We start from the raw sequence: 71,541 nt of genomic DNA on the forward strand, positions 1-71,541 counted from the left end.
TAAGATAAAAACATGGGACAACACCCAAAAACAAGGTCATGTCCACAGTGTCATGGTGCGTTCTTTTAGTCTTGTAATCGCGACTAGTAGCTCGAGTGTTCATCACATCCGTGTCGAAAAACGAATAACCGCGGGTAGGCTACTGCTTTGCTTCCTGCTCAAGACTCGGCCATTGTTGTCATATAGCAACCGAGCGTCTCTAGCCAATTTCAGCTGCACAAGCTACAAAATAACTAATCAGGCGCTATTTAACTCCTAATAAGACTGTAGCGACATGCCTATAGGTAGCAGTATACAGCGCTATGTTTAACTCCTAATAAGACTGTAGAGACATGCCTATAGGTAGCAGTATACAGCGCTATGTTTAACTCCTAATAAGACTGTAGAGACATGCCTATAGGTAGCAGTATACAGCGCTATGTTTAACTCCTAATAAGACTGTAGAGACATGCCTATAGGTAGCAGTATACAGCGCTATATTTTAACTCCTAATAAGACTGTAGAGACATGCCTATAGGTAGCAGTATACAGCGCTATGTTTAACTCCTAATAAGACTGTAGAGACATGCCTATAGGTAGCAGTATACAGAGCTATGTTTAACTCCTAATAAGACTGTAGAGACATGCCTATAGGTAGCAGTGCAACAGTGCTATGTTTAACTCCTAATAAGACTGTAGAGACATGCCTATAGGTAGCAGTATACAGCCCTATGTTTAACTCCTAATAAGACTGTAGAGACATGTCTATAGGTAGCAGTATACAGTGCTATGTTTAACTCCTAATAAGACTGTAGAGACATGCCTATAGGTAGCAGTATACAGCGCTATGTTTAACTCCTAATAAGACTGTAGAGACATGCCTATAGGTAGCAGTATACACGCTATGTTTAACTCCTAATAAGACTGTAGTGACATGCCTATAGGTAGCAGTGTATACAGCTATGTTTAACTCCTAATAAGACTGTAGAGACATGCCTATAGGTAGCAGTATACAGCGCTATGTTTAACTCCTAATAAGACTGTAGTGACATGCCTATAGGTAGTAGTATACGGCGCTATGTTTAACTCCTAATAAGACTGTAGAGACATGCCTATAGGTAGCAGTATACGAGCGCTATGTGTACGACTTCTTCATTTGGTTACAAACAACGACAAAAGTGCTTAAAATTGTAGATAACCACAATGTTTACTACGTGTGATGCACGACGTAGCCATCTTTGAAAGTGAGCTCGGGGTCCTCTGAGTTCAGACGACTTGACGAGTCGTATATAGTGAACCTCGGGGGCGTTCTTTTTGCAACTTCCGGTTCCTAACTCGACTAAAACGACTCGTAGATCGACTTCGGTGGACAAAAAGAACGCACCATTAGCATTGCTAAGCCTCTGTCATGATTGACTGGTCGGTGCGTAGCCGCGCCCCTAAAGCATCCCCTGCTTTATTGTCCATTTTAAAATAAATGTGACCATAATTTACTAAATGAACATCATGCTGTATTGTAAGAAGACTTGAAAGTAGCGATTGAGACCATAAACTCAATATGAAAAGGTGTATTGAGGTAATAAATCAAGTGAGAAGTAGGGTCATTTTCCCATTGACTTCTATAGAGACAGACTTCCTTTTTTTTTTGTGGCGCCGCCACCCTGTTGGAAATTAGATAGAATACAGGTTCAAGCCACTTCGGCATTGGCTTCACTTTTCAGGCCTGCACTACATACGCTACAAGGCTCAGTCCAGTGTTTGTCACCAAGGGTAGCAGCAATCACAAGTCAGACACAGAAGCTTGTTAAAAACAGCTGATCTTTTATTCTTTATGTGTGATACAGTAAGCAAAAACAACAACAGCAGCAGCAGTTCTGTGACTACTGTAACGACAACAACACTCTGGACAGTCTGTACACAGTGGATCGGATAGATGAGAGTTTTGCGCTGGCAGCCATGTTGGTTTCAGTACCAGCTGTTTCTGGGTTTGCGCAGTGTTTGTACTGTTCTTCTGTTCTCAGGCCAGCATCTCCAGTTTCTGAAAGTGGTACTTTCATTTCATTCCTTCTTGAACTCACATCTGAGATGTCTACAGAAATATAACCAGGTTCTCACAAGTTACTGCACCTGCATGTGCTACTTTTCACAGCACTTGGATCAACTTTTTTTTGCATCAAGTGGTATATATCAATGGTATCTTTTATTTATTTTTTTGTATCAAGTCTTTTTTTCACATGGAAGTCTGTTTCCAGGTGTTGGGGAGTACTACTGCCTTTGTGAAAAAGTTGTATGAAGATTTGTGTGGCTCCAAAAAGGAGTCTAAGTGAAAAGGTGCTGTGACATGGATCAGCTTGTCACTATGAAGAAGCAACAAGCTTGTTTTGGCACCCTGTTGAAAAAGGAGCAACAGTAAAGTTGGGAGGAGCTCTGTTTATAGCAGGATGGGACCAAGGCTGAGGGGGCTCAGACACATTTTAATCCCTGGTCCAGTCCGTCCTCGTCATGTGCTTTGTATGCACTCTCTTTAGCCTAACATTAAAAGGGTAGCTAGCACCTTAAAGGCTAACTTTTTTTAACCTGAAAACCATTTTCCCCATGTTTTTGTGTCTTAGTGACTGATGGGAACAGCAATCTTTGTTTATTAGTCCAGTATTAAGCGAGATCGCTGCAGTCTGCAGTCAGCGCAACAAGCTACAATGTTAAGTTATTGGGCAATTGCGCACCTTCAATTCCCGTCCACTAAAAGTGCTGTTTTTGCCACTGACGGGCTGTCTGACAACATCATGGAAAGGTTCCCTACAGAGGTCGACCTTTTTAGTTAAAGAGTAAGATCCTTTTTGTTTAACATGAAACGTCACCACACTCCGTTTAAATAAACCGTCATTTTATCATCGTAAAACACATTCATCATTTAAAGTCGACAGAAACTAAATAAAACTTATCAAAAAGCCGTCTTGGTTCGTCTTTCCACTGTTCCAACGATCACTGCTGTGGTTTGGTTGAAATAAACCCTTAATTCACCCACTTACAGGTGGAGATATGCTGGTTCCATACACGCTAAAAGTCCTGATTATTTACATGGAGTCTGGTGGAGTTTGGCCATGTTGATTTTGAAGCTGTTTCTGCTTAAACAAAAAGGATCTTACTCTTTAACAAAAAGGTCTATCTCTGTAGGGCTCCTTTCCATAATGTTGTCAGAAACTCAAAATAACCATGTGAGCAAAAACAGTGAGTAGATGGAAATTGACGATGCACATTTGCCCTGTATGATCACGTTGCAGCTCGGTTTGTGGCTGCCGGTTACAGTGTTCTCGCTCAATACTGGACCAATCTCAAAGATTCTTGTTCACATTAGTCACAACGCATGGAATAAAAAAATATGAAATGACCCTTTAAGAAGTGAGGGAATGAATAGATTACAGACTTAAAGGCTCTGACACGCCGACCCGACGGCCGACCTTCGGCAGAAAAGGCAGTCGGACTGACCGCCTCCCCGAGTCGGTCCAAAAAGTGCCTCTGAACACAACAAAGCGACGCCGACTTTAGTGTACGTTCTGCGCGTGCGCGAGATGTAATCCGTCTCCATAACAGCAGGCGGCGCTAACCTGTATTGTCGCCCAAAAAATGAAAACCGGCAGCTGATTGGACGAACGCGTCACATGGGTCTGGCCAGGCCATAATGGCGGCTCTGTCGGAATACGATCTCGTATTTTACGAAGATAGTAAGACTCTAGTCACGCTCATCCCGCTCGTCATTTTCTGGGTTAGCACTCCGCCAATCAGATTGGTCATTGAGTCCGACTGCCCGCCTTCCGATTCAACGTGTCAAATCGGCCCAAATGAAGGCAGACGGCTCCTCCGACTGACGACGGCACGGGACACACCGAACAGACTCGAGTCACCGACCTCGCCAGACTGTCCGACGGCCGATAATCGTGTGTCAGCGCCTTTAGGTAGCATCACTTTTGAAATAGGATGGGAGTTACTTGCGGTGATGGACACAGGGATGGATGGATGGATGGATGGATGGATAAAGAATCCTTGAGGGTTTTTACCCTTAAAGTGCCCATATTATGAAAAAATCACTTTTTCTGGGATTTGGGGTGTTCTTTTGTGTCTCTGGTGCTTCCACACACATACAAACTTTGAAAAAAATCCATCCATGGTGTTTTGAGTGAGATACGGTTTCTGAATGTGTCCTGCTTTCAGTCTCCTAGTGAGCTGTTCAAAATCGGCCTCGGACTGTGACGTCACAGTCCAAAATGAGCTGGCTAACCACAACCGTTAGCTCGTAGCGTTAGCCGGCTAATGCTAGCGTTAGCCGGCTAACGCTAACGCTAGCATGCTACGTCGTTCTCAATAGCAAAGCACTGCTACAACACACACAAGTTCACCATAATCTCCAAAAGAACTACTTACATGTGCCCTCATTTAGAAGTCTCCCAGCTAATCCTGCCTTGTAACTGACTAAAGTTGGAGAAACAGCCTTTCTTTTACTGTCTCTAGAGTTAGCTAGCTGACATGCTCTACATCTGAGCTACTGCGCATGTGCAATCAAAGATAGTACAGAAGAAGAAGATGAAAAGAGGTCTCACTCTGTAGCTAAAACAGAGACCAGGTGAAAAGAGGATCTGCAGCAGTGAGAGAGAGCTGTGCAGTACAACAACAATATGGTGTTTTTTGAAAATTAAACCATGTAAACCTATTCTGGTACAACCTTAAAATACAGTTATGAACCTGAAAATGAGCAGAATATGGGCGCTTTAAAGTGAGTCTGACGGAAACAAAGGCTGGATGAAGGATGTTTCTCAAAAGACTGGTTTGCTCCGTCTATTTTGGAGTTAGAGAAAAGGATAAACAGAAAGCCCAGTGTGTCCTAAAGCTAGTCTACCTTCACATTGTCTGGGGAGGAGGTGGTCAGTGAATAGATTTAGTAGCACGCTGGGTAAATGGTCACACGGAGCAGGCTAAAGCCTCGCACGTTGTTTTATGCTCTCAGTACTTGCGATGAACTTTTAAGTTACAGAGTAGGAACTGTTCTTTTTCTGCAAAACTGTTTTACTGATGACTCTGAGGAAGCACTTGGAGTAATGTTAACTGTAAATCTTTAGTAGTGATGATGATACTACTACATAAAAAAAAAATCAATTCTAGGTGCCAGGAAAAAAGAATTAAAAAGGTATAACATTGACCGGTAGGAGGTAAAGCCAGTGACCACAGGTTGACCTTTGACATCAGTGAGGAGGAAGAGCTGAGCCCAGTTCAGACTTAAAGATTCGCGACGAGAGAAAACCGTTTTTAGAGCGTTGCAGGAAAAGGTTGCAGTGGTCCGAACCGCTAGCCTCGTGAGACCGTCCTGATCTCGCGAGCTCCGGTTTTCCACTCGCAGATCAGTCTGGCATCTTGAGATAGAGAAAATTTGGAGCCGTTCGCTCAACGACCGACCAATCAGCGTTGGTTTTGAGACGGGTTTAGGTGGTGATAGATGGCAGATGGATTATCCAATCAGCTAATTAGTAGGTAGCCCTAATTCTGTTAGCCGCTCGCTAATGCTTTTTTCTCTTGGATCCTTCTTTGGGAATATGAACCGGGAACCTGAAATGGTGCCTTTTTATTCCTAAATTCTCGTTACACAAACGGCAAATATCCTTTACCGACATGTTGCTTGCTTGCTGAGCTAACGAGCTATGCTTGGCCTGCAGCAGCAGCAGGGGTAGCCTAGCTTGTGGTTGTATTTTCAGACGCTTCGTTGATCTGATTGGTTGATTTGGCCCGTCTATCACCAACTATAGGTGGTGATAGACAGATGGTTTATCCAATCAGCTAACCAGTATTTTCGCCCCTTCCCAAAAGTTCTCCAACGGTAAGTTCCCAGATGGATATGCCGAGCAAATGCGAAGCGATCCATCTGGTGGAGCCAGGTTACCGAACCGGCTCGTCTCAGACTCAGCTTTTCAAACAAAGCCAGAGGCTGGTTTTAGAATTTAAGGGACGTCACCTGTTTCAACAGCCAATAGAGAAGTCAGCTGGTCAAGTCAGTTACAAACTGACAACTGGTCGAAATGGCAGAGTTTTAGACGGCGGCTCATCGGTCGCCCGCGAGCACGGTGTGTGGTCTAGCGAGCTAGAGAGTGACTGACGAGAGGGACCGGCGTTATAAAAAAGCAGTGAATCAGAGAAATTAAATGTTTTCCCCATTTCATCTCTACTAGAAATGCAACTGTCATTCATATTTTAAGACGCTACAAATGATATCCAGCTACAAAAAAGCCTGAAAGTCGGAACTTAGAACGTACTGTAAGTACAAGGGTTGTTTTTATGCAGATGATACACTCCTCTCCTTTAGTTGCATTGGTGTAAACTTGCAGCTTTCTGAACGTTGCAGACCAGCGCTTTGCAAGTTTCAACTCGTCTGGTTGCAAGTCTTTGGTCTGAACTGGGCTTTACAAAGTTAAAGTGAGTGTCGTAAAGCCTTACATTGTTAGCAGCAGGCTTTTGTGTAGCACCATTTTGAATGTAATGTGACCTTTGGTACCAGTGGTTTGTGTAAAGGGGTTTGAGGTGAGAGGTTACAGTTAAGACTTCAGGGTCTTGGTGCCTTACAGGACTGGCAGCAGGCCTTTCTGTAGTACCAATGGGAACACAGTTTCACCTTTAGGACCAGGCCACAGTTGGCTGTTGGTTTGTCTTGGCAGGAGTCTTCTACTACTGCTGAAGCTGCCGGGACTGCTGCTGGACAGACACACAACAACCACAAAAGTCTGAAACATGTAGGAAAAAGTCTAAATGCTTGATTTCATTTATAAAAAAAAGGCACTGCATTTAAGCAGAAAGCTTGGTGAAATGTTGCATCAGCTACAGTAAATGTACCGCACTTGTTTTGTTTTTGTACCTGGTGCTTCTGTCGGACAGCTCTGGATTTCACAGCTCTGTCTCGCTTCTGGCCTGAGGGCAGAGTCGCAGCTGTGGCCCCTGGTGACCAGCTCCTCCCCCTGGTAACACTTCACTTCCCGAACCTGGACGCCACTCCCACAGGTCTTACTGCACTGGGGGAGCATGAGGGAACAGGACATTTTATTGGTCTTAACATATTGTTGATGATCAAATCTACAAACACACAGTTCAAGCACAGCTGGACCTACAAAGCAAGATAATAAAATGTATAGACATCACACACACACACACACACACACACACACACACACACACACACACACACACACACTCACACACTAATTTACTGAATTAGACAGGGTTACATGATCATAGTGTCGCAATAGTCTTTCCGTGGCAATACTGTATTGATACACCGATGCCACATATCAATCTTTTATAATATAAATTGCACATGAGAATTTCTTTGACAATCATATTTTGCTGTGAGATGAACAAACAGAGAAATTTATCTTTTTAGATAAAACAAAGTTTCTTTGGGGACAAAATTAGAAGTTGGAAAAAAAATTTAACAAATTGCAATATTGCAGAATATCGCTGTTTAAAATGGCGACAATATATCGTTAGGGCTATGCAATAAATCACATTTTGGTCGCAGTTTTGATTTGGGCTTTTAACGATCACAAAAACGACGAAATCGAGGAAAATTATTATTTTGCACATTACATTTTAAAGTAAGTAGCAAGCAAGTTAACTCCTTTTTAACCTGTGTTCTGAAGGGGAATTCAAATTCTTCAACAGGAAAAGTATTACAGTAAACTTCACAGTTCAAGGGGTTTTCACTGTTGATTTGTTTAACTGCTTCACTGTTTATTAACTTGTTAAAGATTCGTGATTTCAATATTGACCAAAATAATTGTGATTAGGATTTCAGAATTGAGCAGCCCTACATACCGTGACATAAGTATTGTGATAATTTCGTATCGTCAGACAGACATACAGACAGTTACCTGAGACCAGGATGTGGTGAACCATTTGGAGCAGGGTCTCTGGAAGCAGGACGAGCTGGTCTCTGGTTTGTTGTTTTGGTCACAGCTGGTGTCTGGAAACTCTTTGAACACACCAGCTTCCAGCCCAGCACACACAACCTGACGCTGCCGCGCACCACGCCCACATGTAGCATTACACTAGCACACACGTACACAACAAACACACAGACAGGAAAACGTATATATACACATCTGATCTTAAAGAGACACACAATTAGGCTTGGGTACCAAAACCCGGTTCCTAAACGACCGGTATCTACCGGACTGAATGACAGGGCAGATTTCAGTGCCACGTAAATGCCTGCGCTGCTCTCTGGTGCCCTGAAACGCTACTTAACCAGTCCTTCCAGAAAAATGCAGAGTTTTTTTGTGATTGTTGCGGGGAAAAATTCTTGATTATGCGGCACGTTTTCTTAAAAAATACGATGGAATATGCTATCTGATATTTATGCAATTTTATGCGATGAAATGGCGGGAACTTTCAAGTTTGATGAAAAAGAGAGAAAAAAAACTGATTCCCCCCAACACCCTGCTTTTCGATGATGTTCACATCGCATAATTACGTCACTTCATAACGTTCCCATGGTAACAGGGGAAAATGGCTGCTCTTAAACTCTTAGTAAACGCAACATTTTTCAACTTTCTGCTAAGATATACTGTATGTGACTTTTTTGCAACGAAAATGCGGGGATCGGCAATTTATGCAGCGAAAGTGCGGCATATTTGAAAGAAATTCGGCCCCCGCATACATCCGGACTTTGGCTGATTATGCACTGAATTATGCGATCGCATAATCGTGTTTTTCTGGAGGGACTGCTTAACATTAGACTTGGCAGCAGGTAACGTTAGCCTACCGTTAACTAGTAGCTGGCTTAAACACGGTTAAAATGGACAGCTAAACTCTAAAGTGTGGCTGTATTTCACTGGAAAGGATTCCAACAGCGGGATGGACTGCAGCTAAAGACACAGAGGAGACTAAGGTTAGCTGGACCACGGCCGATGCCAGAGTCTGAGCTGTCGGAGAAACAACACAGACGGGACTTGATGGTGCGTTCAATTGCACCCTTTAAGATCATGGTGCAAGTAACGGTTCAGGCACCGGCACCATTTTAAAAGTATTGTTTTCAGAGGAAAAAATACTTTGCACATCTATAACGTGAGACAGGTGCGTTGGAGGGGGACGAGTAGGTCAAAAGTTGCAAAGAAACTGCCGCACACTGTTTAACTTGCAATGATAAATTTAATAGCTGGCAACGTTTCGGTACAAGACCTTCATCAGGCAAAACAAAAGACAGTGTGGGAGTTTCTTTGCAAAAGTATTGTTTTAACGGTATCGGAAATAACCCAAACTTTATACATTTACCTGTTGCCATTCCTGTTCGACCCAGTGGGGGGCGCAATCTCTGTCACCACAGGGATAGATGGCCAGCGGGCGCAGTGATTGGTCACACTGCTCCTCTGACATCACTACCCCACCCGACGATCGACACATCACAGCGCGCGCCATCCTTCCCTCTCCACACACACCGGAGCACTGGCACGTATACAGACATTTTTTTTACTGACATGCAAAACTGAAACTGTAATTTTGAATAAGTGTCAAAATGCCTGGTCTGGTGTGTGTTCAGTGTGTGTGTGTGTGTGTGTGTGTGTTGTTAAACTCACAGGTCCCCAGTCAGAAACTGTCCATCTTCTGTCACAGGGCGGCCCTTCACATTCCTGACTTTCTATTGGCTGAGAAGACTCGTTACATAGTCTCATTTCCATGGAGCAACGAACCTCCCGAGTACGGACACCCCGAGAGCCACATCGCGCCGAGCACTAAAACACACAGGGACACACATACATTATGCACACACACATGTACAAAGATCAATACTAGCGCTGCAGTTACAGTGCCTTGCGAAAGTATTCGGCCCCTTGAACGTTTTGACCTTTTGCCACATTTCAGGCCTCAAACATAAAGATATAAAACTGTAATTTTTTGTGAAGAATCAACAACAAGTGGGACACAATCATGAAGTGGAACGAAATTCATTGGCTATTTCAAACTTTTTAACAAATAAAAACTGAAAAAGTGGGCGGGCAAAATTATTCAAAATTGAACTTTTGGCAACAATGCAAAACGTTATGTTTGGCGGTAAAGCAACACAGCTCATCACCCTGAACACACCATCCCCACTGTCAAACATGGTGGTGGCATCATCATGGTTTGGGCCTGCTTTTCTTCAGCAGGGACAGGGAAGATCGTTAAAATTGATGGGAAGATGGATGGAGCCAAACACAAGACCATTCTGGAAGAAAACCTGATGGAGTCTGCAAAAGACCTGAGACTGGGACGGAGATTTGTCTTCCAACAAGACAATGATCCAAAACATAAAGCAAAATCTACAATGGAATGGTTCACAAATAAACATATCCAGGTGTTAGAATGGCCAAGTCAAAGTCCAGACCTGAATCCAATCGAGAATCTGTGGAAAGAACTGAAAACTGCTGTTGCACAAACGTCTCCATCCAACCTCACTGAGCTCGAGCTGTTTTGCAAGGAGGAATGGGCAAAAATGTCAGTCTCTCGATGTGCAAAACTGATAGAGACATACCCCAAGCCACTTACAGCTGTAATCGCAGCAAAGGTGGCGCTACAAAGTATTAACTTAAGGGGGCTGAATAATTTTGCCCCCCAATATTTCAGTTTTTATTTGTTTAAAAGGTTTGAAATATCCAATACATTTCGTTCCACTTTATGATTGTGTCCAACTTGTTGTTGATTCTTCACAAAAAATTACAGTTTTATATCTTTATGTTTGAGGCCTGAAATGTGGCAAAAGGTCGAAAAGTTCAAGGGGCCGAATACTTTCGCAAGGCACTGTAACAATTATTTTCACAGACGATCAATCTATCGATTATTTTCTCGATTAATCTATTAGTTGTTTGGTCTATAAAATGTCAGAAAATTGTGAAAATTGTCAATCAGTATTTCCCAAAGCCCAGGATGATGTCCTTAAATATCTTGTTTTGTCCACAACTCAAATATATAAATTTTACTTTCACAGAGGAGAGAATAAACTAGAAAATATTCACATTTAAAGTTATAGTGCGTAGTTTCTGTAGTATAAGTAATGACAACAGCACTGTTGGCGCGTCCACGTGATACAAGCCTTCTGCGATCACGTGCCCCCCACCCTCCTCCAAACAGTTGCTAGTAGCCAAGGAGGACACGGAGGATTAAACAAACATGACGGTCTCTTCAGAAGAGGTCATTATCTTGACTTGAGTTTCTGCGCGGGAAAGTCACAGAACGCCACAATCTTCTGAACATAGCCATACTGAGAGATCCAGAGAGTTGTGTGGAGCTGAGAGTCTTAATCAGCTTTGTAGCAACTCATTTGGTGATGGCTTGAATGTAACGGACGTTCATTAATATCAAAATGTTACGCACAAAAGCTTTAGAGATTTTTTAATACTTTTTTTAGATAAAAAAAAAAATGACAAACCAATTAATGGATTATTAATATAGTTGCCATGACTAATCAACATGCAGAATACTATTGCTACTGTGTTTTCTTTGTATTGACTGTCATTTCGTTAGAAGGTGTGGTGTGTAACAGATTAAACATCCCAGTATCCCAAAGGGTAAACAAACTGGTAAGAGCAAATGAGGTTTAACCGTGCATCCAGCCAATTTAAACAGCTCACGTTATCGTATTGTGTGAACAGTTAACTTTATTTCATATTGCATGTGGCATTTTTTTTTTTTTCCCATCAAAACAAGTTCCTTTCCCGAGGCTATTTCACAGAGCCACCGTCGCTGTGTCCGGAAGTTAGCGTCGCCCAAGACGGTTGGGACTGATTTAAAGAAATGCAAACAACCCAGAGCGTTTTTCTTTTCTCCTATCCTAGAATGTATCTGTGGTTTAGCAAGACCTTACTCCACAGCGCTGTGGAGACAGATCTGGTAATGCGAGGCTATTAATGACGACTGCACACTGTTTCAATACTTCTAATCTTTGAAGCTTTTAATGAACATTGGACATTGCTTAATGTTATGTTTTTTGCTCCTTTGACCACAGCAATATCAGATTTCAAGACATTCAAACCTTTGGATGGTATCAAAATGTAAAGACGAGCCATCAATGTTGACACATTAGACAAACCTCTACCAGAAACATCTTACCTCCGACCAATCAGACACCTCCCACTGGGGTCCGCAGCTCTGGCCAAGGCAGACCTTCCTATTGGCTGGTTTGTGGAGCTCATGTGACAGACACAGTGAATCGTAGACAGATGAGTCGAGGCCGGGCGACAGCATCTTCCAGCAGCGCACAGTACGATACTGAACGCCCTCGCCACAGGTTCGAGAGCACTCACTCCAACCACTGGTCTCCCATCTGAGGAGAAAGTGGCAAGATTGGTCAGATTGGTCAGATTGGTCAGGTCTTTGATACAGTTTGAGAGATATTTGGTGAATAAAACCATTGAACAGATACAATTACAGATACAATTCAACACCTTTTATTTGAGATACATAATCCTAATGTATTGAATTTGCAACAAAAATCCCCAAACTTTGATTTGTACCTTGATACATGTTGTCCCCCTTACTTTGTTTAGGTTAGTTTAAGATCTCAGTAGATTCAAAAATATGGACATGTGGATATCTATATGTTTAATTTCGTAGATAACCTTAACTCGACATGTCCATATGCCATCTCATCTGAAATGTATTTGCTTTTCTGATCTCTCACAACCAAAGCAAATCATCACTTATTTGCCAAGTCTGAAGAGTTTCACATCAGGGTTTTAGTCCAGTCAGTCAGTAAGTAAAAGAAGTACCTTGGAGGACATTCCTTCCCAGTGCAGAACTCATGAGTGGGCTCAGGTCTGGTCAGAGAGTCGCAGTAACTGTCATCCACTTCAGTACCATCATATCGGACACAAAGGGCATAGCTAGTGGTGATACCTGGCAACACACACAGACACGCAACAGAGAGTACACAGAGTGCAGATATAGATCAACAACATACATATACAGTGCCTTGCGAAAGTATTCGGCCCCTTGAACGTTTCGACCTTTTGCCACATTTCAGGCCTCAAACATAAAGATATAAAACTGTAATTTTTTGTGAAGAATCAACAACAAGTGGGTCCCAATTATGAAGTGGAACGAAATTCATTGGCTATTTCAAACTTTTTAACAAATAAAAACTGAAAAAGTGGGCGTGCAAAATTATTCAGCCCCTTTTACTTTCAGTGCAGCAAACTCTCTCCAAGTTCAGTGAGGATCTCTGAATGATCCAATGTTGACCTAAATGACTAATGATGATAAATAGAATCCAGCTGTGTGTAATCAAGTCTCCGTATAAATGCACCTGCTCTGTGATGGTCTCAGAGGTCCGTGTAAAGCGCAGAGAGCATCATGAAGAACAAGGAACACACCAGGCAGGTCCGAGATACTGTTGTGGAGAAGTTTAAAGCCGGATTTGGATACAAAAAGATTTCCCAAGCTTTAAACATCCCAAGGAGCACTGTGCAAGCGATAATATTGAAATGGAAGGAGTATCAGACCACTACAAATCTACGAAGACCCGGCCGTCCCTCTAAACTTTCAGCTCATACAAGGAGAAGACTGATCAGAGATGCAGCCAAGAGGCCCATGATCACTCTGGATGAACTGCAGAGATCTACAGCTGAGGTGGGAGACTGTCCATAGGACAACAATCAGTCGTATACTGCACAAATCTGGCCTTTATGGAAGAGTGGCAAGAAGAAAGCCATTTCTTAAAGATATCCATATAAAGTGTTGTTTAAAGTTTGCCAAAAGCCACCTGGGAGACACACCAAACATGTGGAAGAAGGTGCTCTGGTCAGATGAAACCAAAATCGAACTTTTTGGCAACAATGCAAAACGTTATGTTTGGCGTAAAAGCAACACAGCTCATCACCCTGAACACACCATCCCCACTGTCAAACATGGTGGTGGCAGCATCATGGTTTGGGCCTGCTTTTCTTCAGCAGGGACAGGGAAGATGGTTAAAATTGATGGTAAGATGGATGGAGCCAAATACAGGACCATTCTGGAAGAAAACCTGATGGAGTCTGCAAAAGACCTGAGACTGGGACGGAGATTTGTCTTCCAACAAGACAATGATCCAAAACATAAAGCAAAATCTACAATGGAATGGTTCACAAATAAACATATCCAGGTGTTAGAATGGCCAAGTCAAAGTCCAGACCTGAATCCAATCGAGAATCTGTGGAAAGAACTGAAAACTGCTGTTCACAAACGCTCTCCATCCAACCTCACTGAGTTCGAGCTGTTTTGCAAGGAGGAATGGGCAAAAATGTCAGTCTCTCGATGTGCAAAACTGATAGAGACATACCCCAAGCGACTTACAGCTGTAATCGCAGCAAAAGGTGGCGCTACAAAGTATTAACTTAAGGGGGCTGAATAATTTTGCACGCCCAATATTTCAGTTTTTTATTTGTTTAAAAGGTTTGAAATATCCAATAAATTTCGTTCCACTTCATGATTGTGTCCCACTTGTTGTTGATTCCTCAAAAAAAAATTACAGTTTTATATCTTTATGTTTGAAGCCTGAAATGTGGCAAAAGGTCGAAAAGTTCAAGGGGCCGAATACTTTTCGCAAGGCACTGTACGTGTGCACTGAATGTGCAGCTGAGTTAGGACGTTAGGTGCCGTAGCGACTTTTGAGAAGCGAGGTGTCGAGTTGCCCGCTCCTCATTTGCATAAAGTAGAATCCAGGCTTTATGCAAAACATTGGGGCGTCCAGCTCGACTCATTGCCTCTCAAAACTCACAACAATCTTTTAAACTGACCTTTGTCGATCTAAAATGAAGAGAGATGGGTGTTGACTGTATGTTGATGTTTACCTGTTGTACAGGTGGAGCTGCAGGGAGCATAAGCAGAAACCTTCCAGCGATACATGTCTGCCAGGCTAACATCTGGGTCCAGACCCACATCAAAGTCATTACTGGAGAGGAACAGAAAAAGAAACAGGTAGACAAACACAATTTTGAAACCCAAAATTTTACAGTTCATTTTATAAAAAAAACTATTATTATGCTGTCAGAAGAAAAGGAAACTTAATTCACTGTTATTAAAAATGAGTGAAAAAAGCTGGCATACAGGCAAGCTTCCACACAGTCGTTAGAGTAAAATGTGTGGATACAAGTAGGGCTGCAACTAACGATTATTTTCATAGTCGATTAATCAGTTGATTATTTTCTCGATTAATCGATTAGTTGTTTGATCTATAAAATGTCAAAACATGGTGAAAAATGTGGATTAGTGTTTCCAAAAGCCCAATATGACGTCTATAAATGTCTTGTTTTTCCACAACTCAAAGATATTCAGTTTACTGTCACAGAGGAGAGAAGAAACTAGAAAATATTCACATTTAAGAAGCTGGAATCAGAGAAATCTTACTTTTTTTTATTATAAAAAATTACTCAAACTGATTAATCGATTATCAAAATAGTTGCCGATTAATTTAATAATTGACAACTAATCGATTCATCTTTGCACCTCTGAAAACACAAGATCACAGGACTGATCTTTAAAAATAAAATAAAATCTATTTTGAAATGTATATAAAGTATTGCTCCTTATAAGCTATGAGTAAAGAGTAAATTAATGCTGATGCGATTATGAGAGTGTAATACAATAAGCAGTTTCATGCCATACATGTGTTGTGAATTACATCTCATAGCATAACAGTGCCCTTGAAGCAAACACTGAATCTATTCCACAGCTGTTGGCTCATACCTCTCGGTGTTGGCCGCCTGGACCGCAGGCACCTGTTGCAGCTCTACCAAGAAGGCAGGGTGTGCGTGCGAGTGTTTGCCTGTTTCTGTTTCTGTGTGTGCGACCAAGTGTGTGTCAGTAACTGTGAGAATGTCTTTTTCGGTGTCCGCGGCGGACAACGTGTGCATGTGTGTTTCTGCTGGCGAGTGTGGATCAGCGAGCGCGTGTTCAACGGAGTGTGTGTTTGACTGTGTGAGGGAGTGTGTGTTTGAGTGTGTCTGGTTGTAATGCAAGTCCTCCAGGAGCAGGTAGGGGGCATCTTCTGTCTGGGCTGCAGAATGTACACTCTGGCTACCTGTGAATGGATATAAACAAACAAATGAAGAGGTTTTAAAACACATTGATTTAATGGTTTTGTGTTAAATGAGGATAATTAACTTTTTTAATAAAGAATTTGTAAGGGGAACTGTCAGATATTTGCAAAGCAGAACTAATAGTCCTAGCTCAGTGAGGTCCGGTGGCACTCCTTACCTGCAGGGTTGATGAAAGGATGATGATAAAGTTGCGTAGCTCTATGTTAATGCAGATTGAATTAAGCGATGACTTGAAAAGCTAGAAGTTACCTTTCTTGCTTTATCGATCATTCAAGCTATATTTCATTTATTTCATTTGTGATACGTTTGTTTTAATGATTATTCTCTGTGAGAATGCTTTGTAATACACTAGACCAGCGGTGGAAGAAGTAGTCTGATCCTTTACTTAAGTAAAAATACTATGCTACAAGTAAAAGTCCTACACACGCCTTTGTGTTTGAGATTCAAACTGGAGGGGAGCTACAAAGGCTATTATTTAAACAGACTGTTTAAACTAATATCTTATTTTTTCTCTGTTTAAATGTCATTTTTATGATCTCTTCTTAAGTCAAGGGACGAGTACAGAACAGCACACTGGACTTAGTAAGGTCTGCTGTGTGTTCGAACAGGACGTAGTGTTTCTGTGTTATCCAACCCCTTTGTGTGGACGATTTGTCATGCTGAGGCCTATCCCACACCAATTACTAGTGGTGCTGACTGCACTACCCCAAAAACAGAAGCAAAAGTCCCACAGCATTTCTCTGTTTTACAATGAAAACGTGTAAAAAGTATTATGATATGATTATTATCTCTGCAAATATTATTGGTAACACTTTTTATCTCCATTGTCATTGACATTTCCCTGTATGCATATATAAATACTCTTATACTAAACAGCTATTTTGTACATTGTTTATTTGTTTTTAATGTTTAATATGTTTGTTTGTGTACGTATGCACCTATCACCAAGGCAACTTCCACGTAACTACTGTGGCAATAAACTCCTTTCTGATTCGGATTATTAAAGTATTAAAAATAACACTAATGTTTTATTTTCAAAAAAGGTATTTAAACACTCAACTACGGTGGGAAAAAAAGCTTCATTTGTCTTTCCTACCAGGAAAAGGGAGCACGAGAATGTTGTCATCAGCAGTGGATGGCTCGTCAATCGAGTTGGAGGAACTTCCTAATAAACAGAAAAACAGTACATTAATGACAGACAGACAGAAAGACAGACAGACAGACAGACAGACAGACGGACAGAGAAACTGAGAGAAAGACAGAGAGACAGACAGACAACCAGACAGACAGACAGACAGTCAGAGAAACTGAGAAAGACAGAGAGAGACAGACGGACAGACAGACAACCAGAGAGAAAGACAGACGGACAGACAGACAGAGAGACAGACAGACAACCAGAGAGACAGACAGACAGACAGACAGACAGAGAGACAGACAGTCAGAGAAACTGAGAGAAAGACAGACAGACAGATGGACAGAGAGAGAGACAGTCAGAGAGACAGAAAGACAGAGAGACAGACAGACAACCAGAGAGACAGACAGACAGTCAGTCAGAGAGACAGACAGTCAGAGAAACTGAGAGAAAGACAGACAGACAGATGGACAGACAGAGAGAGAGACAACCAGAGAGACAGAAAGACACACAGTCAGAGAGACAGACAGACAAGCCCACAACACTAAGAGGTTACTGCCCATTTTGGTAATGTAACGGCAAGTATATACTACAAATTGGAAGTTCTTAATTGATCGACAGCCTTACTACTAATCAAACCCTCAAATAATGAGATCCAAAAAAACATTTGATGCCACAAAAACTAATTTTCGTCATGAACAAACTGACGGTGCCATCCTTAGGTCCTGCTGCCAACAAACGAAAAAATACCTCTTTTACATGTACATGTTGTATCCTGAGGTTTTATACCTTGTTGTAATAAATATCCGTTTGCCTTCTCCGTCTTTGTGAGCTAGCTAGAGGTTAACTCTAAACCTGTGTGTCATGTTGTGTAATATAGTGTAAGGTAATTTCTTTTTTTTTTTTTTAGATACTTTGTTTGGGGTTTTCCTGGTTTATTTCCCTTGATATTTTATGTTTCTTTTCTTGTAGGTGTCATGAAATGTTTTAATATTTTCCGTTTTCATATTGTCTGATTTTATGTTGTTTTGGACCCCAGGAAGACTGGCTGGTCGTCTAGGCGTCAGCTAATGGGGATCCTTATAATTAACAAAAATAATGATATCAATCAATTATATGACACAGAAACAATGTCATCATTGATTTTGAAAGCTATGCCCATTTTTACTCCACGATAGATTACTTGTCAGCTGACTAACAGTCCAACCTAAAGCACAGCTTTTAGAAGACGGCTCAATCTCTGACTCACGGTAGCCAGACGGTACTGGAAGTCCTCGCTCCTCGACATCATTGTGGCTGAACACATGACCGGTGACATCAGCCGGTCTGTAGACCAACATGGCAGATGGCGGTGGAGGGCTGGGTGTCCTGATCTCCACTACTTCCTTCTCCTCTTCTTCTTCTTCTTCCTGCAGCTGGACATGTGATTGGCCACCAGCTCCCAGCTGGGTGGTGAAGTGATGGACAGATGTCACACTCCCTTTGCTGCGATTCGCCGCTGTGAGTTGATCCCCTCTGGCGTCCTCATTTTCCTCGTTATAGGTGAGGTTAAGATGCGAGTGGGAGGGGCCTGTGGTGACGCCTTCGGCCGCAGTGATGTCATGAGATGTGCAGGGGATGGTGTATTCGTAGGTGATGTGGGGGAGCTTCCCAATCAGGTTGTAGTACTTCATGTCCAATGAGAAAATCACACGTTAATGACTTCATACTGGAAGTTAAGTCGTTCTTTATTATAGTAAAATGTAGTCTCGCATTGCTGTGGAGTAAGGTATGGCTACACATCAGATACATTCTGGGATCGGAGAAAAACACGCTCTGGTTTGTTTGCATTTCTTTAAACCAATAACAACATTTGTCTTGGGCGGCGCTAAGCTCCAGACGCAGCGACGGTGGCTCTGCAGAATCGTCTCGGGAAGGAACTTGAACATTTGCACTCCGCAAAAGAAAATGCCACGTACAATATTATGTACATGATATTAACTGTTAACATTTTTTTAAATTAGCTGGATACATGTTTAAACGTCATTTGCTCATACCAGCGTATCACCATGTGTACTTCGTCCACAAAACGTCCCACTTAGATAGTAGACGCCGTAGACTTATTCTTTGTAAATCTTTACAATTCCCCGAAAGGACCAAGCAGGCCTGCCTTGTTGCACGATCCAAATTTTCGTCAAAACTTGCCATTTTCAGCGTGTGGCTCGCTAGCTCGAAGTTTATTTCCCGAAGCGAAGGGATTATGAGAATGCAGAGAGCGGAAGGTGAGGGACATCCAGCGAGCAAGCCACGCACTAGATGTCAAGCGATCTCCTGGAAATGTATTTCCGTTGATCCAGACAAAGTAAAATGAGACACATATACTTTTGGTGTGTGTTTGTGTGTGTGTACTACCATAACATTCAGGCCCTGAAGTGTTGGTCCCTGGGCAATGATATACTCCAGCCCATCAGAGAATATATTGCTTGGACGTCGGTATTTAAACACTGTTCCTGCCACATGGAAGTTTTGAGGATTGTCAAACAGAGTGTTTCCGTTGAAGAAGAAATGACCAGCTTCATCTGAAAGGGCTAGATAAGAGGGGAAACATCAGGGTAAGGGACTAAGACAGTGATATTCAAAACTTGGACTCCAAGAACCCAATAAACCCCCACAGAACGATTAATTCATTTTCAAGATAGTGGTACTAATAATATAGCTACTGGTTCTTGTTTTGGAAAGACCAGTTAGAGTTAGACGAGAAGATCCAAACAACCTATATGCAGTCGGTACAAATAGAAGTCCTGATCATATTTAGCCTAACTTATTTCATACGATCATATTAGAAATGATTAAAAAAAAAACTTCCTACAACCACTGTTACAGTGGCACTTTTTTTTTGCTTTAAATGTTGCTTTAAATCATTTGATTTCATACTCAGTTTATTGACCTGAAAGAAGTTGTAGGTTCTCACCCAGGATGTTCTCCGTCTTATGTCTCTCTATGATCTGAATGTCTGAAGCTCCAGCTGGGATGTTGGCGATGAACACATAGCCTGATGACAAAAACACCTACTTCACACACAGGCACGATTGTCAGGTGTGAACTAATCATCAGGAAACAGTGTAGCAAAATTGTGTACTAAATGGAACAAAAGACATGGCAAAAATGTCCCAAATGCGTTTCTGTTGAGACACATACAGTAGACTGCATAAAACATGGACGTAGTCTCCATGACGTCATCCACAGGTTTCTGAAGAGCCATCTTGGCAGTGCCTGACTCGCCTGCTCTTTTCAGGCGTGCGTCCCCATTGGATAAAGTGTTTTTGAGTGACAACCAGACTTTGTTTAGTGCAGCTAGCCGTTTAAGTTTCAGATTTGAGGACAGACACCCTTACAGCGACACTACTGGATTACTACAAGATTTATTAAGTGTAAGCCTTGATCATATTTCTTGTCTGTGTTGTACTAGACATTTTGTTGTTTTAAGTTCAAAGTAAAAAACTTGAACCTACTTGAGCTAGCTAAGTACCTTACTGTTAGTACTGTTAACATTAGTGTACTGTGTGTGTGTGTGTGTGTGTGTGTGTGTGTGTGTGTGTGTGTGTGTGTGTGTGTGTGTGTGTGTGTGTGTGTGTGGTGTGTGTGCCTGAAAAGAAAAGCCATCATGTTTTTTTGCAACCGGATGTGATGATTTTTCCCGAGTGCATGGAGCTGAGGAGGATGACCCTGCCAACCAGTGTTGTTTATGGTTGCAAAGGCTCTGCGCTAAGCTAAACGCTAAAGGAGGAAAAGTTGCTGATTTTCAACCCTTTTGAGGACAGTCCATCCAGTGGAGATTTACTGGCGTCTAAACACAGACTTCCAGGTACTGCCGCCATTCATCTGCACGTAGGACAGAACAGAAAATCGGCAAACTATCCCTTAAATTACCAGCTAACACTAGCTTGTTTGGCAGAACACTGAACAAGACATTTTTAGGTGACCAACATTTTCCAGTGAACTTTGCTGAAGTGAAAACACACAGTGAGAGGGCCAAAGTTTAAGACGAAAACACGGACAACACCCAAAAACAAGTTCAGGTCTATTTTAATGTACTCACACAGTGTCATCTTAGCATTGCTAAGCCTGTCATGATTGACAGGTCGGTGTGTAGCCACGCCCCTAAAGCATCCCCTGCTTTATGGTCTATTTTAAAATAAATGTGACCATAATTTACAAAATGAACATCATGCTGTATTGAAGAAGACTTGAAACTAACGATTGAGACCATAAACTCATTATGAAAATGTTTACTGAGGTGATAAATCAAGTGAGAAGTAGGGGCGTTTTCCCATTGACTTCTATAGAGACAGACTTCTTTGGAGCCAGTGGAGTCGCCCCCTGCTGGAAATAAGATAGAATGCAGGTTTAAGGCACTTCCGTGTTGGCTTCACTTTTCAGGCCCGGAAGCTCTGTCCATTATTTTTACAGTCTATGTTCATTCTACAATAATTAATTACAGTACAATTTGGATGAGAAGGGTTGCTGAAGGCCCAGAAAATCTTCAAAATAGCCTGAGAAAACCTTGACGAACTTCCGGCAAATTTAAGATTTGCTCTGCAAGTCAGTCTGGCCAAGAGCCCGTTCAAGCCCATTTCCAATTTTTCCAAATCGAGGCACCAATCACAACCGTTGAGTCGGGCTTTACACGATGACGATAGCGCAGCGACGGCGAGCGGCTTTTTGTTTACATTCAACATGACGGCCACCGAAGCGCAGCAACCCGTTGATGCCGCGGTCGCTGCTACGTCACCCGGATCGTTGGTCCGATTGGTTGAAGGACTGTCCAATTGCGCCCAGAGGCATTTGAGCGGCGTCCGTTGGTGACGCCCCTTTGGAAATGAACTGTGAATGAACGTTCCCCAGACCCACTCTCATTTACAACTGAGAAGGGTCAGGTGTCAACCTGGCTACCTTCAAAAGGCAACGGCTGACTGATAGAAATATGATGGAATAGAAATGTTGATCCAGCATATGTAGTGTTGCAGTGCCATTGTAACCAAATTCAACACCAGATAACTTGATTCATGAATAATTCAATTTATACTTGAATGCACATCTGTCTACATGTGTGTTTGTGTGTGTGTTACCTAACTGTGCGAGTGCCTTCCTGTATGATCCAGAGATGCGCTGGCAAGATGTCCCGTTGCCTCCACATACTCCGCATCTGTCTACTGTCTTACTGCTGTAGAGCTCTCCATCACAACCTACAGGCTGGAGGAGAAGAGAAATTGAAAATGACTCAGGTCGTTAGTTTATTTAGAGGCTTCACTCATCCAGGCAGTGGATTTCTCTCATCTGAAGACACAGAAACATTTGCTAAAAGTTAAATAAAAACTCAGTGATATTCATATAAGTAATTCTTCCAGAAAAATAAAATCAGATCTTTTTCTTGTTGGGTTACCTGACATATTCCCTCTATACAGACTCCATGGTATTTGGCATCGCGGCAGAATGTACCATCGTGGGCGGGAACTAGCAGCTGTCGCTCGCCGCTGATGGTTGTACACTGCAGGTCACAGGGCTTATTGGAGATGCTGATGTAATCAGCTACACAGGAAATTACATATTTAAAAAGACATTTACTTTAGTGACATCATAATATAGGATTCTGTGCAATGACGTCTACAAAATTCAATTAGTTACATGCGGTTATCATTTGGGATTGCCCAAGTGCAAAGTTGCCTAGTACGGCTTTAACTACTACAAGAGCAACAACTAGAGGAGATTGAGATGAAAAAGGAGTTTGCGCTTCAACAATGGAGATTCTCAGTTGAGTGCTGACCCCAAAATCTAATAGGCATGTTCCAAAAAGTAAAGAAAAGGTATCACATCTCACGTTAAGGAGGACAAAATCCTTTCATTTCAAATCATTTCACTTGTTTAATTAGGCTCACATCACAATAAATCGACGCTGACACGTTTCGGCACAAAGCCTTCTTCGACAGTATTTTGTCTTCCTTAACTTTGGGAACTTGAGACGAGGAGATGTGCTACCGTTTCTTCACTTTTTCGAACTAGAGGTGATTGTCTTACTCCGAGGAGACAAAGTAGTTTTGGCCAATCTGCTTTTTCTGTCAGATCATCCCAGGATTGGAACGACTTACCTAAGAAACTGTGCCAACTATCAGTCCTTCTCTACAACATTAAGAGAAACTTGTGTTGTTTCTTGTCTCTTTTGTCATTATTATGCTTAGAGTAAGTGCTGCTCCTACTTTATATTGTGTTGTAATGCTATCTGTAATTGATTATGTGTGTCCTAAGAGATGTCTCTCTGTAGTGCAGGCTGTTTGTTTCTGCTTTTTAGCATTGATTGTATTTTCGATGCTTTATTATAACGTCTGTGCTTTTAACTATTGCCTGAGTACAGATGAAAATTATCCTTTCTGGCTAAGTCTGGCATATTTTCTGAAAGTATGATAGATAAACAGATAAACTCAGCTAACTGAAAGTGGTAGATGAGCAAACTCAATCTTTCACACAACAATTTACTTTAATTTATTCAACAAAAGGACAACAGCCAGGTTGTGAATGTTAATGGCCAGGATAGACAGCTGAAAGAGTATGGAGACCAAGGCATTGTGGTTTCCATAGACTGTGTTAAAGATTGATACCTGACAGACAGACAGAACGAACGATGGAAAAAAAACTGGGAACAAAGACGAATAGATTTGATATTATACCTGGGTAAAGAGGTATCCACTGATAGTATCTTCTTCCAAATGCTTTGGAATTGAATTGGGAACACTGGTGCTGTTTGAAGCTCACACTTGGGCTGGGACAGGGCTTCAAAACACACAACACAATATACACAAACACATGTAGAAAAGGACACCTGCAGCTTACAGGGTTGAGCTTGTTGGCTTTTTACTAGTGTCTTCCACTAGCCCAGTGGTTCCCAAACTTTTTCAGTAGGCCCCCCTTTTGTAGATAAAATCTGAATATATAGGTCTATGTGTTTATATTAGTTAAACTTAACCTATTTACATTGATCAATATTTGATTACAATGTTGCAATGTTTAGGCTAGTGGATAGTTACTTTTTTTATGCACATTTTTGTTTTATTTCACACTTGCTTTGGCGATGTAAACATCTGTTTTCCATGCCAATAAAACCCCTTTGAATTGAGATCAGCTGTTTCTCCGCGAAGGGGAGAGATAGACAGAGAGAGAAAGAGAGAGGAGTGCGCACCAATCTGCTGTTTCTCTCCGTGAAGGGATAGTCAGTGAGACACAAAGGGATTTGACTGGGAAATTGTGGTCACCGCTACATATTTTCTTGCCTTTGTTTTGGTAGTTGTGGAGGTGTTTGGTGTAGCTTCATCGTCTGCTTTACGTTTACCCGGCAGTCCTTTCACAAACTTGTCCATGCTTTGCTAGCAGTGCAGCAGAGCCATGCATCATTTATTTATATTTAGCATCCGTGCAAACACGCCCCGTCCCCCACCCCCCCAGTTTGGGAACCACTGCATTACCCTCTGGGTTCTTAAGGACATAATAGAAAATCAATCCGTATATTGTATTAATATAATTGTAGCCTCATACCTGGTCTGGACAGAGCTGGTACTGTTTAGGAGAGCCAACACAATATGAGCTGTTTACATTCTGGGTGGTGGACAGCCTGAGACAGAGACAGAATACAACATGGTTAATGCACTGTATTTACATGGACAACACACAAGGTGCATAAAATGATAGATTGCCAATGCCTTCAGCTTTGCATCCAACGCTATCATTCCAGTATCACAGGGGGAGGGTGATGGCCTAGAAATGTATGAAACCGGCAACTCATGATGCGTTAGTAACATCTATTATGAACTTACTCTTGGCAAATATACCATGGACATTAACTAACAAAGATCACTGGTAATGTATACTTTGTGTATACTTGATTTACTCTGTACGTACTGTATGTGTAAAGCAATTAATGTTAGGATGATCTGTCTACACACGTTTATGTATGTGCGTGTGTAGCTGTTGGAACTCTATTATGCCACTGTTTTTGTTTAAAAAAAAGACAGTAAACAGAGTTTATAAAAAAAAAACTCTTAGAGGTATAATATGTTGCTTGATTTCAAGGCTACGCTTCTAAAATAAATGCACTATTTAGTCAGAACCATCCACAGCCACCTTTATCCAAAACTTTCCTCTGGTATACAGTCAATTATGCCCATTCACAGCTTTACTTGACATCTCCCCCATTACTATTTCTTTGTGGAATAAACACTACTTTGTGATTCACTGACATTTAGTGCTCATCATAAAAAAGTGAGTATGTTTCCGTAATGAGTTGCTATAGCAGCTGTCACCATGAGCAAACAGTACTTATATACACACTTCTCAGACACATTCAAAGTGCTTCATTCTGACCAATTCTAATGTTATCCCCATAACTGTCTCAAACTACTAACTACCACCACATTTATAACCATCACTTGTTAAATATTTTGCTTTTTCAGCTGTAAGTTCTACCTTCTTTTTGTTGCAGCACTCCATTTTCCCAAGTGAGAAGCACTTCATTCTATAAAGGCTGCTTTCCGACCACTTTTCAGCAGTTCCTTGAGTTAGCTTAGTTGTAATAAAAAAGATAATACCCCCTTCATATCTAAAGATGTAGGCTGTAAACACTGTCTAAATCAATCACTGCACAATCCAGTGTTGTAGTCTCCAAGATCACTTTTGAAGGTCTCGGTCTCGTCTCGGTCTCAGATGAAGAAGACTCAGGATTTTATTTCAAGACCACAACGGCAGGGCTATCACTAAGTTGCCTGTGCATTGTCTAATTGTATGTGTTAGCAGCATTACTGTGATTGGATGTTAAACTTCCTGCTTCCTTCCTGCATCCTGTTTGAGTGATCGGATATCGATTCATAAAGTAAAAAGTACTGTAAACTAATTTTTGGGATGTCAATTCTTAATGTAAACATTAACCTGGTACATTATAAAAGATATGTGCACGTTGCTTCTTCAATTTACAGCATAAGTTCTCTGAGAATCTCTTTTATATCCAAGCAAAATTGGTATTGTAACTGAAATTTCCCTAACCTAATTGATTTTGAATCAAACCGGTAATATAATCAAATTGGGACCCTGTGAATCGGAATGAAATTGATAAATCATTGGCGATATCCCGCCCTATTCATAAGGTGGACATTGTGATGTACGAACGTCATATTGTGGTTGTGTGACTATTAAGTTCATACATTTATGTGTGCAGAGGAAACACAACATGTGATCAACACTAGCTAACTCTGAAAAACACTTACAACTTGAATGTTTTCCTTTTTTAGATAATTTTGTGGGCATTTTTAGGCCCTTATTTTTATAGGACAGCTGAAGACATGAAAGGGGAGAGAGAGGGGGAATGACATGCAGCCAAGGGCCGCAAGTCAGAGTCGAACCTGCGGCCGCTGCGTCGAGGAGTGAACCTCTACACATGGGCGCGCGCCCCACTAGGTGAGCTACCCGGGGCGCCCTTGAATGTGTTTTCTTACTGTAAAAGCAGTAAGGACCGCTTTATTCTCTTTTTAACAAGCTGATGGAAGCACATCTCAAGGGTCTCAGAACTTCACAAGGTTGCAAAATTTCGCAACAACTAACATGTGTTTGCAACAGACGTACCAAGGAAAATCTGTCTTAGAGTGCCGTAGTTTATGGTTAACATGATCCTAATTCTGTGTGCGTTGGGGAGGACCTACAGGAGTCCAGCATGGAGTTCATGCATCTGTCTTTCATTACCGTGTTAACCGCGCCCCCGCATACACCTCCTCTGTCTGTCTGTCTGTCTGTCTGTCTGTCTGTCTGTGTCGCCCATCCTCCTACAGTCACTGTTTAGACGGTAAAGCAGGAGAGACCGCAGGAAGAGGTGAGCGGGAGGTCACTATGTGACAGTGTCACATCTAATTGGTAGAAGGTGATGAAGGTAGCGCAGGAGAGGAAGAGGAAGAGGAGGGAGGAAAAAAGCAGGGGAAATGGGGAGGAGGTGCACAGGGCAGGGAGTAAGAAGAGGAGAAGAATGTGGAAATAAAAGAATTGGAGTTGAGAGAAAAAGGGTATAAAAAAAAAACGGAAAGGGACAGACGAGAGAAGAAAATGGGAAGGAGAAGAAGAAAGACGGAAGAAAGAAAGGGGGAGGTGGGGGATGAGGGCCAACAGTGGGGGCACGGTGGCGTTAATCTTGGTTGACAGACATTCCGCAAGTCAGACGGGGAGGTCAAAGGTAACAAGATGGCTACAAACACACAGTCTACCAACGCTCTCTTCCCTCCTACTATACGGCCACGTCTCAACTCATTCTTCCAGTGCGTTTTTCTTTTAGTTATAACTGTGCTATGGCTGCAACTAACCGATTATTTTCATTGCCGATTAATCGGTCGATCATTTTCTCGATTAACCGATTAGTTGTTTGGTCTATAAACTGTCAGAAAATGCTGAGAAATGACGATCGGTGTTTTCTAAAAAGCCCCAAATGATAAAGATATTTTAATAATTAAAATGAGGCGCTCTAAATAGATGTCCCTGCTGCTTCATGGCTCATGGAGGTTTAGTTTAGTTTATTTTGGTCATATGTAACTTACAACATTTAATACACAGTGTTCAATAGAACAGTGTTTTCTGTTGGAGATGGTAAGTCCCTTTGGGGTGGACTTTGGGATTTTTCACTTTGTAAACCTATAACGTGCACAAAAAAGATATATAACACGATAAAGGTAAGGGAAAAAAGGCAAAAAGCATAATATGAGCACTTTAAGAAAGAAGAGTAACAGAAATCCTTGTGCCATTGTGTGTATGCAACCATATAGTTTTTTGAACACACTACCTCTGTATGAGACAGTGTCTCTCCTGACTCCTCACTCCTCCTCCACAGCTCCTGGAACAAGAGGACCAACTGGACCACTCTCCCCACCACTGAAACAGCTCCTCCTGGGAGAAAACATAATATAACAGTCACAAAAATCAAAACGCAATGTTCACTAAAGAGAGGTGTTGCTCCAATAAGAAGGGCTGGGTATCGCCACTGATTACCTGAATCAATTTGATTTCAATTCACAAGGTCCCGATTCAATTTGATTTTCGGTTTTGGTTAATTATCGTTTCCATCGGGGACATTTCAGTTACTATACCAATTTAGCTTGGACATGAAAGAGATTTTCAGAGAACTAATGCTGGAAATCCTACCCAAAAAAAAACCTTTAACCTGGTTCCTTTAAAGAAATATTATTAATGTCGTCATTGAGAATTGACCCCAAAGCAGTTACAAAGAGACAGAAAAAGTGGTTTCTTTATTGCAGAGACGGTATACCTAAAGCCATACATCTGGGAAAATGGCCATGGCAGTTTTTCCCCTTGCCAAAATTGAGCCTAAAGCTTGATTTATACTTCATCGTAAAATCTACGCCGTTGCTACGTACGTAGGTACGTGGAGACTTGAACCTACACCGGACGCAAACATATTTTTCCCACTATGGCCACGCCAAGACCCGCCCTTCAATAGCAGCCCGATTGGTTGGGGTTAGGCATTGACCTCGAGTGGTTAAGGTTAGGATATCCGATTGGTCAGGGGATAGGACCTGTACAAATCAGGTTACCTTGCGTAAGCATGGACGCCTGGCCAATAGTAGCTATTGAAGGGCGGTTCTTGGCGTGGCCATAGTGGGGAAAAAGATATTGCACGCTGCCTGCGACATGCAGGCTGGTAGGGGAAGACTCATGAATATTCATTAGGGAACTCATCCCTGAATGGCTAGTACTCGCTGCCTGCTCTGGTTGGGTTGGTTAGGTTTAGGCAAGAGGAGTGGGATTGGTTATGGTTAGGGTAAGAATGTCAGGGCGAGCCAATCAGGGATGAGTCTTCCCCTACCACCCTGCAAAAAAAAAAAAGAATTGCACGCCGGATGTGCACCTCTCGAATGATTTAACTACAAGTTGCTGCAGCGTACGTCTCTTGGCCGTGTCTTGGTAGCGTTGCATTTCCCCCCCGACTCATTTCCTGGTTCTCCTTCTCCACAAACAACATGAAATCAAGGAGACGGTTAACTTTTCCTGCTCCAGATGTCTCACCGTGGTCAGAAAGAACAGAGGAGACACTTTGTTTCTCTCACTAGGACTCTAGAGTCGCTACTCACTTTGAAGATAATCGCCGTCACTCTCTCGCTTTCTCCCTCGCTCTACCACCCACTCCCCACACACACACACACATGCCGGCTCGACGCACACACCAACGCACAAGTGTAAACATCAGGCCACTTACGTAGGCTACGGCGAAAGCTCTGCGTGGAGCCTCCGCAGAACCATAAATCAAGCTTAAAGTGATGGTTCGGAGTAATTTCATCCTAGGGTCCTTTGCACCATGACCTCGAGCCAAACACCCCCCCAGAAGCTTTTTTCACCTGGGTCGAACATTGGGAGCGTTAGCGTAGCGTAGTGTTATCAGCTGAATAGCTTAGCGCAGAGGCTAATGGATCCGAAGTGTCTCTTAACATTACCCCACTAATAATGCCCGAAATGATACCAAACGTCTACAGTAGTACAAATAGGTTATGCACTCATAAAACGATGGATTGCAAAGTTTGTAAGTACACCAGAAGTTTATGTAAATAACACTTGCTTCTGCTCTCTGCTGCTGCTGCTGCTGTTACTACCGGGCAGTAAGAGTGCTTAGGGCCGTCTACAAATTACAACACCGAAAAGAGATGCAACAAAAATATTTATTAATTTAATGATTAAATAAGGTAATGTGTCTCAAACTTACCTCAATAACAACTTGTCTCCTGCTAGTTATATTACAGCACTTACTTTAAAAATAAGTTAAATTAAAATATATTTTTGTTGCATCTCTTTCAGTGTTGGTAATTTGTAGATGTCCCTAAGCACTCGTCTTAACAACAACAACAGCAAAAAACAGCAAGAGCAGAAGCCAACAGGGAAGTGTTATTTACATAAAACTGCGGTATACAAACTTTCAATCCATCGTGTATGGAAGCATAACCTATATATCACTACTGTAGACGTTTGGTATCATTGGAACGTATTAGTGGGATGATGACAAGAACGCGATCCATTAGCCTCTGCGTAAGGAAATCAGCTGATAAAGCTACTCTACGCTAATTCTCCCAATGTTAGAACTTGGTGAAAAAAGCTTCTGAGGGGTGTTTGGCTTCCGAGGTATGGCAAATACCTAAAAATTAAAACTCGAAACCTCATTTTAACTTTGCAGCGTTATTTAGCATGACATGGATTTCTTAGATCATAGGTTCATAGAATACCAATATTTTAACTCTAGCTTTAAAACAGAGCCTCTTGAAAGACTGATATCAGGTTTGTATGAATCGATATCGGATCATTCAAATGAAGATCGATTTGAATCGGAAAATCGTATTTTTAAACCGCTGGGTTTAAAAACCTCTCCAGTTGATCCAGAATGCTGCGGAAAGTGTACTGAGAAAAACTAAGAAAAATATCATATTCCTCATGTATTAGGCCTACCTTCTCTGCACTGGCTCCCTGTAAAATCAAGGATTTAATTTAAAATCCTTCTCCTCACCTACAAAGCACTTAAAGGTCAGGCACCATCATATCTTAAAAAGAGCTCATAATAACGTATTTACTCACTAGGAAACTAGCGCTACTAGAATGCAAAGTAAAGGCGGATTTATAGTAGTACGTAGAGCTGTTGTGTGTGTACGCGTGGGGAGAGTGTGGTTAAAATGGCTCACATAATACAGTCAGAAAAAAGCTACATTTACATTACACATGCAGATATACACGTGCGTGCGTGTGACTGAAGTACCTTGTTGCTGGTCTGTTTGACATTCTGACCTCCAGAGCTGTGTGATTGTAGATGGATGTTACGCTGCTCCCCCCTCCCTTCACTTCTGTCCTGGCAGACACACACCACATACACAGACACATACACATGAAAATGGAACATATTTACTGCGTGATCCAGCCACCCTGGAACAGCGCTCAGCCTTTCTGCCAATTATTTCCAGTGGCCACCAGCGTTATTGCACTGAAAAATCCCCCTTCTGGCCCACAAAGGATTTTCGCCATAGGCCACCATTGTAAAAGAGACACCTGTAAAACTGTTGCCAGGGCACCTCGAATAGGGTTGGGTACCGAAAACCCGGTTCCACTATGGAACCAGTTCCTACGCAACCGGTAGGAATCGGACCGTAAAAATATCACCCTTTCTATGTAGTCTACCGTTAGCTGGCTACCGTAAACGTAAGATACTTTTAAAATGCCATATTTCCCCTCTGGGCTCACCAAAACGGACGTAAAAGCATATTAACCATTCACTGCACATGATCGCTAGTAGTAGACACTTTTTCAGTTTTTCAAGAATCGGTTTAGGAATCGTAATCGTTTTAAAAGTACCGGTTCGGCATCGTAATCGTAAAAATCCAAACGATACCCAACCCTAGCCTCGAACTGCAAACAAGGTCGGTTATGACTCTTTCTATTCTGAGTTTTTAATTCATGGACTTTTCATATTTGAAAAACTTCCCTCTAGCCGAGAAAAGAGATTTAAAAACCTATGACGTCACCACAAAAGGTATCCTGTACGTTCAACAGACCCTTTAATCCAGCAGCTAAAGTAACCTTACCTAACCACCTAAATGTTTTAACTGCCGACCACTACACTGCTGTGATTAGCTAGCACACGTGAGCTTGGCTGTAATAGTTGAACCTGCACACAAGGTCAAATTGAATTATTTTATCTCAACCAAGTACAACTTTGCAGAAAAGTAACAGTCTGTGTTTGGGGTTTGACAAGAGCGATGTCTATTGATTATAAGAATGCTACGAAGAAGAAAGTTTCACTTTTTCCATGTGATAAACTAAACACTAAAGCATAAGTGCACTACTTGATCTGTATGGAACTACATATATCATGTACAAAAATAGCGATGAAATGTCTTACTGTGTGTAAAGATCTCTCTGTGAATTATGTAAGAAAAAGCAATGTTATTTTCAGCCCAGATTCCTTTAAGCAGCCCCTCCCTCCTCACTACCACCAATCCCGTATTTGGTGCTTATTTGGCTCAGCGGTTCCCATTTGATTTATAATAATATAATAATAATAAACTTTGTTTCTATAGCACTTTTCTTAACAAGGTTACAAAGTGCTTTCCAGAAAAACAGCAAATAAAACCAAGAACACCAACAACAATGAAGTAAAATACTTGGTAAAATACTGGTGTCATAAAGCACCATATACTGTATACCATACATATATATACAGTATATATACTGTGTGTGTGTGTGTGTATATATATATATATATATATATATATATATATATATATATATATATATATAAATGCATCCATACATACATACACACATACCTGTAAATGTACACAGACATACATTTAGTCCATTTAGTTCCTGTTAACCATTTTCACCTACTAGATACATGTTCACATCTTATTATAAAGCAATATTTGAAGATTCAGTTCAATTACAAAGACTAAAACAGATAATGGACAAAAGTCTAAAGTCCTTAAACATGTGTTCGTAAAATGAAAATGCTGACTTCCCGTCAGGCGAAAATAATAATAAAAGAAAAAGAAAGAAAGAAATTTGGTCCTAGAGATGAGAACAATGCTTGCACCACATTTCGTGAACATCAAAAAGGACTTTTATCCCAACCCTGACGTGCACATGCACTGGGCATGCGCGTGGCGGTGTAAACTGGAAGCAGATTGTCTACAGAAAATACTTTGGAGGAAGAACAACACTGATGAAAAGTAAGACCAGGGATTTATTACCGTGGACTGGCGACGAGGTGGAACTGTGACTGAAAGGTGTGTAAGCCTAACCTGACTCCGCCAGATGGATCGTTTCGCATTTGCTCGGCATATCCATCTGGGAACTTTCCGTTGGAGAACTTTTGGGAAGGGGCGGAAATCCTGGTTAGCTGATTGGATGAACCATCTGTCTATCACCTATGTTGGTGATAGACGGGCCAAATCAACCAATCAGATCCACAAAGCGTATGAAAATATAACCACAAGCCAGGCTAACCCCTGCTGCTGCAGGCAAAGCATAGCTCTTTAGCTCAGCATGCAAGCAACATGTCGGTAAAGGATATTTGCCGTGTGTGTAATGAGAATTTAGGAATAAAAAGGCACCATTTCAGGTTCCTGGTCCATATTCCAAAAGAAGGATCCAAGAGGAAAAAAGCATTAGCGAGAAGCTAACAGAATTAGGGCTACCGCTGTCTGAAAATACTGGTTAGCTGATTGGATAAACCATCTGTCTATCACCACCTAACCCACCTCAAAACCAACGCTGATTGGCCCGGTCGTTTGGCGAACGGCTCCAAATTTTCTCTATCTCAAGATGCCAGACTGATCTGCGAGTGGAAAACTGGAGCTCGCCAGATCAGGACGCTCTCACGAGGCTAGCGTAAGCCTACCTAACCGATGAGACTGACTGACGTGCGTCGAGGTTTCCAAAAGGTCTTCGTTTGGGCCCGTCCAGACTGCAAAGCAGCCCCGGAGTTTTCAAACCAAAAAACGGGTTCAGCAGTTTAAGGGGCTCGGAAACTGCCAGAGTAGTGTGGACGCGAGACGTAAACGTAGCAAAAGATAGTTTTTAAACCAAAACCTAGCAGTGTAAACGTAGCCTAAATTAATGCTGCGTTCCAGGCAGCCCGTAACTCGTGTTTTCACAACCTTCTAGCCATGAAAGTGATCCTGGAACGGCAGTCAAACCGGTAACGTATCACTCGTGAACTGGTACCAGATGGTTGTACTCCCAGTTACAGTTTTTCACGTCACACACACACACATAAACAACAATGGCGACCCCTGTTGATGCTGTACAGACCAGACGCCGGTGGTTAACGGTGAAAAATAAACATAAATAGACATAAGTAGGCAATGTAAAGTAATCCCGCACATTTTAATCAAAACAATACACATACGATTGTGTACCACTACAGGTTATGTTAATTAAATGAAGCGCAAAATATTTTGCCCACTAGAAATCGCTAGTATCAGCTAGCGCTAGCTAACGTCGACATTAGGTAGCCGCTAGCTAGAAGGGTAACCTTGCCTGGAACGCTACAAAGTCGTGAGTCGTGACTTGAAGTCGTAAATTTACGGGATAAAAATTGTATCTGGAACGCAGCACGAGTCATCTTGCCACGTCTCGATAGGAAAAGGAATGACCGCTATTTCAAACTAAGAGATGTTAGCGCAAGAAATTCAAACTTTTAAATAAAAAGCATTAGCTCACTGTTTCTATGGTGCACTACGTTTGTGTGTAACAATGTGCAAAGACTGCTTCAGCGCTGTTGGAAGATACTATCTTTCAAAAGCCTTCGCCAACAAAAAGGATTTCAGATGTCGTGCCAGTCGTTGTGTGCACTACACAACTTTCCTTTTTTACTGTTGCCATCCATTGTATGCGTAGTCAGCTTCATCCACAAAAGCTCAGCTTCACATCCAGAAAACCCAGACCTCTTTTAAACTCACTAACAGCATGGGGTGTTTGTTTTTTTTCTTCAACTGGCAAGACTAAATAGACTGAATGATAAACGCAGTGTTAACCAGACAAATATGGTGGCATTTTATCTGCCATCTCTTGGGCATTTTTGTTCACTCCATTCATGTGCGTAGAACCCAAGCAGTGCTTATGGTTTAGAAGAAGTACTGTGAGTGCTGTTGCTAAGAAAGAAAGTATCTGCAAACTATTTTTTTTGTTTTTGCACAGCCTTTGGTAATGCATCTGTTTAGAGTTTCAACCATGAGACCCCCAAGACACCCTGATAGGCTGACTGGCTGTTGCCTGTCACCATGTTGTTTTCTTTACTCGGCTGAACAGACTGTTTAAAGCCTTTTGGTCAGGCAGAAGATCAATCAGTTCGTTTTGTTTGTCAGCTTGCTGGTCATTTAGCCCACAATGAAGAGTGTAGCCAAATGGTCGGTCAGTGATGTCATTGTCCAACAGTAGAGCAGAGATGTTGCCTATCTCGTAATCTATGAGACTGGTGGGTGGGGGGGGTCGCATTCTGCTTCCTTAGGGCACGTTCAGACCAGAAAAAGTGATCTAGTGATATTCTCCGCAGGGTTGCGTCACTGAAATGGCCCATTTGTGTGACGTCATGTTCTGTTGTTGTTACCCCCCCCCCACCCCACCCCCCAAATGTAGCACAAGATAGGGCTGCACGATATGAGGAAAATATCTAATTGCGATTATTTTGACTGATATTGCGATTGCGATGTGATTCACGATATTGAAGGGAATGATCATGTTTGTATCATTATTATTCTCATTTTCATTACTGACTACTATTAAATCTTAAAAACATAAAAATGATCATAGTGTGATTTTTGCGAGGATGTGTAGTCTGTAGGATAGGATTTGTAGGCCGGGACGTCTCTGCAGCACCACAATACTTCATTCAGAACGGTTAGACACATATTTTGCCTTTAACAAAACATTGCGCCCCCCCCCCTGCGATTTGGATATAGCACTAGTCCATATTGCGATTTCGATAAAATCGCGATTAATTGTGCAGCCCTAGCACAAGTAGACTTTGCGATTAACTGTGCAGCCCTAGCACAAGTAGACTTTGTATTTCACAATGACTTGTTTTCCGTCAGCTCGTTTATCGATCTCGACATTTCCGAACGCACTTGAAGGCGGCTTCACTTCACGGAAAAAAAGAGAGGAAGAAAAGAGGAGGGACTGTGCTTTGTTGTTGCAGGAAACATTCAGCTGTTACACAAACTCCCAGGCAGTTCAGTGCTTGTGTTCCATGTTTTACCCTCATAGTTTTTTTTTTTAACTTTCTTGTGGCAGCGATAGAGGCAGTGATGTTTCCTGTTTCCTGTTTCCTGTTTCCTGTACGGGACTCTTACACCGCCTCTAAACAGACGGACAAGTCTGATCGCAGGTTGCACGATTGGCCACCGCAGCGCGACGTCGGGAATGCTGCAAGACGAATTGATTATTCACACAACAAAGATTGGTTCAGTTGAAAATATTGCCTTTAGGGAGGATTAGCGAGGATAAAATCAACAAAACAGCAAAGAACTGCATGTGAATCAGAACTATCACTGAAAATAATCCTTGGTTATGATTGCTGACAAAACTGCTCATCATTTTTTTCTCAATGGCGTGGCTGTTCATCCAAATATATTGTAATAAGCAATATTTCACTAAGTTAAGTGTTCAATGTAACTTAGTTACTATATTACCCAAATGTCCAATTTACGAGTGGAGCTTAGCAAGTAGAGCAGGGGTGTCAAACTCAATTTCACTAAGGGCCACACTGGATCAAGAGAATTACATCAAGGGCCAGACATGTATAGTTTATGGACATGCTTTTATTTCATCGAAAAAGTAAAATATCTTTGACTCAATTATTGCATGTCTCATATAGTCTTCTCACTTACAGTTCGGTCCACATAAAGCCCTGAAAAAGCAAAAAAGTTTCAAAGCCATCCTAGAATTTAGCAAATGAAGCAACAACAATGATTACATTTTCTAAGTAGGCAACCACCCAGCCGACCCACAACAACCTCTTTCACAGCCAGAATATGCAAACTCTCCGGTTCTGTGGGAATTTCTGAGTCTCAAAGTCGGCAAATTTGCCAAATTCTGCTTCGAGTGTCACGTAATTGCGAGTTGAAAAACGGTTTCCCGTGTTTTTGGTTTGGCGCACAACTAGGCAGGCCAAAATTGATTGTGAACCTAAATTGAAATGCGGTCCGGATCAGAATTTGCGAGGGGCCGGATTTGGCCCCCGGGCCTTGAGTTTGACACGCGTGAAGTAGAGTAAGCAATGTTTTTTTTTTTTTTTTTCTGACAATCAAGCGTTTACACTGCCTAGAGATTTGAGTGGAGTGACAGGAATAACGATTAATTTAATAGTTGACAACTAATCGATTCATCTTTGCAACCATCTGTCTGAATTATAAAACAGTCGCTTCTGTTACATCCAATGGATGGAGTGTTCAAGTTCAACAGAGCTGCTGTTTTTTTTAGCTACAGGTGAGAAGAAGTGAATTGGGGGAAACAGTATGACAGTCCATGCATCTATCTAACCCCTATCAGAAAGTATTTTAGTCTGGTTATTAAGATAAACCACACAGAAGAACAGGTCATTTCATTTGATATGGAGAAGGGGGAAAAAAAAAAAGAGTAAACTAAAAACTATTTACAATTGACATAATTTATGTCATTTCACTGCTGCCATTGTTTATCGTCGAATGTAAACACAGCCGTTTTATAGGTCGTTTAGTTCATTCCTTGATGCAACATGCATCCAAGCATCCAACTAGCGTTAATTCAAGACACTTTCAACTTCTTTTGTAGGAGGTTCGCCGAAGGGAACAGTGACATTCCCGCATTTGGTAACAGTTAGCCTAACCTTCACATACACAATTACACTATGGTTATATGGTCTTTTTTCGAAGCCCGAACTACTCCAGAGACTGAAAACTAAATTCGGACATTCATGCCGTTGCTATGGTGACAATTATATCTTAGCCGAATTGAGAATGCTCGATGAATTTACGTTGAAAACTAACGTTAGACATTGCCATGACGATAGGCACGACAGAGTCAAAGTGACAGACTAATGAGCAACTCAACTAATCTTCATTGGGGCGAACTAACCCAGTACCCCCTTCATAACTTTTAACCATTGTGCAAATGGCTAACGTTACAGCTTTGAGAGGTGAAAAAAAACTCAGCTATTTTGCGAGCTATTTACCTTAACGGGCCAGTTGTTCGTTAGCGGGAGAACCGGGAGGTGTAGTAGGAGAAAGGAGCAAACCGGGAGAGCTAAGCCTCCGTTACCGAACATGGTTCATTCATGTCATGGACCGAGTACACTTCCCCTCCCCTTACCTCCGCTCCCCTCCCCACTACTCTCCTTCTGCCCTCCTTCCTCCACCCCCTTTTGATGTAGCTACGCCTTCTGGTCTCGCTCACGCTCGTACATATGCACCATGCACGCGCACACTAAAACGGATTATACTTCAGGGCCCTGGCCAACTATGACGATTATTTTCATTGTCAATAATCTGTCGATTATTTTCTCGATTAATCGATTAGTTTTTTGGTTTATAAAATGTCAGAAAATGGTGAAACATGTCGATCAGTTTTTCCCAAAGCCCATTTTCGTCATCAGATATTCAGTTCACAGTCACATATATATCTATGACAGTCACAGAGGAGTGAAGAAACTAGAAAATATTCACATTTAAGAAGCTGGAATCAGAAATTTCTTTTTTTACTTTTTTTAATCACACAAATTTACTCAAACAGATTAATCGATTATCAAAATAGTTGCCAATTAATTTAATAGTTGACAACTAATCAATTCATCAATTAATCTCTGCTCTACACCACAACCCCCACCCCCACACACACACATGCACGCACACACGCACGCACACATGCACGCACACACGCACACACACAGAGATATAGAACATTTACATTTGGCACACACACTTGCCAAATGAAAACAGTGTACATGGGTGTTCAGGGTTACGTTTTTACCGGCTTTCAGAAAGTGATTTAGGTGGTTCGGATTCAGTGCCATTTTTCTTCTTCTTGTGTAATGTAATTTTAGATGGAAGGCTGTTGGAGAATGGAAGTGCACAAATATAGGCTGGCCTTTGTTTTCATCATACACATCCATCCCTTGGAAACCCGGGCCCCGTTGGCATAGCGCCTCCATTTCCCAGACTACATTGCTTCTTGCACATCCGCCATATTGCCTTCGTCTAAACGCGCTGACTGGATCCGCTCGTACCCACAACTGAAAATGTAAGTATATAAGCAATCATATTTTATGTAAGCTAGGAATATATCGTTTTAATGTCTGTATTTGTGTATCAATGACTGCTCGCATATGAGTTTGCGACTGTTTAAGCGTAGGAAATACGGTTCAAAGAAAGCATATAGCTCACCTGAAGGGATTGGTGCGTCGGCTCTTTCTCTGTTGTTGTTTTTCCCCTCTGTCACAGCGACAAAACATTTACGACTTTCTCGCAATAATTTCACGTTAAATATTAGCTTTTTGTATCATTAGCTTTAATGTTTAAATTAACATCACACGAATAAACTGTTTCGCACGCCCGTGCAGTCTTTGTCTGCTGTCGGCTACATACGTGCTATACCTTAAGCTTATTTTGCCTCCAATGTTAGCGTTACGAAGAATAGCTAGCTTCTCTGGGAGCTAGTTAGCATTAGCCGAGTCACAGATTGTATATGAAATCTGTGCGCGGGGTTTAACTGCAATTTATATAATGAACTGAATGAAATGTCAGTGTAAAACGTTAGCTACTCCATGTGTTGCGCTAGCTAGCTAGCAAAACTAACTAACGGTACTACCACTAACAACCGTAGAGAACATGCATCTAACGTTAGTCAGTAGTTATAACACATCGGGTTTCGTTTATTGACATGAATTGCTGATTGCGGTTACGTTAACGTTACAAAGAATATATACGCTAACGTCAAGACGTCACAACGCTCATGTCTGTTGTTTTTTTTTCTTGACATTTTAAGCTTATTTGAAAAGAAACCTCAGTTTGCCCACCAAAATTGTATTAAATACGCACCACCCCCCACTTTTCCCTCTTGTCTGTCGCATGTATACAGCATGGCCACACAACTACAGCAATCTGCAAAACATTTTTGGCATTCAAGTGTCTTGGCTTATCTAAATTTGTGTTTTCTAAATGCTATTAGGTATGAATGTAGCACATGTAACGCATAGCTCATCGGGCCCAATACCTATTTCGGGTTTCCCCTGGTTGACTTGGGAGATATTTTGGTCATACATTCCAGCTATGCACCACCCAAAGGTCACATTGACAAAGAGGCAACAACAATTATTTAAAGTGTCAATTGGACTAAATTGAGATATTTGGATTACTCAAGGCAGACGATAGTCCTATTTGTCCTCACTCTGGCTGTGTCATTTTGGAAAATTCACTTCTTCTCTAGCTCTTCCTTGGTCGATTGAAACCCAAGAATTCAATTTACTCCTTCTGAAGAAAAATAAATATTTCATTGCAGGAATTTCACATTGAGGTGTATAAAGCTGTAAATCTAAGTTTTTAATCATACATTTTTTTCTATTAAATTCACAGGTAATGTCTTTAATTAAAGTTAACACAATTCCCCTTTTTGATGTCTTTCAAATATTGATGTTTCTTGGCATTTCTTTACTTTTAGAAATTAACTCCAATACCCTATAAGGGTTAGACACAATGACAGAAATAGATGTTTAATGTAATCCAGTGTAATAGTAATGCATTTAACAACAACAACAACATATTTGAGTAGCTAGCCAGATGGGAAAGTAGCCCCCTAATAAATGTTGGCAGCTGCAAGAACATTTCCTCTGCTGATTTTATTTTTTCACAATTAATAAACACGTGTGTTTTATAAAAGCATGACAATTGCAATTGAATGATATTTAATGCAATGTAGGGGTGGGTGATATGGCAAAATACTTAATTTTTTTTACAGGCAGGATGATGATCCATGATCTTATCACGATTATTTTTCACATTGGTTTTTAAGACGGTTTTTGCAAGTTACTGAGCATGGCAACCAAACTAATTTCCCTATTTAAAAACAGCATTTTGAACCAAATATTCTCTGGTCTAGCTCAGCTAAAAACACTCTTCTCTGCTCTGTGTGTTAGAGTTGCACGATATTGATACAATGTGATATTGCGATATCGATCATGGATTTTGCGATATCAATATTCATTTCGATATTTTTATGTTTTTAAGTTACGGGAAAAGGCATCAAAATAGATTCATAACAAATTAAACAAGTCATATTGGACTGGTCCAACATGAATAAATAAATAAATAAATAAATAAGGACCATGTCTACAGAACAGAACAGGACATGTTTTACTGGTGGTACAGTATAAAATATATAAGTAAAGAGAACAGGACACAACTTTTCTTTAGCTTCTCTGACTCGTTCCGTTTTGTTGATCAATTTCATGTCCAAATATGCACACACGTGGTACGCTCCATAGGGTTTGTCACGTAGTGGACCCGTGCACTAACGTGTGCAAGTGGCGCGATAACTGGCCAATGAAACATGATCATTAAAGCGTTTCAAGCGGGCTCTAAATCGAACGCAACAAAGCCACACAGCCAACGGACGGGACGCAGCGCTCCACTATTGCATACTTATTGCGACACTTTTGATATATTGCGATAACGATATTGAGTCGATATATCTTGCACCCCTACTGTGTGTGTTGTGCAGCCCTAGTTTAGGCTGCGGCGATGGGTGGGCGCGAAATAAACAGCGTCCTGCAGCAAAAGTTGAGACAGATTTATACGTTTTTGGAGAGACGCGAACCCGAGGTCACTCTGCAGGTGGCCTGGTCATGTAATCGGCGATCAGCCTTGTTGGTCTGTTTATGAGGCGGTGTGAGAGTCCCGTACAGTAACCGGTAAACCTCACTGTCTCTATGGCTGCCACAAGAAAGTTTTAAATGTTTCCCGCGTCAACAAAGCACCGTCACTCTTGTCTTTTTCTCCGTGAAAGGAAGCGGCCTTCACGTGCGGTCGGAAAACAATACTTGTGAAATATATATAAAGTCTATAAAAGCAACAGGACGTCACACAAACGGGCCATTTAAGTGACACTCCCACTGCCGCACAACCCTTGATCGAGTGTGACTGAACGCTAAGCCCAACGCTGGGTGAAACACAAGGTTTCAAACGACCAATAACGGACCGCTAAACTGTGGCAACGTCTGGGGGTGCGCGATCTATAATCCTTGCTCGTCCCCGACTCTGGCTGCTTAAAGTAGAGAGAGAGAGAGAGTTTATTACGTTTGGGGTGATTCAGCTGCGGAGCTAATCATTAAGCAGCTGCGCCGTTGTATGCAGGGAAACACTGGAGCCATAGAATTGCAAATGATAGACTGTGCACTGACACCACAAACGATCTCGCTGTAAAGGCAGATCGTGGAGACATTTTGGCAGTTCTCTGTCTCAGGTCGTCATATCGCACACCCATAATGCAAGGATTACGTCGAGGGTAATTACCTACTGTCGCCAGCTGTAGAAATGGATTGAATTGTTACAGCAGGCTGTGCTCTTCTTTGTCTTTTCCATGGAAGACATGCTTGATACATTGTCATGCAAGCTCCTGTATTGTTTCACTGCTGATTTCCTAAGCTTCTTGCCCTATGAAATGCACAAGGCAAAGCAAATTAATTGAACATTATCTACAAGCGATGACTGGAGTAAAAATGTGAACAGAGAAGCGCTAAAAGTGAAGTCCGTCTGCCATTTATTTTCAACCCCAAATTCCCACTTGTAATCGACACCAGAGGTAATCATTACCTCCTAGACTTCCAAGAAAATCTTAATTATGTTTTTGTTTGTTTCAGTGTTGCAGTGATGACTCAGACAGTTCAGACCAACGGGGTTCAACCCCTCAGTAAGACCTGGGAACTGAGTCTGTATGAGCTGCAGAGAACTCCACAGGTAACAATTCATAGTATATCATTTCATTCACATAAGTGTCTTATCCAAATCATTTCGCTTTTTATCAATAAACAGGGTTTGTCCTGGCTCAGATTGGGCCTTGGGGGGGAGGGAGGGGCATACATTAAGCAGGGGGTCTGTGGGTCCTCCCTACTGGAAATCATTAGTGTCAAACACTTCATTTCCTGCATTCTGATTTTATGAAGCAATTTATGGTGGAAACGTCTTTATTTAAATGGAGGGAAATGCAAAATTCAGGAGGCAGGTGACAATTCAAAATATACAAATACTGGACTATAATGGAGTAAGGGGGCTTTCACATCAGGGACCTGGGCCCGCATCCGAGTACACTTGACCCCAAAGTCCAGTTTGTTTGATCAGTGTGAGCACTGACTGTGTATTTAACCTGGGCACGGTTGGTCTATACGTGCCTATGTGCACTTGAGGAGGTGGTCTCAAAGACAGTTCATGCGTACTCCTGTGTGGTTCGCATCAGGTGTGAAACAAAAGTGAAGGAAGTGGACTGCTATTTAATGAGACCATGAGGAGTTTTTAATCTGTTATCAATGTAATACTGATGTCACAATATCAGGCCCAGATCCACTTTGCTGCCACCTGCAGTCGGAGCTCCAGTGGGAGGCCGAGAGCTCCGCGACAGACAGCCGCTTAATCTTGCTGGACGGTAAAACTGAGATCCCATTAGCGCTAGCTTCACAGTGGAGCGTTCCGGTCCAGTCAAAAACAATGAAGCTTAGCTGGCTCATCAGCGCCAGCCGCATGAGTGAAATACAGCGGGCTGTGGATGAGCGGGCTAAACCCTCTTTGGGGGTGCCAAAAATTCATCTATGCAGGAAAACCCCCGCATATACCTAAAGCACATAATCATTTCATATCAGGTGATGGTATAATTATCCTTGCAACACAAGTAAGGAAGATCTTAAGTTCCTTCATGCTCCTGAAAATAGAACACTGAGGTGTGCGATATCTTAAATGATGATTCTTCAGATACTCTGTTTATAAGATTTTTAGGACTTTACATAAAAACATCAACAGAGCTGTATCAGTCTTTTACTACTCAGCAAACCTTTGTATCTTTGTGTGTACTAACCTTCATCTCGATCTGTTTTCGTACTGGCACAGGAGGCAATAACAGATGGACTGGAAATAGCAGTGTCGCCCAGGTCCCTGCACAGTGAACTCATGTGTCCTATCTGCCTGGACATGTTGAAGAACACAATGACAACCAAAGAATGTCTGCATCGCTTCTGCGCTGATTGTATCATCACAGCTTTAAGATCCGGGTACGTTTGACCATGCAGTAGAAACCAGAAGAGCCTTCTTGGTCCCCTGTAATGGCATTCAGGTTTCTCATTATCTTATCCAAGGCTGGGAACACCAGCTTATTCAGCAACGTGAACGTCAGAGCTGTAGAGAATGAGTAGTGGCGAACTCTGAGGAAAGGGAGAGCGTCGGACAAGGTCTCCACAGTCAGACAAGGTCTCTCCACAAGGTCTCCAGAGTCAGACAAGGTCTCCACAGTCAGACAAGGTCTCCACAGTCAGACAAGGTCTCCAGAGTCAGACAAGGTCTCTCCACAAGGTCTCCACAGTCAGACAAGGTCTCCACAGTCAGACAAGGTCTCTACACAACAAGGTCTCATACTAGTACAACGGTCTCCACAGTCAGACAAGGTCTCCACAGTCAGACAAGGTCTCCACAGTCAGGGCCTTTTCACACCTGTAGTTTGTTTGATTTGGTCCGAATCAGTTGGTGAGTTTGTAGACTTGGAGCGATTTGCCCTCGGTTTGGTTTGGTTTCACACCTTGAAAAATCCAAGCGTACCAAAATGCGCTACAATCACTTACAGATCACGCAAGAACGTCCACTCCTCTTATTGGTCGGATGTGTCTGGGGGCGGGAGCAAGAAAGTAAATACAGAAAAAAGGTTCTGGACTAGTGCATATTTCTTGCATCTCCACGTTCAAACCAGCTCATTCCATTAAAATGATCAGACATTGTTTCGGGAGAGACGTTACTACGTCTGCTCTGGTTACCGAGACTTTGCTCTACCCCAATTTTAGCGGCAGCTGGTTTGACTTGTGGAGTATGTATAGTCGGATCCCTTTCTCACCACAAACGAACCGCTCCAGAGTTGGATTGAAAGCGTAACGAGACCACCTCTTCAGGCAGGTCTCGGTACGCTTGTTTGGTCCGCTTTTGGCGCGCACCCGACCGGACTAAACGAGGCAGGTGTGAAAGCGCCCTCGGACAGGAGAAATCTGGTCCCTATTTTATTCGATCGCTAATGGTGGAAGCTAATGTCGCTCAAAGTCTCAAGGTGATGGTGATATACTGGAGCACAAACAAACTAAAATGACCTGTTTGATACAGCATTATCGTTTAAAGGGTAGGTTCACACTTTTTCATGTATCTCTTAAAATGGTCCTTCTTGAACAATCAACGTACAGTAAAAAAAAATCTGATAAAAACTGAATTTCAAGTTTCAAAATGTGTGTCCTCCCTGTCTTTGCAGTAATAAAGAGTGTCCTACCTGTCGTAAGAAGCTGGTGTCCAAGAGGTCGTTGCGTCCAGACCCTAATTTTGACGCTCTGATTAGTAAGTGACTACAAGAAGGTTAAAGTAGGTCTAATCACTACACAAAACAATCTGGATTGACTGAAAATTGTGAGTCAAAACGCTGTGTTCAAAATATTCTCGCATTTAGTCTCTTATTAACTTATCCCGTTTCAGGCAAGATTTATCCCAGCCGAGACGAGTACGAAGCCCACCAAGAGCGAGTGTTGGCTCGCATTAGCAAACACAACAACCAGCAAGCCCTGTCCCACAGCATAGAGGAGGGGCTGAAGATACAGGCTATGACCAGGTAAACAGTCATGTCAACAAACGATGCCAATGCAAACACAACAAAAACTCCTGTCTGCTCTAAGAAATTGAATTTGCGTTTGTTTCTGTCAGACTGCAGCGCGGTAAGAGACACACAGTGGAGAATGGTAGCGGAGCTGAGGACAACGGAGACTCCTCCCACTGTAGCAACGCGTCTGTCCACAGCAACCAGGTATGTTGCTGTCTATGATGTTTAACACTTCAGAAATGCATTAATACTTCACAGTATTAATGCATTTTGTGTCTCAGTTGCTTTAGGGGCGTGGCTACACACCGACCTGTCAATCATGACCGAGGCTTAGCGTGACACTGTGTACATTAAAATAGACCTGAACTTGTTTTTGGGTGTTGTCCATGTTTTTATCTTAAACTTTGACCCTCATCGCTGTGTTTTCACTTCATCAAAGTTATTTGGAACACTTTGTTCGCCTAGAAATGTCTTGTTCTACCAAGCAAGCTAGCTAGCGCTAGCTGGTAGCTTAAGGGAAAGTTTGCCGATTGTCAACCAGCTCTCTGTACTGCCGCACATGCTGACAAACGGCATCAGTCTCTGGAGATCCACATTTACCCGCCAGTAAAACTCTGCTGGATTACTCGCATCAGAAGGGACACAGGGACTCCTTCTCAAGAGACCTGTTTAGCATAGCGCAGCGCCATTGAAACCATACACAACAGTGGATTAGATGCATGATCCTCCCCAGCTGTGGATATAAGCATACTTGAATTAGGAATGAGACTTTTGGCGTTTTTCCATTACATGGTACCTGCTCGACTCGCCTCGCCTCGACTCGGCGCACTGTGTCCCTTTTCCATTGCAGATTTTAGTACCGCCTCAGCGTGGCTGGTCGTCATAGCGACTGCCGTGGGCGTGGCTTGGTAGCGTTGCATTTCCCCCCCCCCCGACTCATTTCCTGGTTCTCCGTCTCCGTAAACAACATGAAATCAACAAGATAGTTAACTTTTACTGCTCCAGATTTCCCACCGTGGTCAGAAAGAACAGGGCAGACTCAGAGGGTTATTTATCAAGCCGTTTTCGCCTGTTTCCAGGCTGGTAATTGTCGCAAAGACGGACGTAACCGATCGCGGGCTATTTTACAAACAGGGCGCTTGGGTAAAATCGCAGATTGTCTGCCACATGAGCCGGAAGAGACAAGTTGCGCTTTCAATATGTGTTCGTGGGAGGTGGTAGGGAAAGTGGGAGTTCCACCCAAAAAGGTGGGAGGATAAGCGCAAAGTCGCCTAATTATATATTCCTGGTATTTACAAAGACTGTCAGTAAGGCGCGCCTCTATTCTGCGGGAAATTCTCCGCCTCTTAAAAAGCCGGTCTAAACCAGCCGCAATCGAGTTTCCCCGTAGACCTTTATGCCGCTGGTGAAGTGGCAACAGTAATCTGAGCAAGACGAGACATAGGCGAGGCTGAACATATTTTTAACAGAAGAATCACACTTTGTCAGTGAACACAACATCATTTAGCGTTACGGATCAAGCAGCCGTGCAATATTAGAGTTACTGGAAGAAATCAAAGATGAAATTGAATCTCCCACTCAGCGCGTACATCCCATTCCAGCAGTTGTTAAACTCCTCGCTACATTACAAATATTGGCATCAGGATCATTTCAAACAGTCCTAGCATCAGCAGTGGGAATATCGCAGTCTGCACTCAGCCATATCATAGCACAAGTACCGCTTTGCTACAGCGCAATCTACGGTATAGTGGGCGGAGAAAGCGCGCTGATTGCCTGATGGGTGTCAGGGTTGATAAATACATACGCAACTGTGGAAGCATAGCGTGCGCTATTACCGAACTTCGCATAAACAGACGGAGCGCAAACTGAGCTAGTGTTAGTAAATCTAGCCCTTTGTTTCTCTCACTATAGGACTCTAGAGTCGCTACCCGCTCGGGAGCTAATCCTCGTCACTCTCTCACACCTCCCTCGCTCACCAGCTACACAACGGCGACTCGACACACACCAAGTAAAAAAACATCAGGCCACTTGTATGCTACGGAGAAAGCTCTGCGTGGAGCCTCCGGCAGCAAAAAAAACACCGCTGGCTAAACTATTTAAAAATGCCGTCTGTCGCTAGCAACGCAGTGATCAGTGACGATTCTTTCCGACCAATCAGCAGCCTGCAGGGTTTCACGTCACCTTCTCGGCTCGCCTCAGCTCGCTTGGAACCTCGACTGAGGAGGTACTAAAAAAAAAGTATCTGTTAGCAGGTACCAGGTACTTTTTTTCGTAATGGAAAACCAAAAAAGGCGAGTCGAGGCGAGTAGGTACCATGTAATGGAAAAGCGCCATTTGTTTAAAAGCACGCTTCTCTTCCTGGTGTGTTTTTTGGATATTGTAGAAATAACCACATTTTTGAACATTTCCCCTCAGGAGGCAGGTCCGAGCATTAAGCGCACCAAGACGAGTGATGACAGCGGTCTAGACATGGACAACGCTGCGGAGAATGGGGGCGGGGACTCTGTGATCGATGGCGGTGCCAGCGAAATAGAACTGGTGTTTAGGCCACATCCCACCCTGATGGAGAAGGATGACGGTCACAACAGGTAATGTCACACGCATATACAGCTCGCAGTGTTTCAATATCCACATTGGCCACCACATAATGATTGAACTGGTATTTTGGTCATGTTTAATGTTAGCTAGACCAAATGTGATAGATAAATATAGTAGCTACTGCTTTTAGGTGTTTATTTTGAAAAACACAGGAGAGAGAGAGAGAGAGAGAGAGAGAGAGAGAGAGAGAGAGAGAGAGAGAGAGAGAGAGAGAGAGAGAGAGAGAGGAAGAGAGAGAGAGAGAGAGAGAGAGAGAGAGAGAGAGAGAGAGAGAGAGAGAGAGAGAGAGAGAGAGAGAGAGAGAGACCACAGGGCAGAGTCGAACCCGAGGAGTAATCCTCTATATATGTGCGCCTGCTCTACCAACTGAGCTAACCCGGCCACTAGTAGCTACATTTTAAAGCAAATGTTTTTGTTCTTTTTTGACAAATGTGCACACAAAAGAGCCATTCTTCAGCTGTTGTGTATTGTAACTGCATGTTGTTTTGTCTGCGCTTGTGTGAGATAAGTAAGAACCCTTCCAGCAACATATTTTAAAACAAAGCACTTCAAAACAGCATTAGAGTCCATAAAAAATAAGTCTCGAGCACCTAAACACTACCATATGTGGTTGCTATGTACTCATTAACTGTGCCTGTTTTGTCCCCCGCCTGTTTGAATGTTTGTGTGCGTCTACAGTGTGGAGTTTGTCCCTCGCTACATTAAGACGTCCGGTAACGCTACAGTAGACCACCTGTCTAAATACCTGGCGGTCAGACTGGCTCTGGAGGAGCTGAGAAGAAACGCGGAGGCCAGTCCTGTTAATGTGGAGGCAGCTTCAGAGAAACAGTACACCATTTACATACCTACTGCTGGGAACCAGTTCACTGTGAGTGTACACACGCCCTTCTCACCTTGGCCCAGCCAAGATATCACAGATACTGTATATATGTACCTGCGTGTGAAAACAAAATGCTTTTGTCAAGTCACGTCTGATTAGACCTGGGTATCGCCAGTGATTTCTAAAACAAAAAAAGGGGGGGGGGGGGCATGTTGAAACTAAAGCAGGACGGTATGTTGCTCTTTAGAATCTCGAAATGTAGACGCAAACAGAAGAAGATGGGGGAATATCAGGAAAGTATTTCAACTGTGAAAAAGTAAATTGCAGAAGAATGTATTTGTAAGATTGTAAGTTGTTTTAGTGCATATGCCCTGCATTTGATTGATTTGATTCCCTCCAGTCTGCTTATCCTTTGAGAAAGAACAACTCTGCTGCTACAGATGACTGTAACCGCAAAGACTTAAAGGTGCTCTCAGCGATGTTGGGTGACGTCACTTCTTGTTGACGTTCAAAGTATTGTCAAACAAAACGGAGGCTAGCTCGCCCCTCCCTTCCGTGCTTCCTGAAACAGTCACGAACGCGCATTGTGGAAGTAGCCTACGTGCAGGTTGGTGCTCGCCTGACAAGCCAGACCCACATCCAGATGTTGGGTCTGGGAACTCACCATTGGCAGGGCTCAATCCGATGGGCGGGATAAACGGTTGTCTTTCAAATTCCCTCTGCACGCAATAGGATAGCGCTCCAACCAATCAGAGCAACGAAGAAGGTAGCGGAGCTAGTTGATAGATTAAACTTTTGCCGTATCCAGTCGGCAAAACTCCGAACACATCTTCCTTTTTAAAGAATGATTTCAGTGCCGTTCTTTGTTCTTTTCTCAAAGAAAAGCTGAACTCCAAGTCTTCCAGAAGACCGCTGTTCACCAGCAGCAGCAGTCATAAGCCCCGCCCACCGACTCTATACACGATGTGATTGGCCTTACCAGAATTTGGCTGCAAATTACACTTGCTGCCGCTAGGGTGCGTCTAGATGTCTAGATTTTTGTTGGCGTTTGTGGAGCCTGGGCTGTCTTTTTTACGGTGTGTTCAGGGGACAGGCAGCTAGCGGATAGTGAGGAGATGTTTGCTGTATGTGACAAAAAAAAAAAAATGTCATGCCTAAAAAACGCATGACATCGCTTAGAGCACCTTTTTAAGGCTAACCTACTGTAGCAGTGGGAGAGGTTAATTAAAAAGGTAACCAGGGTCCGAGTTGGAAAGACTCAACTGTTCACTCTGTTCACAGGTCCTGAATGGTTCCTTCTCCCTTGAGCTGGTCAGCGAAAAGTACTGGAAGGTGAACAAACCCATGGAGCTCTACTTTGCTCCTACTAAAGAACACAAGTAGGCCCACATAAAAAAAATAATATACACACACACACACACCCACACACCAGTAGGACGTAGACATATGGACTGTGATACACCTGCACACACAGAAACAAGAGGAGAAGAATGTGAGTGTCTGAAGGAGACGAGAGGGGTTGTCGAAACCCTCAAAAGGACTCTTGTAAAAAGAAAAAAAAACCTTTTTTGTTTTATATTCTCTTTCGCTGTGTCTCTTTCTATATTTCTCTCTGTAGAAGGTAGCAGATCAGTACAGCAGCCAGCAGGTACTCTGAGGCGATTATGGGCTGTTGACAATATTTGTAGATTCTCGTAAAACCATTGTATTATACTGCTATTTGTCTTGAGCAAAGGCCCCTCTGCGCTGATGGGATTTTGGTCTGTACCAGATAAAAGTGGACTGTGAGAGAAACATGGGGGTGGTGGGGTAATCTTTGGTTATCAATCCCAAACCCTGGTCCCAGATCTCACTGGGACATGTCCACCAATGGAGACCAAGACCACCTGTGTCAAATGTCTTACAGTATCTGAAATATAGGACCACATTGACAAAATGGGACTGCAGCTCGGAAAAGGGCCAAATATGATGCAGAATATGCAGGCCAACGGCAGCCGGCCACGCGCCACGCCATATACCACGCGGGTGTGGGCGTTTTCAACCGTACACAGCCATTTAACATGAATCTGACATGTATGGAAGTAAAGAAAAGCCATGAAAATTTGAATTTTAGAGTCAACTGAAGACCTGTTCACTACTGAGTACTTCATGTTAAAGGTAAAATAGTCACTGAATTTGTAACATTGAAATATTTTACTTTGAGAGCCCTCTATTTGAAGTAGTCAGTAGTCGGTTGACTTGTCGCTCATCTGAACTGATCAGACAGATCCAGGCTGAATGTTTAGGTTAAACATTTTCATTGTCAATTTCCCGAATCCAATCTTAAGCAACTTGATGTTTAGAATTGACTTGAACTTTTGGATCTGAATCTTTTTAATGTATTTGTTTTGATGTGGGCCTGTGTGTCTGAAATAAAGGTGAATGGACATTTTCTGTCTGAATTTGTTGAACCCTAAATAGTTTTTGGAATTGCGCATAACTTTAGAAATGAGTTACTTGACATTTTGAAAAGGGAACCGTAAAACCCATTCATTCAGACAGAAGGTTTTGAAAGTAAAAAAAAATAATTAAATGTTCAACATTAATTAATCAGAAGTGATTCAATTTCATAATTAGGTTTCAATTGATTATAAAATTCAAATGATTATGGCTGTTCTTTGCTTCTAAACTGGTATTGGACAGCATAGCACTATTATTTCTATGTTGGACAGTCAACCAAGATTTCATTAGACCCATCTGGCACAGCGTGACCTGCTCTGTGGTGTATAGGGGCCTTTGAGAAACCACCTGGAAGACCATATGTTGAATACTTTGAGGTAGACTGTGCGTTCACGCTAACAAACTTGACCGTTTTGTCCAGCAGTGGGCAGTGCAAGCATCCAATAGCATCTATATAGTGATATGAAGCTACAAAGATTGCCATTTTTATTTTTATTTTTTTTATTATTTGTTTTTGCCCGATCATTTTGTAAGTGTTCTCTAAACTTTTTTTTTTATATATAACATGTCTTTCAAATAAAACTAGAGAACAGTGAAGGTTTGAATGGCTGCGATGTTTTTGTTAGAGAAGGCTACTGTGTGGAGCGGAGTCACTGTAACTGGGAACAATGGGAGAGCTCCAGATGAATGGGACTCTGGTCGCTCATTGGCCGCCATGCTACCAGTGTGAACGCATGAGAACAATCCAGCTCCGCCACCACCACCACCACCACCTCCAGGGCTCGTCTTTCTGTTCCTATTAATACGGCCGGGGGTTTAGTGTACAGCAGGAAAAAAAAAAGAAACCCTCCTGTTGCTGTTGTCTTGATCTGTTGCCTGTAGAAAAACAAACTGTCCTCTTAATATCTGTGGCTGCTCTCTATGGCCTGTGTTCTTTTATAAATGTCTTTTGTAACGTGTTGAGAGAGGAACGAGTGTGTTTTAATTGGAGGTGAGTCGGGGAGGATGATTTTTGCAGCACCGTATACAGTCGGACCATTAAAGTATTCACCAATCCCCTCCTGCTGTCTCCACAGACCTGCTCCCTTCACTGTTCAGTCCCCACGGACTCGCCAGCAGAGCTGCAACGATTAATCAATTAGTCGCCAACTTTTAAATTATTCGCCAACCATTTTGATAATCGATTAATCGGTTTAAGTCATTTTTTAGGGAAAAAATAAAGTTCTGTAACTCTTTACTTGAAGGTAGGATATCTACATTAGAGTGCGGATCGGGACAGAGCAGTAACCGAGCCCGACAGCCATTAAGATATTTATGTCCGAGCCCGACATGTGTCATACTAATGACACATGTACGTTTGTTTGTTTGGAAAGCTTTTTTTTTAAGCAACTGTAGGAAGACATTTGGAACAACAACAACAGATGAGCGCATCAGCGCACATGGGGCAACAGGCCACACCTATGTTTATGTTTATGACACGTGCATGACAGTGTCATGTCACTTATGTAGCTACCTTCAAGTAAAGTTTTACCAAAAGTTCTCCGATTCCACCTTCTTAAATGTGACTATTTTCTAGTTCCTTCCCTCCTCCGTGACCGTAAACCGAACATCTTTGAGTTGTATTATATTTGTATTACTATTTTCTGACCTTTTTAAAGCCCAAATAAATGGTCAGATTATTCGACCGTGAATATAACCGTTCGTTGCAGCCCTACTCACCGGCGGATGGCGATTGACACGGGGTCATAATGTCGCCCCTCGCTACTTAGACGTGAAGAACGCAGATATGGGTGACTGGACGGAGTGTGTTGGCGCACAACCCGGTCTCACGGCTGTTCGTGTAAATGTCCACGTTATTCTTAATCTATTGATACGTGTTCACGGAGACGTTTTTCTCGTTTTTTACGTGTAAATGTCACGTTATTTTCTCGGGGAAGAGGTCGCTCCATAAGCCGGGAGGCGCGAGCGGCTGGATAGAGGCGGCGAAAAAGGACGCCTCCATAAGCCGCGAGGGCCCCGGGACGCCCGGCGAGGCGGGGCCGCGCGCAAGGCGGCCCGCTGGGGACGCCCACAATAACGGGATGGTGGAGGTTGGGTTTAGGAAAAACTTTTACGGGGAAAGGGCGCCTTAAACGCCGGGAGACGCGCCACAGTAACACGCGGGAGAAAACGCCACAGGCAGGGACGCCATCCCCGGGAAACAAAGCGCCGCACGTGGGACGCGATCCCCGCTCGCCCGGGTGAAAGTCCGGTGTTGTTTGACGCATCCACCACCCCGACCAACCTCCTCCCTACGCGGATTTTCGGCTTTTTATATCACTCCCTACCATTTCGTGCTGTGGCCACAAAATATGCCTCCCATTGAAATACATTACTTTACATTTTCGTGTTGTCCACCACGTAAAAACCGACAAAAACGTCTCCGTGAACACGTATCAATAGATTCAAATAACGTCACATTTACACGAACTTCCATGAGACCGGGCGGTGGCGCATCAGCATCTGGGATGAGGCTTCGGCAGCCCACATCAGGTGCTGAAGAATCCCTCCAGATACACGTCTTGACACATGGACACAAGGGCTGGTTTTCACTGTTACAAAAAAGTGTGGGTGTTAAGTTCAGGAGCGGCATTCGTTCCACGTTTTCCTTTTCTTGTCAGCGGCGGATCCAAGAGTCGTAATAACGCCTGCAGCGTTTGAGAGGCAGTGCTGGAACAAAACTAGCGTGACCTCACGGTCAGAGCAGTTTTGTCACATTCCCGGAAAATATTTCACTACATAAAAAAAAAAAAAGAAAAAAAAAAAGAAGTATGCAGCCCATTTTATGATTTCACTGGATTCTCTTCATTTCAGGACAGTTCAGTCAATATTTGTGAGAATGTAATACAATTACCTGAACCTAGAAACTACAACTACCCTTAATGCTAGGTCCTCGTTCGCTTTTTGTGGAGCGTTCAACCACATCTAAACGGTCGTCATCGGCGGATGAGTTTTTTTCAGTTGTCTTATTAAAAAAATAATAATAATAATAAGTGGACTGTGAGTTCTGATTATTTTGTCAAACTATTATCAGTTGCTGTGCTACCTGTTAATGTGCCAACTCAACTAAGGCTGTTGGTGAATTAAATGCCAGTGTAGCTGACTCATAATGAGGGACCCCGACAAATTCAAGCATTGCATCAGATTTCTAGCTTTAGGAATCGGAAAGTTCCACAAACTAAACCGCACAACTCGGTGAGAACGGCTTCACTCCAGTGTGTCTGATATTTAGCAGTCTGTGTGTGTGTGTGGGGGTGGACTGTATTTTGCATCTTTCTATTTGAACAATAAACCTGAATGTGTGTGTTTAACATGGAACATATGTTCTCATTGTTTGGTTCATAAATCACAAAGACTACAACAAGGCCGGCCCAATTTAAGTCCCGCCACGCTCCCTTTGCTTTTGGCATTTGACGTACAAACCGTAATGACTACAAAAAGTCAATTTTGCGCAGCTAAAAGGTACTCTTATCTGAGTTTTACGGCAACGTAAAGCACAGTGCTGGTAAACGTCCCTGTTAAGTTACATAGGGAAGTTTTATCTCCGAAGAATTACGGTATTCTCCAACATCTACATTTATTTTTGGCCCGTGGCCTTTCATCCAGATACTATTGGCCCTTCTTAGGTGGGGGTCAGTCAGCTCTTCACACTAGAGGTTTCTGTTATTTCTGTTTACAACGTAATGTAGGCTGTTTACATATTCTGGTATGTTTTGCACATTCAGGAAGTGCCATGTGCTCAGTGCTGTATAGTTTTATGTATCCAGTTTATTTAGTATTAGAGCTCTGCAGAATGTTTGGTTTTTGAAGCTTGAAAAGCTATGAATTAAATATCCTACGTGGCTTTAATAGACACATGGATTTGACGCATCGAGATAGCGAATCAAATTGAATCGCTGGCATGGTAATCGTAATCGAATCGGGAGATCGGTGAAGATTCACGCCTCTACTTCACGCTTTAAAAAAGCATCACCTGTTAACCCTTGTGTTGTCTTCCTGTCGACCGTGCAACTTTTTTGTTTTTCTGGGTCAAAATTATAACTTTTCTTCAACGTTTTGGATGTCTTTTTCGATACTTGTTGCTTTTCCACTGATGTTTTTGTCACTCTCTCCCCCCACCAACGTTTTTTTCGGCACCTTTTGACGTTTTTGAAGCTTTTCCTGACATTTTTGTCACTTTTTTCAACTTTTTTTTATAAGATTATTTTTTTTTCAAATGCTATGAAATTTAATTAAACTTGTGAAGAGCGTTATGGGGAGCCATCCACGTTATTTTTCTTTTTAACATCTGGTTGAAAGAAACCCACATTTCTGATAGAGAAACTTTTTACAAGACAACAGGAGGGTGAGTATAAAAAAAAAAGATTCAAATCTATGTTCCCTTTGTCTCACTTCTACCTTCTTGTCAAGTTAAATAAAGAACAACAAAACTGTTGGTAGCAGTTTAAGTCTGAACCGTCGTCAGCGCATGACATTCAACTTTTTGTGAAAAAAACTCCTTCAGATCTGTCTGGTCCCCCCTCACTTGAGGATCTGAAAATGTCCAGTACTTGGAAGTATTTCATTTAGATAGGGAAGAAGAAGAAATAAGGTCAAGACATCAGTCAAATGCAAAAGTTGACACAGTTTAGCTTGCTTTTTTATTTTATTTGCACGACTAAAACTCCTATAACGGTGTTTAGAGACATGCGGTACATGTTCTGGATCATGTTATTTAAACAAGGTAACATTCAGCTAGGCTTGTTGTGTTCCTCATTTCTCAACGTTGTTCATGTACAGTACAGGCCAAAAGTTTGGACACACCTTCTCATTCAATGCGTTTCCTTTTTATTTTCATGACTATTTACATTGTAGATTCTCACTGAAGGCATCAAAACTATGAATGAACACATATGGAATTATGTACTTAACAAAAAAGTGTGAAATAACTAAAAACATGTCTTATATTTTAGATTCTTCAAAGTAGCCACCCTTTGCTTTTTTATTAATAAGGGAATAAATTCCACTAATTAACCCTGACAAAGCACACCTGTGAAGGTAAAACCATTTCAGGTGACTACCTCATGAAGCTCATTGAGAGAACACCAAGGGTTTGCAGAGTTACCAAAAAAAGCAAAGGGTGGCTACTTTGAAGAATCTAAAATATAAGACATGTTTTCAGTTATTTCACACTTTTTTGTTAAGTACATAATTCCATATGTGTTCATTCATAGTTTTGATGCCTTCAGTGAGAATCTACAATGTAAATAGTCATGAAAATAAAGAAACACACTGAATGAGAAGGTGTGTCCAAACTTTTGGCCTGTACTGTATAAGGTCTAGTTTTAGAGCTGCGTTAACGGCATCTAACCCTCCTGGTGTCCTCGGGTCAAATTTGACCCATTTTCAAAAAGTTTCTCTATCAGAAATTTGGGTTTCTTTCAACCAAATTGTCCCAAAAAATAAAGTGGATGGTTCCATACGCACAATCTTCACAAGTAAATTAAATGATCAGTTCACTACTTACATTGAATTTGGGTGTTTTATTCAATTTTATAGCATTTGGAAAAAAGCACGATCAAAGAACGTTGGAAACAAAAAAAACATAAACGGCACAAAAAGTGCAGAAAGAAATCGACAAAGACATCGGGAAAAGTGACAAAATGTCAAAAAGTGACTAAAATGTTGAGGAAAGTGATAAAAATGTGCGAAAAAAGGTGACCGAAACCGCTGAAAAATAGGTTTTCATTTTAAATTTTCACCCGGGAAACCAAAAGTTGCATGGTGGCGATGAAGCCAACGCAAAGGGTTAATCGAATGGTTGTCAACTATTAAATTAATCGCTGTCAATATTTTAAAAAGCAAATCATCAGTTTGAGTCATTATTTAAGAAAAAAAAAAAAACTCAAAATTCTCCGATTGCAGCTTGTTAAATGTGAATATTGTTCTAGTGTCTTCTCTCCTCTGTGACAGGAACGTGAATATCTGAGTTGTGGACAGAACGAGACATTTGAAAAACTGATCGATATTTTTCACAATTTTCTGACATTTTATAGACCAAATAACTGATCGACAAAATAATCGACAAGGTGCAACTCCAAATTATACACAATAATATAAGCTAGCTGGTAGCTTGGGCATGATGTTTTCTTGTGGTCTTTAATCAATTATAGACATAAGCTTAAAGCGAATGAGAAAATAAGGAAATGTTGCATTTGTTGCATGAATTAAACAAACATTTATTAGAGCCTTGGCTTTAGTACTTTATTTTGTTGCTTCTTTCAGATATAAAAACCCCAATGTAAGCCAGGCTACACACAACAATGTGGTGTAAGTAAAAAAAAAAAAAAAAGAGTCAACAATCAAAGAAGTTCACAATGTTAGAATGATGAAAAAAGATGAGGGGAAAAGAAAAAAAGCACTCCAATCCCAGCATGCACTGGGCAAAAGGCAGGGAAAACCCAGTCTCCAGTCTCTGGCAGCCCATTCAGGAGCAAACGCCTCAACCTGGATGACTCGGAGAGAAAGGAGGAGGAGGAGGAGGAGGAGGAGGAGGAGGAGGAGCGCTGAGGCATCGGAGCAGCAGGGAGGCAGTTTGGAGAAGAAAAGAGAAAAAAAAAAAAAAGAGCGTAGAGCTGCTTTGGCGAGATTGTGTCCGAGTCAAGCGTCTGAAATGTGTCTGTTCTCTCTCTGCATGGCTGGCTGGCACACAAACACACACACACAGAGACAGTTTAAGGTGCCAGCACCTGTCTGTCTGTCTGCCTGTCTGTCTGTCTGTCTGCACTTCTAAATTCCAGAGGTGTGATTGAAAATAGTGAATGCAGAAGAAGAAGGAGAAGAAGAAAAAACAGAGGAAAGAACTGCGGAGGGCACTCGGCTTCAGTATAAAAATAAACAGGAATCATGTCCAAAAAACAGGAAGGCCCGGTGATCTGGTGTTTGGCCAGATGACTGTCTAATGCCCGCTTGGCAGAAGGACTTCCTGCGAGGATCAGACCGTCTTCCTGGCAGTCAGGACTCGGACAATAGAGCCCACTCCCCCCACCGCCAGAGCCTGTGGACGGACACACACACACACACACACACACACACACACACACACACACACACACACACACACACACACACACACACACACACACACACACACACACCACAGGCTGATATCAGGCGCAGTGCAGTGTAGAGCTGCAAAGAGTCCTTGATTAGTTCTCAACTATTCACCAACTATTTATTGTGGACTAAACAAGACATTTGAGGACGTCATCGTGGGCTTTGGGGAAACGCCGATCCACAGTTTTCACCATTTTTCTGGCACTCCATAGACCAAACAATCGATTGGTCGAGAAAATATCTGACGCATCAATCGACAAATGAAATAATCGTTAGTCGCAGCCCTAGTCAGAGAGTTTTACTGAGCAAAAGAAAAAAAAAGAATGAACATTTCAGGGGTGGACACCTTCTTTTCTCCTTCCAAATAAGTGGTTTAGACGACAGAGTTACCCTGGGTTTGTCTAAAGTAGGGATGCACCGAATCCAGATTTTTTGGGTTTCGGCCGAATACCGAATCCACTGGTTAAGATTCGGCCGAATCCGAAAACCGAATACCGAATCCTACTCCCATCCTCAGTCCATGAACACGGTAAACCCATTAATGGAGGTAATGTACCTGAAGTTGCTGCATTCTGGCTGCTGTCTGGAGACTCCTTCACGCACAACTCGTATTCTTTCGGATGTTTCGTACCAGATGTTGTAACAGCGGCCATGTTGTGTATAGTTTAGGGTCCTCGCCACCACCAGACAAATCGGCGTTGCAGATTGAACATGTAGCTGGACTTGAATGGTCTTCTTTTGACTGAAAGTACTGCCAAACAAAAACTTTTCTGCCCACCAGTTCCATTTTCACTTTCTCACAGCCTACTGCGTTGAACGCTCCACCTTCGTAAACACCTTCCCTTAATGGACCTTTTTCACAGCAGACATGTTGACTTGTCATAGTAGAAAAAAAAAGCTAAAATTAAAAAAAAAAAAGCCTCCCCCAAAAAAAAAAAACAACAATAATAATTTAAAAACAACCCCCCCCCCCAAGAAAAACAAAAAGTAAGCACAGTAATGGCTTTAATAACGGGACCTCTGCTAAGTGGAATGCAGCCATCATTAATGGTTTTAATACCAGGACCTCTCCTAAGTGGAATGCAGCCATCATTAATGGTTTAATACCAGGGACTCTCTCCTAAGTGGAATGCAGCCATCAGTAATGGTTTAATACCAGGGCCTCTCTAAGTGGAATGCAGCCATCATTAATGGTTTAATACCAGGGTCTCTCCTAAGTGGAATGCAGCCATCAGTAATGGTTTAATACCAGGGTCTCTCCTAAGTGGAATGCAGCCATCATTAATGGTTTAATACCAGGACCTCTCCTAAGTGGAATGCAGCCATCAGTAATGGTTTAATACCAGGGTCTCTCCTAAGTGGAATGCAGCCATCAGTAATGGTTTAATACCAGGACCTCTCCTAAGTGGAATGCAGCCATCAGTAATGGTTTAATACCAGGACCTCTCCTAAGTGGAATGCAGCCATCATTAATGGTTTAATACCGGGACCTCTCCTAAGTGGAATGCAGCCATCATTAATGGTTTAATACCAGGGTCTCTCCTAAGTGGAATGCAGCCATCATTAATGGTTTAATACCAGGACCTCTCCTAAGTGGAATGCAGCCATCATTAATGGTTTAATACCAGGACCTCTCCTAAGTGGAATGCAGCCATCATTAATGGTTTAATACCAGGGTCTCTCCTAAGTGGAATGCAGCCATCATTAATGGTTTAATACCAGGGTCTCTCCTAAGTGGAATGCAGCCATCAGTAATGGTTTAATACACCTGTGCTTTTCCTACTATGACATGTCAACATGTCTGACATAAAAAAAAAAAAGGTCCATCAACGGCGCCGTCATTACGTCGACCAGCATAGCGTGCGGAGTGCAAGAGTAGGGTTCGGTTCGGTGGGAAAAAATTCGAAAGAAAGCGAACCCCGTTAAAAAGCCAAATATTCGGCCGAATCTGAAGCCCAATCCTGGATTCGGTGCATCCCTGGTCTAAAGCTCCGGTTAACGTCTGTGTAACGGTGGTGATGTCACCAAATTAAAATCAGGATTTTCACAAATCTTTCCTTATGTATGGCAACTTCCCCAACTAGAACAAAAAGATATTTCTTGCTTTTAATTTTTTTCTGGAAATTTGTAGGAGCCTTGTTTGTATAATTAATGACAAACCGCGTACCTTCTCATGCCACTGCAGCAGCACGGCGCTGCTGTTGTCCGACGGGGTTTCGAAGCCTCTGTAGATGTATTTCATCAGCAGGTCCACTCCAGCTTTGTCCAGCGAGCCCACGGCCTTCTCTATGTCGCCGCTCTTAAAACTGCTCAGCACTTTGACCACCAGCTGCTCGGCTCGCTCCTACCAACACAAGCAAACAAGCAAACACACACACACACACACACACACAGACACACACAGACACACACAGACACACTATTTATATTTTATAGTGACTTGGGGACATGTATTTATTATTTTCCTGAAAGGACTGCATTCAATTTTATTGTACATGTACAATGACAATAAAGACTAAGACACACACACACACACACACACACACACACACACACACACACACACACACACACACACTTTATACGATATATTTTATTAATTTTAAACAAACCAACAAGCCCAGCTATTACCAACATACAAAACAGGGGGAAATCATTCACACACACAAATTGCGCACCACATGTTACATCACATAACCTACATTATTGTTTACAACAAAACACATACAAAAAAAAAACATTTTTAAACTCAAAAGAGTTTATGACTTATTGGTGAAGACAAAATGTGGTCTCCCACCCTGCAGCAAACCAGCAAGATCACCAGGAAGGCACACAGACACTCTGTTAGATCTACATAGGTTGGGACTCAATACACAGGCATTTCTATGACATGTCATTAAATGAGCTATGCATCCTATTTAAACAGGAGTTTGAATTAGAACTTAAATGGAGTGCATGCAAAATGACACAACAGACATTTACGGGCAGGGTCCAAAATTGACCTTTTAGTCCACCAGCCAAATGGCTAGTAAATGTTCAAACTGTACCAGCCGCTCAATAGATCACCATTGATTTTTGGCTTGTGAGTGAAGAACATCTACCAGCCACTTAGATAGTTTAGCAGCATTTGGCTTGTGGATGGGGCTGATTCTGGACCCTGATTACGGGCATTAACAACAGAATCCCAAACGTTACTGGAAGATGGAAAAAGATGGAGAAGTAAAAAGAGGATCTCGAAATTTGCCGTGACAATAATCCAGTGCAAGTGTTCTCCCATCTACCATTCCTTTCCCGCTCACATGCTACCTTTTTACGTTAATAAAAGGCTTTTTGCGCATGCTGTAACATCTGCTGATGTATCTAATATGTGACTGGATAATTAGCATAGACGTGACAGACGCATATCTCCACAGCCCCCGTTTCCTTTTGTCACAGGAAATGCTTCGCTTTGCCTCCACTTCCCTTTTCTGCCATAAACAACCGAAACACTACATCCACCCTGCTTGTGCTAGGACTTACCATTTAATGAATAATAAATCATTTTGACACATTTTTAAGCATTCTACTCCTACTAACAAATGGTACATTTGCAAACAAAAACAATCGTTACATGCTGACAAATATACAAGTTTGCTCATAAATGCTGTAATGGGTTGAATGTCACTGGCATCCGGTGATACATAAAGATTGCGAGGAGGTAGGGCTGCACAATATATAGTTTTTTTTTTTTTAAATTGTCATCGCAATATCAACTGGCGCAATATACATATCACGAAAGACTGCGACATATCGCGATAGACTCTACGAGATTTCTTGTGTTAGTTGAAAGAACATATCGGTAGAAAACTGCACTTTAAAAGTGTAACGGTCATTCTTTTTTTAGTAGTGCCTGTCATTGTCAATTCAAATGTTCAATTTGTTCAATAAAAGAATGTTAGAAATTATTATTTGTTTTAAATTCAACAAGCAATTTGTTGTATTTTAAAAGAATGCTGAAAGCAACAGAAAGGCAGAACTGAGTAGAAGAAGAAGAAAAAGGTAAAACAACGGCAGAACTGGCAGCAGCATTGCCGTCAACGCTTCGATCTGATTGGATGACCTACTTGGTGGGATCGAGCCTTTCATTGGCCATAAAAGAGCTCATCTTAACCCGGTAAGTTTACCAGAGAGACTTGCAGTCACTCTGAGAGTCCTGGTGTGCTGCGGGAAACCCTGGCGATGTTCAATGACGTTATCGCGTATCGCATATTTTCTAGGGGTTGGGGGGAAAAAAATCGATACAGCAGAGTATCGCGATATTTTTCGCGGCAATACTGTATCGATACACAGACGCCAAGTATCGATCTTTTATTATATATGTCTTGGTCAGTTTGTCTGCTTGACAATCTGATTTTGCACCAATAAAATTGAAGTGAGATGAACAGACAGAGAAATGTATCTTTTTAGATAAAACAGATGTTGACAAATTTGTCCTTTCGGGACATCATTTGAAATTGGGAAAAATCTGAAGTTGGAAAAAAGGTAAATACATTGCAATATATCGCAGAATATTTTGCAATATGTTTAAAATCGCAATAATATCGTATCGTGACATAAGTATCGGGATGATATCGTATCGTGAGGCCTCTGGTGATTCCCACCCTTAATATTTTCCTCATATATCGTGCAGCCCTACGAGGAGGGTCAGGACTCAAAGTGGAGAGGCACTTTCTCCATCGTCCCATTCTGAGAGTGTTACTGCACTTAGTCAAGACCATTACATACCTTGGCGACCTGGTTCTTGGTGTTGATTGGAGGATTCTTTAGCACTGCTTGGAGAGCTGCATTCATGTTCCCCTTGCAAAACAAGTCAAGGACTACACAGTTCCAGTGACAGAGATACATGTAGGCCTACATCACATTACTCTACCAAATACATCTAAAGAAATGAGAGAAAGTGTTTTCTACACGGTACGCTGCCACCACAGCATCCTCCTTTGGTCTCTGAAGAATAAGAAAAAGGAAAACGCTGAGGGAATAGATCAAAAAATGCAGGCTATACGTCAACAGGAGCTTCGTCATATTTTGCATTTGATTGATGTCTTTGCTAACTGAGCATCGCCTTGTTTTTTCTTCTTCTTCCCTATCAAAATGAAATACTTTCAAGTACTGGACATTTTCAGATCCTCAAGTGTCGGGGAACCAGACAGATCTGAAGTATTTTCATCTGTCAAATAGAAGCCTCCTTGACTTGTGTTTGAGCTCTGGGTCTCCCTTCCCACGTATGCTTTTATTGTGTTCCAAGTATTGAGTTTGTCTTTTAAACCAGCTTGAAAATACAGCAGAACAATATTTCTGTTTCAGGAAAAAAGTATGGTGGAAATAACGCTGTAATAATAATAATAATAATAATTAATGCCTAATTGTGTTATATGTTATACACAGTGTTTGATTTACCAGAGATGCTTGCATCTTTGCTCCGTTCCCCTAAAAAGTCTTTGTCTGCACATTTATATCTGTATATCACACACACACACACACACACACACACACACACACACACACACACACACACACACACACACACACACACACACACACACACACACACACACACACACACACACACACACACACACAGGTTTGTAGCACTATCTTTGTGGGGACCCGCCATTGACATAATGCATTCCCTAGCCCCTTACCCTAACCATCACAACTAAATGCCTAACTTGAACTCTTACCCTAACCTTAACCATCACAACTAAATGCCTAACCTTAACCCTTACCCTAACCATAACCCTAATCCTAAAACCAAGTCTTAACCCTCAAACAGCTCTTTAAAGTTGTGGAGTCCAGCATTTTGGCCCCACAATGCTGTCGGAACCCCATATACTGGACTCCCGGTTTTTGGACCCCACGAATATAGTTAAACAAGAACACACACACACACACACACACACACAAATAAAGTCTGGTTAAAACAATAAAGTTACCAAAATACCAATAAAAAGTACAAAATAAAATAAAAAACACTAAAGTTCCATATATTATCAACTCATTTTTACTGACAACTAGTGACGCGACCACACCCGGTGAAATGACACCCGGAAACGCTGCTATGACAACTTAACGGTTGTTGGGTTTCTTTAATTAAGCTACTCAACGTTGTGCCAACTGCCAAATAAATGTCCCCCATGTCTCATAACATGACTATAATTTAAAACAATTTGAATGAGAGCATAAATATTACCTTAAATCCATATTTTGCCCTTCTTTTAGCCCTCTAATCTATCGTATAACGCCTCAGGCCAACGGAACAGAAACGTGTTACGTAGCTAGCTCGTGGACCCGGTCCGAAAAGACTTAACGTTTTTAAGGAACGTTAACGTGAATTGACGTTTAAAGGATATTGTCTGAGCAAAGCGTCTACTTCTGCTTCGTCCGGACCTCCCTGGTTCTCTCCTCCTTCTTCCTCGTCCACAAACTTATTCTCGTCGTATTCATCAACGTCTACTTTCCTAAACCGGTCGGAAAGTGAGTTTTTAGACATTTTTGGACACGATAGTAACGATTGTTCAACGCAAGGCGGCCGTTATGGACAGCAGACACTAGCAACCGTGCTGTCCAGTAGTCAGTTTTCCACCAGCGCTGCCACTTCCTCACTTCTTCACTTCCTCTTCTTTTACCTCTTTGGATATATTGGTGGTGCGCAGCTTCATTACCGCCACCCAAAGGACTGGAGAATTAATTGTGTGGATGCTGTGGCCGGGTCAGCTCAGTTGGTAGCGCAGACGCACATATATAGAGGTGTATTCCTCGACGCAGAAGCTCTAGGGTTCGAGTCCGACCTGGACAATTACCTACATGTCTTCCCCCCACCCTTTCATATCTAGCTGTCCTTTCCATTAAAGGCTGAAATGCCCCAAAACAAATCTCTAAAAATGGTTAAAGTATGTTTATCCGATTCTTCCGTACGACTTTCTGTCGCCTACTACTTCTGCATAGGGGTGGGGGGAAAAATCGATACAGCATAGTATCGCAATACTGTATCGATACACAGACGCCAAGTATGGATCTTTTATTATATATGTGTTGGTCAGTTTGTCTGCTTGACAATCCCATTTTGCAGCAATAAAATTGAAGTGAGATGAACAAACAGAGAAATGTATCTTTTTAGATAAAACAGATGTTGACAAAGTTTTCTTTTGGGGACATAATTTGAAATTGGGAAAAATTTGAAGTTGGAAAAAAAGGTAATAAATTGCAATATATCGCAGAATATTGCAATATCTTAAAATCGCAATAATATTGTATCGTGACACAAGTATCGTGGTGATATTGTATCGTGAGGCCTCTGGGGATTCCCACCCCTACTTCTGCATACTTTCAGCTACAAAAACCATTCAAATATCAAAATGTTGAGCTTTTTTGGAGCTTGTATGTTCTTCCAGACTTCCTTTGACATACTATATTATGACTGTTTTTATTATTTTTTTTTTTTTTACATACTATGCTATGAATTTTTTATAATTCAAAATATATTCGGTGGCATGAAAGCTCAGTGGTAAGCACAGCTCCTGGCACCAGCAAATAGAAACACTGCAGACTATGATCCCCAGTCCGGACTGGACCTTATTGTGTAGAGTTTACATGTTCTTTTAGACTTTCTTAGACATTTACTATGACTTTTTAATAACTTTTTTTCCCCGATATATTAATAGTACTGCTTTTGGGGATATACTATAGGCTACTATGAAGTTTTACTACTTTTTTTCAACACACTATACTATGACCTTTTTCGACATACTAGGCTATGACTGTTTTCAAAATACCATAATTGGTTGTTTGGTTGCTCAATGGTTAGCACAGCTCCAACTAGCACCAGCAAATAGACACTGCAGACTCTTAACCTTTGTTCGGGCCCCAGTCCGGACTGGACCTTATTGTGTGATGTTTGCATGTTCTTCCAGATGTTCTCTGACATACTATGACTTTATTATTACTTTTTTTTTTACTTACAATTCTATGGCCTTTTTCGACATACTATATTATTACTTTTTTTTTTTACATACTATACTATGACATTTTATCACTTCTTCAACATACTATACTGTGACTTTTTTGTTACTTTTTTTCGACATGCCATACTATGACTTTTTCATAACTTTTTTAATAACTATACTATGACTTTTTTTTTGTTTTTTCGAATACTATACCATGACTTTTTTATGGCTTTTTTTTTGACACACTATACAATTAATTTTTCATGACTTTTGTCTACATGCTATATTATGACTTTATTCGAGATACTGTACAATGACTTTTTCATGACTTTTTTTCTTTTTATACTATGGCTTTTTTTTCACATACTATACTATGACTTTTTAAAACTTTTTTCGACCTACTATACTAGGACTTTTTCAAGACACTATACTTTTATGAGTCATAAAAAACTAGCATGTCGAAAAAAAGTCATAGTATAGCATCTTGAAAAAAGTCATGAAATAGTCATAGTATACTATGACTTTTTTATGACTTTATTTCGATATACTATACAATTACCTTTTTCATGACTTATTTATGTACTGTACTGTATTTACGACCTGCTATACGATTGTTTTGTCCTTTATTCGACATGCTATACTGTTTTTTTTTTACTTTTTTCAAGATACTGTATTATGACTTTTTTCGAGATACTATACTATGAATTTTTCATGACTTTATTTTGACATATTATACTATGACTTTTCTCGACATGCGGAACTATGACTATTTCATGACTTTTTTGAACATACTATGACTTTTTTTCGACCTACTACACTAGGACTTTTTTCAACATGCTGTACTATGAATATTTCATGAATTTTTTCAAGATAATATACTTTTGTTTTGGATGTACTATACTATGACTTTATAAAGCTTTTTTTCGACATGCTATACTATGACTTTTTTTCTACATACTATACAATGACCTTTTTAATGACTTTTTTTTTTAAACATTTTTTTCTATAACAGAATGATCTATGGTGTAGCCAGACCTTACTCCACAGCGCTGTACAGATAAGTCTGGCAATGTAAATCCATTAGTGAATGCACCTCTGCACTGACTTGTTGTTATATTATAATATATTATAAGCGTGGAATGTCTAATCTTTGTTTCAGTAATCTTCATGTCTGTTCTCGGTTTTATAAATAAACACACTCCATGAACCGATATATCTTTATTGTGCATTTCAGCAAAATAGTGTTTTTGCAGTAGATTTTATACATTTCTTCAGAAAAGCAGACAGCATTAGGATGTTTAAAAGAATTCTTTAATTAGCAGCAAAAAGCTCCCAAATATTTTATTAAAATGGTAATGTATAAAAGCCAACATATATTGACAGTATATGGTCTATTGTCACTGAATAGATACACAAATAAAGAAAGCAATAAAAGCAACAATAAAACTGCCTTAAAATAGCCATACAAAACATGATAACGAAATGCACACGCATGCATTTGTATAAAAAGTGCTTTAAAAATAGGCAAAACTTAATGGTAAGTAGTGGTAAACAGTTATAGCAGTTTATTCATATTTCAAAGAAAGTCTTGCATTTTCTAAATTGCAGTTTGAGAAAAGAGATGTTTTCTTGCCTTCCCATTACAGACTCTGAACACTTTCTTTCTTTTTATCTATTTAAAGAAATACAGGTCTTATCCATGTTGTCTATGCAAATCCATGACAAGTTAAACACCTTCATGAGTTTGAAACCTCAGGGAGCATTGCAGTGGCTTGTGTGAAAATGTATTTAAGAGTGGCCTGAGAGCAGGACAGGAGGAAAATGTACAAGTTCCTCTTGTTTAAGAGAAGATCTTGAATTTACTGCCATCGAGGGGCGATATCATCAGCCGTGCAGAGCCTGGGGAGTGGAGGGGCCGCCATTTGTTTCTCCAGATGACGGTACAGAGTCGGGACACCAGCAGGACACACGCCAACACCAGCAGGACAACTGGTTGGACACAAAAGAAAAAGAAAACGCAACGGCAGGTGATCGGGTCAGCCACCAAAACTTAAGTCACCCTCCAAGTGGGGATAAAACGATTATCGGTCCACTATTTGGCAGTTTGCAGATGATCTGCATCGGCGTTTTATTTGCCTGATAACCGATAAAGTTAATGAATTAAAAAGTTTGCTACTGCAGCTCTGTGTCTGTGCCTCTGCTTCGGTTACACTCACCACTGAGTCTGACTTAATGTCCCGCCCACAACACCATCTGATCTTTTACTGGGTATTATGTTGAATGTTTATAATTGCTTAAATAATTGCTTAAAGCATTTAAACAAAGTTTAAGAGTTTGTAACATTCCAAAATCATCTTCTATTTTTCTTTTTAAGACTCTTTTTGGGGCTTTTCCACCTTTACTTTGACAGGACAGCTAGATGAGAAAGGGGACAGAGAGAGGGGGAAGACATGCAGGAAATCGTCACAGGTCGGACTCCAACCCTGGACCTCTGCGTCGAGGCATAAACCTCCAAGTATATGTGCGCCTGCTCTACCCGCTGAGCCAACCCGGCCACGCAAAATCTTATTTTTGACTTAAAGATTTTAATTTCCACTCTAAATATCGGCTATCGGTTTCATTAACTACTAATAATTGGTATCAATATCAGCCTTGAAAAACCAGTAGCCTATCGGTCGATCCCTACCTCCAACTTTAATGGAAATCATTTTAGGTCATAATCATTTTAGCATAAAAAGGCAACATGTCACTGTAGGAAAATGCCATTGATACAGTTTGTATGGATTTGGACTGTTCTGTCCAACAGTCAACTAAGTGTTAGATGAAGTCAGATGTCAGATAAATATTTAGCTTGTTAGGCACTGCTGTAAAGAGGGAAGTAGGGCTGTTGCTGGGGAAATCGCAGTCAGTGTTTCCTTTAGGATTTTTTTTTAGCAGTGGGGGTGCCTCCCCCCCCCACCATGAAACGGAACTGACACTTCGCTGCAACACAAACTAACATATTTATTCCCCTCTATTCACACACACAATGAGGCATATTTTCAGTTGTGGTTGAACTGTATTTTTTGAGTTACTATATAGGCCAACTTTGATCTTGACATATAGGCTAAGCATTCTGTAGCAAATAACCATAAACCCACTATTAATGACATTATCTTAATGCAGTGCAACTACTTCAGCATGTTAGTAATGCACCTAAAATACAAACGTGGGCGAGGGCGTTCACCAGTCGCTATTATATCGAATCGACAGCCGCGTGCAATTTAGCGAGCAGGTGAAGAACACAACAAGGAAAATCACCAGTTAACTTAAATTTGCAAGATCAGGCTTAAATGAACTGACAACACAAGTTATACCACTTACAGTTCTCAAGGACGTACACACACACACACTATCTCAACTGGCTAGTTATCCTCGTGTGTCTGCGCTATTCTCCGACATGCACTCGCCAATGCAGCCGCCAACGTTTGCCGTGGGGGGGCCGCCACGGTCAAATCAACAGAGGAAACGCTGATCCCAGTTGTAGTGATCCCGCTGTGGTAGCGGACGGTACCGTTATGTTACACTCACCCATAAACACAGAATTTGGAGTGGGATGAGCTGGCTGAAAATGCTTCAAGATGTTCCCAACCAGAGCCACGATCACCACAGGGTACACCGTCAGGATGTTACGCACCCAGCGGTCCAGCACCCAGTTCTCGAGAACGAACCTGCACACACACACACACACACACACACACACACACACACACACACACACACACACACACACACACACACACACACACACACACACACACACACACACACACACACACAGACAAAGCAATCATTAACCAACAGGAAAATGTATTGGAGTGCAATACCTCTATAGATTTGATCCCACGTAATGTTGCTGATGACTTGAATAAGAAAATGAAAGGTTGATACCGATACCAGACTTTCTGCACTTGAAGCTTCCCTTAGCAGCTGCTGTCTTTAGTAACATTTATCAAGATATCAACTTTTCTTGCACAGGGCTCCAGATTACCTTTTTTTATTTATTTATTTTTTTAACTTTAAAATTTTAGTGGCACGCACCTTACAGACTGATCTCATGAAGTGGCGTATGTATGACACGCCAATTCGTATGCCATTATTGGCGTGTTATCAAGACGCATACTCGCTTTTTAGCGTGTTTATCAACGCCGTTTGGCCTCCACTGACTTACATTACCTTGCGATTGCGTGTGAATTGACGCCGTAGCGAGTAGTATGAAATGCCAAAACTCCCATAAGGAGGTTGGTTGGGATGGTGGATGGGTAAAACACAGGACTTTCACCCAGGAGAGCAAGGATCGTGTCCCGCGTGTCGCGTTTCCTTCGTGTCAAATTTGCGAGTTGCGCATGTGCAAGTAGTCGTAAAAAAAAAAATACTCGCACCATCTCCAAAACTGGTCGCAAAATGCGCAGCCTGGAGCCCTGTACGATCATGACAAAGACAGAATGTGATCGTAGCTACTGTACAAAGCACTTTCAGTTCGAGCCATTAGGTGATGGATTCCTGATATTGCCATTGTCAGAACTAAAAGAAAGCTAACCTGCTAGTATCGCATCTATGGCTCTTCTACTTTTCTAATGCCCGTCACGTCACCTCGTCCAATCAACGCTTACCATCCAGCCACCTCGGCAAACAGGATGCACAGAGAAGCCGTTGCCGCCGTGCTCCGGTCCACCCCCCACAGGTGGAGAACCAACGAGAAGTTGATCAGAGAAGCGATGGAAATCCACGTGGTGTAGACAGCCAAACCGTTCTGGACCTGCACATATGAGCATTTATGAGCACAAAGATGACATCATTGACAGGGGACATTCCTTAACCATTGAGGCTCATCAGCAATATAGTTAATAAAGAGCAAAACACAGTCTGCCAACTAATGTTAACAGCTGATCACGCTGATCGACAGTTTCTGACTTTTTGGAGACCAAGCAGCTA

General features: G+C 41.8%; 4 protein-coding genes across 8 annotated transcripts in view; 1 reads left to right on the forward strand and 3 right to left on the reverse strand.

Moving 5' to 3' along the window:
• Window positions 1-5,816: 5,816 nt before the first annotated feature.
• On the reverse strand, window positions 5,817-39,499 carry si:ch211-267e7.3 (ADAMTS-like protein 2). Of its 4 annotated transcripts, none has more exons than XM_039816030.1 (20): window positions 39,156-39,499; window positions 31,001-31,085; window positions 28,031-28,134; window positions 24,757-24,832; window positions 23,895-23,997; window positions 22,616-22,761; window positions 22,302-22,425; window positions 20,120-20,224; window positions 19,585-19,760; window positions 18,443-18,860; window positions 17,158-17,226; window positions 15,709-16,042; window positions 14,814-14,914; window positions 12,756-12,882; window positions 12,097-12,310; window positions 9,588-9,743; window positions 9,286-9,456; window positions 7,884-8,060; window positions 6,872-7,025; window positions 5,817-6,711 (listed from the first exon to the last, which is right to left on the reverse strand). In XM_039816030.1, exons 1-20 carry the CDS (start codon window positions 39,221-39,223, stop codon window positions 6,563-6,565), a joined length of 3,057 nt encoding a protein of 1,018 aa, XP_039671964.1. In that variant the 5' UTR covers window positions 39,224-39,499; the 3' UTR covers window positions 5,817-6,562. The 4 variants fall into 4 exon arrangements, with proteins under 4 accessions (XP_039671964.1, XP_039671963.1, XP_039671962.1 ...); XM_039816029.1 differs by lacking the exon at window positions 39,156-39,499 and adding an exon at window positions 37,949-38,108 and having other exon boundaries at window positions 20,144-20,224; window positions 31,001-31,090; XM_039816028.1 differs by lacking the exon at window positions 39,156-39,499 and adding an exon at window positions 37,949-38,108 and having other exon boundaries at window positions 5,817-6,708; window positions 31,001-31,090.
• rnf2 (ring finger protein 2) lies at window positions 38,878-52,410 on the forward strand. Of its 2 annotated transcripts, none has more exons than XM_039816031.1 (9): window positions 38,878-39,012; window positions 42,626-42,722; window positions 43,857-44,023; window positions 45,256-45,338; window positions 45,474-45,606; window positions 45,699-45,798; window positions 48,010-48,182; window positions 48,871-49,060; window positions 50,294-52,410. In XM_039816031.1, exons 2-9 carry the CDS (start codon window positions 42,636-42,638, stop codon window positions 50,393-50,395), a joined length of 1,035 nt encoding a protein of 344 aa, XP_039671965.1. In that variant the 5' UTR covers window positions 38,878-39,012; window positions 42,626-42,635; the 3' UTR covers window positions 50,396-52,410. The 2 variants fall into 2 exon arrangements, with proteins under 2 accessions (XP_039671965.1, XP_039671966.1); XM_039816032.1 differs by having other exon boundaries at window positions 43,863-44,023.
• Window positions 52,411-57,497: 5,087 nt separating this feature from the next.
• On the reverse strand, window positions 57,498-65,247 carry LOC120568998 (actin-related protein 2/3 complex subunit 5-like). The gene is made up of 4 exons (XM_039816778.1): window positions 64,975-65,247; window positions 63,350-63,422; window positions 60,753-60,929; window positions 57,498-58,526 (listed from the first exon to the last, which is right to left on the reverse strand). The coding sequence occupies exons 1-4, from the start codon at window positions 65,112-65,114 to the stop codon at window positions 58,464-58,466; spliced, it is 453 nt and encodes a 150-aa protein (XP_039672712.1). The 5' UTR covers window positions 65,115-65,247; the 3' UTR covers window positions 57,498-58,463.
• Window positions 65,248-67,770: 2,523 nt separating this feature from the next.
• The window catches only part of LOC120568987, a 10,275-nt gene continuing 6,504 nt past the window's right edge, over window positions 67,771-71,541 (reverse strand). The window contains exons 5-7 of the mRNA XM_039816767.1: window positions 71,220-71,365; window positions 70,138-70,277; window positions 67,771-68,556 (exon numbers count right to left, since the gene is read on the reverse strand). Of these exons, the coding sequence (XP_039672701.1) occupies window positions 68,408-68,556; window positions 70,138-70,277; window positions 71,220-71,365 (435 nt within the window). The 3' untranslated portion in view covers window positions 67,771-68,407. The remainder of the gene's footprint in view (window positions 68,557-70,137; window positions 70,278-71,219; window positions 71,366-71,541) is intronic.

The sequence above is a fragment of the Perca fluviatilis genome, chromosome 11 (assembly GCF_010015445.1).
Source record: "Perca fluviatilis chromosome 11, GENO_Pfluv_1.0, whole genome shotgun sequence".
NCBI classification, from domain to species: domain Eukaryota; kingdom Metazoa; phylum Chordata; class Actinopteri; order Perciformes; family Percidae; genus Perca; species Perca fluviatilis.

Excerpts from the sequence above, each read along its gene's own strand:
- si:ch211-267e7.3 (XM_039816027.1), bottom strand. The coding sequence starts at position 38,041 with ATGTTCGGTAACGGAGGCTTAGCTCTCCCGGTTTGCTCCTTTCTCCTA. Across the intron at positions 12,883-14,813 it reads CAGCTCCACCTGTACAACAG|GTATCACCACTAGCTATGCC; the intron begins GTAAACATCAAC and ends GTGTGTTGCCAG. Across the intron at positions 12,311-12,755 it reads GGGAAGGAATGTCCTCCAAG|ATGGGAGACCAGTGGTTGGA; the intron begins GTACTTCTTTTA and ends CTTTCTCCTCAG.
- rnf2 (XM_039816031.1), top strand. The coding sequence starts at position 42,636 with ATGACTCAGACAGTTCAGACCAACGGGGTTCAACCCCTCAGTAAGACC. Across the intron at positions 42,723-43,856 it reads AGCTGCAGAGAACTCCACAG|GCACAGGAGGCAATAACAGA; the intron begins GTAACAATTCAT and ends GTTTTCGTACTG. Across the intron at positions 44,024-45,255 it reads ATCACAGCTTTAAGATCCGG|TAATAAAGAGTGTCCTACCT; the intron begins GTACGTTTGACC and ends CTGTCTTTGCAG.
- LOC120568998 (XM_039816778.1), bottom strand. The coding sequence starts at position 65,114 with ATGTCTAAAAACTCACTTTCCGACCGGTTTAGGAAAGTAGACGTTGAT. Across the intron at positions 63,423-64,974 it reads GTAGACGCTTTGCTCAGACA|GGGGAACATGAATGCAGCTC; the intron begins ATATCCTTTAAA and ends CTTGTTTTGCAA. Across the intron at positions 58,527-60,752 it reads TGCTGCAGTGGCATGAGAAG|GCTCTGGCGGTGGGGGGAGT; the intron begins GTACGCGGTTTG and ends GTCCGTCCACAG.